At 35.1% G+C, this 71,054-nt stretch overlaps 5 protein-coding genes and 2 long non-coding RNA genes across 10 annotated transcripts; 3 read left to right on the top strand and 4 right to left on the bottom strand.

The window, feature by feature from the left end:
* Positions 1 to 18,726: 18,726 nt before the first annotated feature.
* LOC145792138 (uncharacterized) lies at positions 18,727 to 20,876 on the bottom strand. Its single transcript, XR_014331294.1, has 2 exons — positions 20,781 to 20,876; positions 18,727 to 18,924 (listed from the first exon to the last, which is right to left on the bottom strand). It is a non-coding gene; the product is annotated as an uncharacterized LOC145792138 (long non-coding RNA).
* Positions 20,877 to 24,993: 4,117 nt separating this feature from the next.
* On the top strand, positions 24,994 to 39,470 carry LOC114302846 (2-isopropylmalate synthase 2, chloroplastic). Of its 2 annotated transcripts, XM_028247926.2 has the most exons (5): positions 24,994 to 25,716; positions 35,743 to 35,787; positions 36,391 to 36,510; positions 36,623 to 36,781; positions 39,097 to 39,470. In XM_028247926.2, the coding sequence occupies exons 1-3, from the start codon at positions 25,085 to 25,087 to the stop codon at positions 36,506 to 36,508; spliced, it is 795 nt and encodes a 264-aa protein (XP_028103727.2). In that variant the 5' UTR covers positions 24,994 to 25,084; the 3' UTR covers positions 36,509 to 36,510; positions 36,623 to 36,781; positions 39,097 to 39,470. The 2 variants fall into 2 exon arrangements, 1 of the variants encoding a protein (XP_028103727.2); XR_014331292.1 differs by lacking the exons at positions 24,994 to 25,716; positions 39,097 to 39,470 and adding an exon at positions 33,012 to 34,977 and having other exon boundaries at positions 36,623 to 36,953.
* Positions 27,326 to 31,055, bottom strand: LOC114302850 (chaperonin 60 subunit alpha 1, chloroplastic). Its single transcript, XM_028247930.2, has 3 exons — positions 30,799 to 31,055; positions 30,502 to 30,697; positions 27,326 to 27,559 (listed from the first exon to the last, which is right to left on the bottom strand). The coding sequence occupies exons 1-3, from the start codon at positions 30,850 to 30,852 to the stop codon at positions 27,549 to 27,551; spliced, it is 261 nt and encodes an 86-aa protein (XP_028103731.2). The 5' UTR covers positions 30,853 to 31,055; the 3' UTR covers positions 27,326 to 27,548.
* A 569-nt stretch (positions 39,471 to 40,039) lies between the features above and the next one.
* LOC114313035 (uncharacterized) lies at positions 40,040 to 42,256 on the bottom strand. Its single transcript, XM_082876553.1, has 5 exons — positions 42,007 to 42,256; positions 41,326 to 41,787; positions 41,008 to 41,157; positions 40,656 to 40,944; positions 40,040 to 40,460 (listed from the first exon to the last, which is right to left on the bottom strand). Exons 1-5 carry the CDS (start codon positions 42,254 to 42,256, stop codon positions 40,040 to 40,042), a joined length of 1,572 nt encoding a protein of 523 aa, XP_082732679.1.
* A 4,547-nt stretch (positions 42,257 to 46,803) lies between these two features.
* LOC114305250 (2-isopropylmalate synthase A) lies at positions 46,804 to 61,476 on the top strand. 3 transcript variants are annotated; one of them, XM_082872680.1, is made up of 12 exons: positions 46,809 to 47,570; positions 49,466 to 49,679; positions 49,765 to 49,845; positions 50,820 to 50,912; positions 51,013 to 51,099; positions 52,512 to 52,612; positions 58,574 to 58,607; positions 58,695 to 58,769; positions 59,574 to 59,657; positions 59,745 to 59,879; positions 60,992 to 61,134; positions 61,271 to 61,476. In XM_082872680.1, exons 1-12 carry the CDS (start codon positions 46,939 to 46,941, stop codon positions 61,395 to 61,397), a joined length of 1,806 nt encoding a protein of 601 aa, XP_082728806.1. In that variant the 5' UTR covers positions 46,809 to 46,938; the 3' UTR covers positions 61,398 to 61,476. The 3 variants fall into 3 exon arrangements, 1 of the variants encoding a protein (XP_082728806.1); XR_014331290.1 differs by lacking the exons at positions 58,574 to 58,607; positions 58,695 to 58,769; positions 59,574 to 59,657; ... (1 more) ...; positions 60,992 to 61,134; positions 61,271 to 61,476 and adding exons at positions 49,959 to 50,035; positions 54,993 to 56,295; positions 56,463 to 58,148 and having other exon boundaries at positions 46,804 to 47,570; positions 52,512 to 52,590; XR_014331291.1 differs by lacking the exons at positions 46,809 to 47,570; positions 49,466 to 49,679; positions 49,765 to 49,845; ... (7 more) ...; positions 60,992 to 61,134; positions 61,271 to 61,476 and adding exons at positions 53,878 to 54,849; positions 54,993 to 56,295; positions 56,463 to 58,148.
* On the top strand, positions 50,197 to 50,509 carry LOC145792137 (uncharacterized). The gene is made up of 2 exons (XR_014331293.1): positions 50,197 to 50,323; positions 50,405 to 50,509. It is a non-coding gene; the product is annotated as an uncharacterized LOC145792137 (long non-coding RNA).
* A 1,022-nt stretch (positions 61,477 to 62,498) lies between the features above and the next one.
* Positions 62,499 to 63,517, bottom strand: LOC114302848 (protein-S-isoprenylcysteine O-methyltransferase B). Its single transcript, XM_082872681.1, has one exon. It carries the CDS (start codon positions 63,364 to 63,366, stop codon positions 62,773 to 62,775), a length of 594 nt encoding a protein of 197 aa, XP_082728807.1. The 5' UTR covers positions 63,367 to 63,517; the 3' UTR covers positions 62,499 to 62,772.
* Positions 63,518 to 71,054: the final 7,537 nt, after the last annotated feature.

Raw genomic sequence — 71,054 nt, 5'->3', positions numbered from 1 at the left:
TCAAATTTTTATTTCCTAATGAATTTATCATGAATGTAGGCTTCCTACCTCATTCACATAATTGGGGTGATGCCTTCAAGAGTTCCTACGTCATTCTCTAACGTATTTTCAAAATCAGCCCTGTTTAAGAAATAGTTCAAATCAGTCTGATAAAACATTAAATATCAATAGAAATAGTTCAAATCCTGCAAACTTTTTCATAGTTTCAACTAACTACTTATAAATAAATGAAATAAAACTAACCCAAGTTACTTTGAAGACTAACCTTATTGTTAATTCCATAACATCATGGATGATACGACAAACCCAATCTAATTTCACAACCAACTGTGTTGGAAACTCAGAAGTCCTCAAAAGAAAAATGAATTCAGAAACAAACCATGAAAATAATGCATCTAAATACACTGGTCTTTCTTCATCAAAAAACATAAAATTCATAACCATGATAAGGGGGGAGGGGGAACTAAAGTCAAGTATATAAAAATTAATAGGCAACAATACTATAACATCCTCCTTTAACCCACTAATAATTATTCCTACACAATAGACACTAAATTTACACAAAAATCCATGTCAAAGCATATTTGACTTCCACCAAAATATGCAAAGATACTAAATTCAGTGAATTTTCAACTTTATAACCATCCATAAGATCCAATCTTTTACATTGATAAGAGACTTTACAAAAATATTATAAATTCATTGAAGTACATCTCAGTAGGAAGCTTTACAAAAGTGGTTAACATCAAGGATATACTTTACAAAATATTTGTCAACTTTACAAAATGTATGCCATATAATGTCTTCAAACTTGTTCTTTTACAAATAGTACTTGGACACCTCTAAAGCGCTTGGACACCTTCCAACTTGTTCTCCATCACATTCTGAAATGTCCATGTATCAATTTTTGTGTACTTTTTCCAGTGAGGAGCATGCACAACAATCTAATAATTAAAAAACAATAACATTAGCATATTGAAACAATATGGACCAAGGATACCTTATTACAATTCTATCGGAGCAATGTAGTCTTATTTTTCCTCTTGAGCTTCATAGTTTTTTCAACCCAATACTAAAAAAGTATGACTTGATCATAATTTAAACACAATTTAATTAAAATACACTTTCAATTTATTTCCTTCTTTCATCATTTGTGTTCTTTTTTAAACTTTAATTACTTCCCTCTTTTATTTGGAAAATTTTATATATCTTTATAAAAGATCCTTTATAATTTTTTAAGGATGCATAATTTAATTTGAAAATCAGTAATGTTAAGGATTAAAAGCACCATGCCCATCTTCACAAACTTTACAGTAGAAAAGAAAATTACACAGATTATGCATGCTTCAAAATATCGCATCCCTCCCATGATTTTCTTTACACTTGTTCCAAAACAAACTTGAAAAGAATCATACCACTTGTGTATTTTTTATTCCCTTTTCTTGAGTAGTTTTCCTTTCCTTTTCATTTAAACTTCTCATTTTCCTTTGCCTTTACCTTTGCCTTTGCCTTTGGCTTAAAAAAAATAAGTGAAAACTACTAAGAAAAAAAATATGAGAAGCAAATAAATTTGATTAGTGGGCTTACCTCACGAACATAGAGGACATTGAAGTCCCGTTCATTATGGATCACAACACTAATATTTCTATTTTGAAGAAATTGAACCTGTATATATATAGAAATGCATTTAAAAGGTCAAAGAAAAATTATATTAAGGAATGTAGATTAAATAAAAAATGAGTATAGAGATCTAATATTATTGTTTCCTCTAACATATCATCCACTTGTAAAAATAATACAAAAGCATTTGATTATGAGAAAAATTATAAATAATAAGTAATAAATTAAGCCTCGATTCATAAACTATAAACTAAACATACATAACCAAAAATATGAATGTTGTCCATGATATGAATTAAAATAAACCCCAAGATTGTTGAAGAGGTTAAAACACCAGAGACTTGTAGTGAAGAAATAACTCATTTAATAGTGCTATAAATAGATTGGGTTTAAATACCAATGGGCTGTACAATGACTATTTGATTACTTAATTGTGCCATAAGTTAAGTACAATGGGCTATTTCTTTCTCACTATAATTCTAATTTTTAATAATCAAATAAAAACAAAAGATCACAGAACATTACTTTGTATGTTAAAAAAGGAAATCCGATTCACATTTATTAAAATAACCCAAATCATTTATCAGAACACTAATCATATTTGAAACACTTCAATCTCATTGATACTTTATCTGGTTCACTGGAGTGAGATAAATGATGATTTACATTGCAAATTTATCATTATTATTTTACTCAACCAAATATGAGAAGTGTAAGGAATCTTTGCACTTTATTACAGTGAACCAAAGACTACCTTAGAGTTTCACGTGACATTTTATTCCAGAAGATTAAAACATAGGGAAAAGGAAAACAGGGGAAGAAGCTCAATCAAACTGCCAAATAAATAGTATGGAAGTAAACAACATATTTGTTTCCTCTAATCAATCATCAATTTGAAGACACTGCGAGTCCAAATTCCAAGCTAATCTAAATATGCAAAATTCCTTTCAATCTAGTGATGTTGTACATACAGTTGGTTGTTGGATGAGTTTTGGTCCAAAGTTTGCCCCTTTTGGCACTAATTTTTGTGGCCAAGCACATCTTGTAGGAGAGAGGTTACATTGTAAGAAAAAAATGTTATATATGAAAAGGTTATATCCAATTGCAAGAATAAAATATAGGAGATGTAGAAAAAAGCAAATCCATTTAGGTCTAAGTTCCAAGTTAAACTTAAAACCCAAAATTTATTTTGAAGTGTTTTTTTTTTTTTTTTTCATTTTTTGTTTTCAGGTAAGAAAGGTACTTTAGATTGTAATTAACTCTATCATCGAGGCATTGCTTGAACATAAGTTGTCTAAATTAGCAGTTAACTGAACTCTACAATGAGTTAAACCCACCTAAGTGTGGCTAAACAACTAACAAACTCAAACTCTAAACAACCAACAAATAATTTCATCAAATCAAACTCAATCACCCCAACCTCACAATTCTAGAAGCTATGAAATTTTCCTTTATTTGTTTTCAATAATCAAATACCTAGAAAAGTCACACACAAAAAAAATGTAATGATAGGAAAAATCCAAAAACCAGCAAATTTGACTATCCAAGCCTATAAACAACAATTCCTATTTAGCAAAGTTGAGAACTCTATCTGCTAAACAACAATTTCCAACAACACATAAAACATATGTTAAAAAACTTAAATCCCATCCCATATCCCAAAAATGTTTGATTTACTGAGATGATTAAACAACAAAGAAAAACAACCCATTTCCATTATTTATTCTTAATCAACAATGATTCAAGATACAACTATAACCTGTTCAATCCATTTCAAAAGCATAATAACAAACTAAGCATCATTGTAACAATGTAATAAATATATTTTTTTTAAAAAAAAGGTCGAATGTAACAATCAATCTTCAAAACAAACTAAAATAGATATGTAATGACATAAAATGAAATAAAATGAAATGAAATGAAATGATAGGCGTTGAAAGTGGAGGTGGGGAGAGGGCTTCGAGTGAGGGAGCGAGGGAGTTACATACCAGAGCCGTTGAGGTGGGGAGTGGTTTTTTGGCTAAATGTCATATAAAATTCTGTATTTTCCTACCACTTTGTGGGGACATATTTTGTGAGTGACAGCACGTGGCCAAAGTGACGCCAGAGTGTCAACCGGGGTGCCACGTGACCTGGTCCTGACGCCGAGGTGATCTCAGCTAAGCCGAGGTTATCTGTGGAGATATCAGAATTTGAGATGAGTGGATAAGGGACAAGAGTCCTAGAATAGGGGAGGATCTTAGTTTGGATAAAGATAAAGCTCTTAGGGAGTTTATCTCTATCTAGCTAAGCATCCAAGATGAGCATTGAGCCTGAATCCATTAAAGTTAGGCCTCTACAGGGATCAGGTCAGTGCTGGCTATAAAAGCAGGGCACCCCCATGGGTCTCAGGTATGTGTGAGATACTAAGAGTAATAAGTTCTTTTTTGTGAGTTTAAGCATAATTTGCTATCTTTGAGAGATATCGATTATTGACTTAATCGTCGGAGTGCTCCCGGGTGAACGAACCACCGCCAGATTCTTATCTTTCTACGACAGGTTGTTCGGGCTTAGTTTATTCTGTCGGTGCTCTCCAGCTGAGTTCCCTATTTGGTTGTGTGGTCAAAAATCAACACCCACAATTTGGCGCCGTCTGTGGGAACGTAAGGAGAATAGATGTCCAATGACATGTAGAAATAAAAGATCGAGGACATCCCTAGCGGGAGTGGTAAGCATGCCGATCCAAACATGGAGGAAGAAAACCATAATAAAGGAACACAGGATCAGAATCCCGGGGAGAAAGACGTCGGCCAAGAGGGAGACGCACCAAAGAAAGCAGGCTAAGACGAGTATTACAATGAAAATGACCTCCAGGTATGGAAAGATAGATGCCTGAGGAGGGACAGCGAGATGAAGGGAATGGCAAACAAGTTGGCAGACCTGCAATCGGTTGTCAACTTCATAATACAGAACAACGTCATGCAACCACCGTTTCCATTGAAGGACATGCCGATTCCAGCAGCCAAAAACGACACCCAGAAAGGGGGGTAGAAAGCAATTCCAGCAGTCTCTCAACATGATAAGGTGAAGGAACGCTCACATCGGCCTTCATGGGATGCCGAGTGAGCAGAGTTAATAAGATGAGAGTTTTATAGGATGCCTCGTACCAAGGGAACTTATGTCAAGGAACATCGACATGTTCAGGGGAAGGAATTTTGTTTTAACATAGTGAATGAAGAGAAGTCCAAGAGGACACATAACAACACTAAGAACAGCGCACCAAAAAGGCTAAAATCCGTTGACAGCCGAGCTCTTGGTCGAACTAAGGAGGATTTGAGGGACTACCTCCAGAGGAAGTGACAGAACGCCGAGGTCACATCCCCTGTCAAACCGCGAGAACACCGTTCTTAATGGAGTTGGATCGGTTTGAGGCCCCAAAAAGGTTTCATATGTCGAGGTTCCAAATTTATGATGGTAAATCCGATCCGAACTTTCACGTCGACTTATATATAAATTCAATGGCTTTGTATACCGGGAACGAACCATTGCTATGCAAGGTGTTCCCCCTATCCTTTGGGGAAATCGCTTCAGATTAGTTTCACAAGTTGCCGAAAGGAACTATGAAGAATTGGGAAGGCCTGGCCGAGATGTTTATGGCCAAGTTTGTTACAAATAAATTGCAGCCACTGAGGGTAGACTCCCTGATGGCTCTAAAAATTAGCGAGGGTGAAAGCCTCAGGGCTTATGCCAAAAAGTATTATGAGGTGTTCAACTGAATACCAAGATGCAACCATGAGTTGGCGGTCGTATCTTTTAAGAATGGCCTGGAGGATGATTGCACACTTCGGAAGTCGCTGGCGAAGACTTTACCAAAAAGTATGGAGGACCTCATGGCAAGGATCAAGAAATATGCCAGAGCAGAAGAGGACACACCGAGAACGAAGGTGTCGAAGCAGGAGAAAAGAAATGGCTCGCCAAAGCGAAGTCGAGGTAACACTGGATTTAACAGGAAAGAAACAGGGTTGAGGGCTGCACTGGCAGTCACCACTGTGTTCCGAATCCTGGTTTATAAAGTTCTAGAGAGGATCAAGAACTAGCCATATTATACAGCGCTGGAAAAGATTCCTAGCGAATTTATGGAGAGAAGCCTTGGGAAGCAGTATGCCTACCACAATAAGGATGGGTATTTGACTTAGGGGTGTAGAGCCCTGAAGACGCATTTGGAAGACCTGGTCAGACAGGGTCACTTAAGGGACCTGGTAGATGAGGCCAGAATGAGGGAAAAGCAGGCGAGACTGCCCCAAGCACTGGCAGCACCACCTCCGCCACAACCACAGCAATCAGAACCTCAGGTGATCAATGTGATCCACTCGAAGGTTAATGAGAATGATATATGAGGAGAAACCCAGAAGGTAAAACATTTACAACATGTGTGTCAGGTCTAGAAAAAGATGCCTAGGACAGAAGAGTATCAAGGACCAATGGTGTTCTTTCTTGAGGAAGACTTAGACATGGTGCAGCATCCACACAACGATGCTCTCGTAGTGACCCTCAAGATTGGGGAATGCCAAGTAAGCTGCATTCTGATCGACTAAGGCAGCTCTTGTGACATCATGTATGTCCGACGTTACAAGGAACTGGGCCTTCATCAAGATGATTTGAAGCAGTCCAACAGTCCAATGGTTGGGTTCAATGGAACGCCGACATGGCCCATAGGAGCAATAGATTTGGAGGTGCAGGCAGGCACCAGGAAGGTAAGCACATAGTTTATAGTAATTGACACTCCACCTCCCTACAATGTTATCTTATGAAGGCCATGGTTGCACGTAATGATGGTTGTTCCCTCAACGCTGCACCAACTGTTGTGGTTCCCAATGAAGCATGGAATTGAAGAAGTTAGAAGGGATCAGATACAGGTAAAAAATTGCTACAGCGTGCAAAAAACAAAAACATCATAAATTGAAGACGAAGGCATGGAGGTTATAGATAATGTCAGCAAAGAACTGACCGAGAAGAGTGAGGAAACCTTAGAGAAAATTCTGGTCCAAAAAGATGATGAAGAACGTTTCTTCCTTCTCAACTCAGGCTTGGACAAGGATAAGGAAAGGGAGTTGGAAGCTTTCTTACGAGCCAACATAGAAGTATTTGTCTGGATGTCGTACGAGATGCCAGGCATTGACCCCGAGGTCACATGCCATATGCTCGATGTAGACAAGTCAGCTAAACCCGTCATCTAGCAAGCGAGGAGGTCGACGTTGAAGCATGTTGAGGTAGTTGAGGAGAAGGTGGAAAAATTGTTAGAAGCCAAGGCCTTTCGCAAGGTGAACTACCCTACTTGGCTGTCTAACATTGTGGTGGTTAAAAAGAAGAACGACAAGTGGAGGGTTTGTGTTGATTTCACCAGCCTGAATAAGGCTTGCCCCAAAGACAGTTTTTCACTTCTTAAGATTGACCAGTTAGTAGATGCCACTTCAGGGCATGGAAGGATGAGCTTTCTGGATGCTTAGAGGGGATACCACCAGATAGTAATGTATCCCCCTGATGAGGAGAAGACTGCATTTATTACCCCAAAAGGGTTACACTACTATAGAATGATGCCTTTTGGACTGAAAAATGCAGGAGCAACCTACCAGAGGTTAGTAACCAAAATGTTTAGACATCTGATTGGCAAGACAGTAGAAGTGTACATTGATGACATGGTCGTGAAGACCAAAGAGCCTGAGAATCATCTGGCCGACTTGAAGGCAGTTTTTGACATCCTGAGGACATATCGGCTCCGACTCAATGCTTCAAAATGCGTATTTAGAGTCAGGTTCGGTAAGTTCTTGGGATACTTGGTTACTATGAGCAGCATTGAAACAAGCCATAATCAAATCAAGACCATCTTTGACTTAAAAAGCCCGATATCGGCAAAACAAGTGCATAAATTGACTGGAAGGGCCGCAGCCTTGAACAGGTTTATAAGCAGAAGTTCGGATAAGTATAAATCATTTTTTAGTTTATTAAAGAAGACAACGGATTTTTTGGGGATAGAAGAGTGCGAAGTCGTCTTGGCCGACTTGAAAAAATACATGACCACAGCTCCAGTTTTTTCAAATCTAGTACCTGAAGAGGAACTGTTCCTATACTTGGCAGTTTCAGAGCACGCAGTGAGTGCAATGGTAATCAGAGAAGAGAATGGAGAACAAAGGGCAGTATACTATGTGAGTAAAACCCTAGCAAGCACAGAGACCAGGTACTTACCTCTGGAAAAATTGACACCACTTCCAAGCCTTGGTAATGGCTTCGAAGAAACTGAATCACTACTTCGAAGCCCACAAGATTGTGGTATTGACTAAGCATTCTTTGAAGTCCCTGTTGCAGCAAGGAGATCTGACAGGCATGGTAGCCAAATTACCAGTAGTGTTGGGCCAATATGACCTAAAATTTGGGCCCATAACAGCAATTAAGGGCCAAGTACTGGCCGACTTTATGGCCAAGTTCACACCTGGTGCCATCCCATGTCGGACTCCGATGAACCGCGGTTTGAGGTGCCCAGGGGAGCAGGAAGAAACCCAGCTGGGGCCAAAGAATCCCACTCAAGCAAAACAGAAGAAAAAAGAAAAACCAAAGCCCTGCGACATCTACATCGGCAACTCCTTTCGCATGTTTATTGATGAAAGTTCAAACCGTCAAGGAGCGAAACAAGGTTGAGGGCTCCACAGGAGCGCAGAGACCAGGTACTTACCTGTGGAAAAATTGACACCACTTCCAAGTCCTGGTAATGGCTTTGAAGAAACTGAATCACTACTTCAAAGCCCACAAGATTGTGCTACTGACTAAGCATTCTTTGAAGTCCCTGTTGCAGCAAGGAGATCTGACAGGCAGGGTAGCCAAATTGGCAGTAGTGTTGGGCTAATATGACCTGAAATTTAGGCCCATAACAGTAATTAAGGGCCAAGTACTGGCCGACTTTATGGCCGAGTTCACACCTGGTGCCATCCCACGTCAAACTCCGGTGAATCGCGGTTTGAGGTGCCCAGGAGAGCAGGAAGAAACCCAGCTGGGGCCAAAGAATCCCACTCAAGCAAAACAGAAGAAAAAAGAAAAACCAAAGCCCTGCGACATCTACATCGGCGACTCATTTCGCCTGTTTATTGATGGAAGTTCAAACCGTCAAGGAACGGGGGCAATGGTGGTAATAGTATCACCAGGTGGGCGAATGCTAGAACAATCTATTCGTTTAGGGTTTAAGGCCTCAAATAATGAAGCAGAGTATAAGGCAGTAATCGCAGGGTTGAAGTTAGCAATAGCAATGGAAGCGATGAGGTAGTAGTCTTCTGTGACTCCCAACTTATTGTGAATCAGGCAACAGGTGAGTACGCAGCCCGAGATAAAAGAATGATAGCCTATGTTAAGGAAGTTGTTAGACTGCTAGCATTGTTCCAAGATTGTCGGTTACAACAGGTTAGCCGAGATGATAATAGCCATGCCGATGCCTTGGCTAACCTGGCTAGTGCAATGAAATCAAGAGAGGCAAGGACAATAATGTTGATTATTTGTCAAGCCCAAGTGTGGAACCACTAATCACAGAATACGAAGCACTGTGTGTGGAGATGGGACCAAGTTGGATAGATGCAATTGTGATGTTCCTTAGGGATGGAAAGCTGCTAAACGACCGGAAAGAGGCACATAAAATCAGGTTAAAATCGGCCAGGTTCAGCCTAACAGCAAACGACCATCTCTACAGAAGATCTTTCACTGGTCCCCTTTTGAGATGTGTGCATCCCTAACAAGTTAAAGACTTCTTGTATGAAATACATGAAGGAGTACGTGGAAGCTATGCTAGGGGCAGATCACTTACTCATAAGGCTATTACTCAGGGGTACTGGTGGCCCTATATGTAGAAGGATGCTGAAGCCTACATCAGAAAGTGCGAGAAGTGTCAGAGGTTTGCACCTTTGATACATCAACCATCAATAGATTTGAACCCAGTATCCAGCCATTGGCCATTTGCCCAGTGGGGCATGGACCTTGTTAGACAACTGCCCCAAGCAATTGGGCAAAGGTTTCTGTTTGTAGCAACTGATTACTTCACAAAGTGGGTAAAAGTTGAACCTCTTGCGAAGATTTGAGATATTAATGTGGAGAACTTCATATGGAAAAACATCATCACCAGGTTTGGGATCCTAAGGGCAATAATAGCAGAAAATGATACACAGTTTGACAGTAAGCTAATCAAAAGTTTATGTGCAAAGTACAAAATCAAGAACTACTACTTTACTCCAAGTTTCTCTCAGAGCAATGGTTAGGCAGAAGCATCCAATAAGACTATCCTGGATGGGATCAAAAAGAGGCTAGAAGCAGCGAAGGGAAAATGGGTGGAAGAGTTGCCCAATGTACTCTGGGCATATCAGACTACGCCAAGAAGATCAACTGGGGAGTCTCCATTTGTCATGACTTATGGCACTGAAGCAATTATCCCACTGAAAGTCGGCATCTCTAGTATCAAAACCCAAGGAGTAGAGAATAGGACTAATGAGGCATACCTGGCCCGAGATCTGGATTTGTTGGAGGAGAAAAGGAATGGGGCATATAGAATCATCTCGGTTAGCTGCAATGGGGCATATTGGCTTGAAGACACTGAGGGCAAAGAATTTCCAAGACCCTAGACCACTTGCAACCTGAAGTTTTTTTATCATTAGTTTTTGTTTTTTCGAAGTTTATGTCATAATTTCATCAGCCGAAGTAATAATAAAATTCTAGTTTGATTTTGAAATTTGTGCAATAGGACTAACCAGTCCTATGATGATATTTCTTATTGAAACATGACGAATAACCTAGACTTATTATATGGCAGAGTTGAATTATACTTGCATATAATAAAGTTGAACTAAGTTGGTGATATTTCTGAATGAAACATGACGAATAACTTAGACTTATTATATGACAAAGTTGAATTATACATGCATATAATAGAGTTAAACTAATGGCGATGTTTCTGAATGAAACATAACGAATAACTTAGACTTATTATATGGCAGAGTTGAATTATACTAGCATATAATAAAGTTAAACTAAGTTGGCGATGTTTATGAATGAAACATGAAAAATAACTTAGACTTATTATATGGCAGAGTTGAATTATACTTGCATATAATATAGTTGAACTAAGTTGGCGATGTTTCTGAATGAAACATGACAAATAGCTTAGACTTATTATATGACAAAATTGAATTATACTAGCATATAATAGAGTTGAACTACGTTGAATTAATCTAGGTTTGCCATGTTGGCAAAGTTAAACTCAGAATGGAGCTAAATGTGCTTTCGTCGGATTAATAGAGAAACCAAGGTTGAACATCTCGGCTAGTCTTTGTTTGAATCTGACTTTGGCGAAAGACTATAAATGCATAATGTGAACTTAGGTTCACATTAGGGGGCAGGGAGCAGGAATGATAAATAGAGCTTGGGACTTGTTGAAATTCTGTAGGAAAAATTGACAAGTTAAAATGGGCTTAACATTTGTTGAAATTTCAGAGAAATTTACAAGTTGGAGTTAGCCGAGGTAATTATGAAAAGTGTTTCTGGTGCACATCTTATCCGAGGTGACTAACCAAGCTGTCAAGCTTGAAAGGGTGAAGTCTTAATAGAAGATAGCAAGTAGAAGTAAAGAAGCAGTACTTGATTGAATAAGTTTAAAGAAACAAGCACTTGTAAAAATATTTCAAAATGTTTTTAAGTGTTAGCCGAGGTATTCCAAGTATTGGCCGAAACAAACAGTCAAGGTTTATAGCCGAGGTACCTCACCCCGAGGTGATTATACAATTAAGCTGTGCTTTGAAGAAATGCAGAAAATATTCAAAGTATAGAATCATGCATAGAAGAAAAACAGTAAACATACATAAAGAGAAGCATTCAACACTTAGAAGGAAATATAAGACTTGCATTTAGAAGATAGAACTTGTTCATAGGCAAAAAGGCACTTCGGCGTGGCAAAAAGACAACTTGTTCGGGTACAAAAGAAGGCACATCGGCCAAATTGAAACTTAAAACTGTTCAAACAAAATGAAGGTACAACTGAAGGCACCTCAGCTGTTGGCATTGTGTCAGCCTCAGTTGGCAATATGGTTTCCTTCTCCACCGCCATCTCGGCGTCAATTTCCAGAAGTGTCTGGTCTAAGCTTTTCTCGGCTAAACGGACCTTGGCTTCAAAGGTTGTTTGTATGGGAGAGTCACCCTTGGAAACCAAGTCCTCTTCCTCGTCATGAGTTAAGTCCAGGACTTGCTCGTTTAGAATTAGGGTCTTGGACCCAATAACAGTCTCCTCTTTATCAGCATCATCAACCTTGGGGTCCTTGTTCTCGGCTTCGTCTTCGGAATCCTTGGGAGCTTAAGGGAATGGCAATTGGAGTTGATTGGTATCTTGGAGAGAAGAGTCCGCAAGGACAGACAGTTTGTCTAGGGCCGCAGTCCAGCTGAGGAGAAAGCCTCAGTTACAGGCTTGGGTAACCTGGGCTTTGTATGCATCACAGATGGCAGCCTGCCCCTCTGAGAATGCCTTCTCATTGGCGGCTTTGATTTCGGCCTCCTTATTGGCCAAGGCTTCTCGGAGCTCTGCCTAGGCTTCGGCGGTTTTAGTTTCAGCCTTGGCTTTGAGAACCTCGGCCACAACCTCCGCCGCTTCGGCCCTCTCCTCGGCTAGGTCTTGCGCACTTTTTGCAGCCTTGGCTTGATGCAGTAGAACTTTCATTTTAGCCTCAACGTTGTTCAAAGAGGCAAGAAAGCCAGCAGCGTCTTGGGTTTTCTTGGTTAACTCCTTTATCATCTCCTCGGCTTTCACCGCAAAGGAATGGGCATGCTGGATCGCCTAAAAGAAAATGAATGAATAAGTTAGTAAAATTTTTGCAGTATGAGAACTTGAAGTAAAAAGCCAAAAGTTTCAAGTATTGGGAACTTACCAGGACGGAATGTTGCATGATCAAAGGAAAATTTTCGTATTCAGAGATTTCCGCCATGCGATTTAGATCAGTAGGTAAAAGAACAGCGGTGGAAAGAACGATGCCGACTTCGATATTGTCAATGGCACTGTCGCCGACCGAGATTGGTTGGTCCCCAATAGCAATGGTAGGAGCCCAGGGTTCATTAGCCTAGAAAGCATTTGAGTTGGCTACAGCTTTAGACCTCAGCTTCTTCGATCGAGCGGTATCAGATGGCTCCGCCTCGGCAGGCCTTTTCTCAACGGCAGAAGCATTTTTCTCGACCTCAGCTAGTTTGGAGATCAGTACAGTGTCTTTGGTGTCCACTTGGGTAATTAGGGCCTTTGCCTTAGCCCTTTTTACCCTCTTTGGTTTTGGCTTGGGCTGGGACTCTAATGGAGAGGATTAAACTGTCACCACTCCCGGCAAGTCGGCCAGAAGGTCCTCCACAATGGCTTTGTTGCGGCCCATTTCCTCGGCAATTGCAGCGATGGTGATTTTGGTGCCAAAATGAATTGCTGGCAGGACGATTGGTGGGTTTGCTGGGTCAAATGTTGATTCTTTTGAATCTTGTCGTCTGCGACTTCAGGTTCTGCCAGCAGGGACGTTTGGTGGAGCCTAATGTCGGCGTCGACATTGTGATATTGGGATGAGTTAGGGGGACAGATGTTGATAGCAACTCAACTGGATCAGAAGAGGAAGCCTAATCAGCTCTTGGTGAAGAAGTAACTGGAGGGGTTGAGGCAGATGGTGGAGTTTGACTTCTCCGAAAGACGTCGGGCAATGCCGACTTGTATGTTGGGATGTAATTGAGTAGCAGAGGAGCTTTGCGTTGGTCAATAGGCAGGCCCAACAGCCTTTTCAAGTCCTTGCTGGGGAAAAAAGTTTGTTGGAAGTCCTTTGCCAGCTAGGCAAGATCTGTAAAAGAGAACAAGAAGAAAAAAAATTCAGAAAGAGATATATGAGTTGACAAGTCCTAACAGAAATAGGATTAAAAGGATGACTCAGTTCTTACCATCACCCTCTTTAAACATCGATCGGCGTAGAGGGAAGAGATGAAGATCATCATTAGGAGCAAACTCCCAGTTGCCCGAGATGATGAGGTAATCATCTCCAACACCCTTGTTGGAGTCTGGGAGGTCGGCTATGATTTTGCATGCAATGGATCTGGGTTTCAGGTAGTAAATGTAGCCTTTTTCAGACTTTAGGCCGCACATGGTATAACAATACTGATTGTCGACTAATGTTATCCTAGCGTTTTCTCGGCGGGATAGAGCAATTATACCATTAATAACCCTATAGGAATTGATGATTAGCTGCATAGGGTTGAGTTTATAGTAATGAAGGACTTCCTTAAAGAGAATGTCTAAGGGAAGCCGAAGTCCGTATTCTATGAAGGCCACAACGGGAAAGGGCATAGAGTCTTCATTTGGAATGATAGAGTCCTCTTCCCCAGCTAACCTAATCTGGACGTCTGCAGGGATAGAAAACTCCCTCCTAAAGCACTCTAGTTTTTCTGGGATGTCTACCATTCACCTGAATATAGCCATTATCTCGGCAAGAAGGGGTTGGGCAACAGACTGATGGATATGGGTTTGAATACCTCGGCTAAAACCTAAACTAGCACTAGAGCTAGGTTTTTTTCAGATCTAAGGGGAGTTTTGTTTCAGTTTCTCCTGAGTATTTGGTCTCTAGGCAAAACCCAATTTTAAGTCTACGCAGAAACAAGAATTGAGGGACAAATCTAGAAATACAACAAGAAAAGTAGAAAAATGAGCAAGATTCAAAGTCAAGAAGCATCAAAGGCAAACAAAATTCAAGAATTGAACAAAGCAAAAAAGTAGAAAGAAATACATATGTGGCAAGAGCAGTGCCAGACATTCAAAGTGACCAATACAATGTGACAAGGGCGTGCTTAGTCATACGGATGGTAGTCCAAGAACATGAAAAATTACAAACGCAGAGTGAGTGTGTGAAAACAATGTGCACAAATCACAAGCAAATGCAATGACAAAAGTTTGAGGAATAAGACAAATTCAAGAACAGAGAATGTCTCATACTAAACAAAGTACAACTACAAAAACAAATGTAACTTCCACAGCAACAGATACGGAGTGGAATATATGGAAAAACTCAAAAAGAAGAAACTGAGGACTTACCGAGTGAAGCCGACAGAAAGAACGCGAAAATGAATCTCGCCGAAGTCAGACGGCGTGAATAATCGGAACCAAACGATGAATTGCTCGCCGGAGAAGATGATTGGAGCAGTTGCAGGAGCTTGGAAGCACAAAAATGGAGGTTTGGGAGAGAAGCATTAGAAAGAGAAAATTTGAAGGCAAATTGAATTCTCAAAAGTGAAGAGACGGAGAGAGAGTAAGAGTTTTGTCAAAAATTCAAAAGGACGGCAAACCATAATGGAATGCCTAGAACGACGTGCCTGTCAGACGTGATGGGCAGATCGACGTGAATTAGTGACGCGTGAACAGTACGAGCCAATAGGGGTGTGACACGTGAAGGAAACGGTTGAGAAAACCGTGCATGATAGCTCAGGCGCAGATAAAACTCTTAGAGTTCTTGATTTCATGAGGCAACAACCTCAGATAGAGAAACGATCTCGGTTAAGGAACTCAAAGAACTAGGTTTTTTGGTTCTTGGTCATTGATAAGAGATGGACAGTTGAGTCCTGGGTATTTGAAACCAACGAGTCATGATCTCAGTCGAAGGGAATAATGAATTTCAACCGACATAAATATAAGTAAGCAATGTAGGTTCCATCACCTTAGGTTGCCGAGGTAATAGAACCTAGGGAGCAGTTGTGGGGACATATTTTATGAGTGACAGCACTTGGCCAAGATGATGCAGGAGTGTCAACCGAGGTGCCATGTGGCCTGGTCCTGACGCAGAAGTGATCTCTGCTAGGCCGAGGTTATCTGCGGAGATATCGAAATCTAAGATAAACGGATAAAGGATAAGAGTCCTAAAACAGGGGAGGATCTCAGTCTGGATAAAGATAAAGCTCTTAGGGAGTTTATGCCTATCTAGTTGAGAGTCCAAGATGAGCATTGAGCCTGAGTCCATTGAAATTAGGCCTCTACAGGGATCAGGTCAGTGCTGGCTATAAAAGCAAGGCACCCACGTGGGTCTCAGGTGTGTGTGAGATACTAAGAGTAATAAGTTCTTTTTTGTGAGTTTAAACACAATTTGCACAATTTGCTATCTTTAAGAGATATTGATTACTGACTTGATCGTCAGAATGCCACCGGGTGGCCGAACCACCGCTGGATTCTTATCTTTCTGCGACAGGTTGTTGGGGCTTAGTCTATTCTGCCAATGCTCTCCAGCTGAGTTCCCTGTTTGGTTGTGTGGTCAAAAATCAACACCCACACACTTTATTTTGGTTTTCCCTTTTGGCTTGACACACTTTCAACTTGGAGCATGAAACTCATCAATTTTGCAATATGCATTCATCGGGCTAGACCAAACAGTTGCATATAGTTATCTAGTTATGTGTAAACTTGGTGTTTTGTCCATTTCTTGAAAGGTTATATTAGTTGCTAAAATCAGAGGGCTTAAGTTTTGCTATTTTTGAATATATACTTAGGTTTTCTATATAAGAAGCCAAAAAACAAGACAATCCATTTCAATTATCACAATCCAATTTATCGGATTAATAAATGATACTGATTACTTAAAAGTAGAAAAATAAAAGAAGAAAATAGGAAAAAAACAACCCATCATTGGATTATTAATAGGAAAACTAGCCCCAAAATGTCTGATTTCCTGATTAATCCCTAAAATCAATCCATTTAAATTATAACTTGCTTAATACAATTATAAACTACTTAATACATTCAAAATCAAGAGCATGAACAACAAAATGATTCAAAAATTATAACCTACTTAATACAGATTTATGGATAAATAATTCAAAAGCATGAACAACAACAATGTAGCAATCAACAACAACAACAACAATATAACATGCTTAACACAATTCAGAACAGGTGGGTATGGAATTAAATTGTTTAAAAGATAGTTTAAAAGAATTAAATTGGAATTATATTTAAATGAAAAAGAAGAAAAAAGTAAAATTATATTTCATTCATATTTTACTCACTTTTTTTCTTTTACCTTTCCAAATCTCTAACCAAAACCATGATTCAATACTCTTAATAGATTCATACAAAAGAACTATTGTACTGAACAATCCACATAGATTACATTTTCATAAACAAAACCAAGAAAATCTACAATAGGGATGAGGTTGTCAATTAAAGCAAGGTTTTAATTCAAAATTGTTGATCAGTTATGCACTCAGATACTTTGATTAAGGCAAGAAAGTGATGTCCTCAACTTTCACAAATTAAACTTGCAACTCAGTTATTGCTCAATCACTCTTCTTGGATATCTAAACAAAGATATCAAACAAAAATAAAAATTAAGCTTGTAACTCAATTATTGTCCAATCACACTGGTTATCTACTCAATGTTCTGTCTAAGCATCCCTTCAAGAAGATGGCAAACAACCATATTATGATTGTCTATTTGCTCCAGTTTCCACTGGCCTTCTAGCCAAAGCAGAGGAGAAGAATGGTGTTTTCTATCCAACAAACTTGTTTTGCCATGTTCATACAATTTTATATAAATACAAAAAGTTTTCTTTACTTCTTTTCACTACTCTATAAGTTCACCAACTAAGCAAACTCAAGCGTAATTTACATAGTGGGACATGATTTTAGGAGAGAAGAGACAACAACAAAAAAAAAAAAAAAAAAACTTGCAACAAATCTTATTACTAAGCAAAGAACTTGACACATTTCAATAAAACAAACTATATAACAATAGAACTCGCGTTATCTAAGACCTGGAGCACATCTTATTACTATTATTTGTAATTATTTATGAAACAAACAATAGAAACCAATACGGTGGATACAAACCAAACTGTATATTAAAAAAAAATGTAGTAAATCAAATCAGAATATTCACGTTAAAATGTATTATAATACTACTAATATTTCTAGTGAATTATAGGCAAAATTAATTATCTCATGGTAGACACACAAAAATTTAGGTGTATCATGTATAGACACTAAAAATTATTGGTTCAAAAGGTTGGTATTACTGAAATTGGTTTCTTCTATAAATTAAAATTAAACAAAACTAAGATGAGCAATATAGAGTAGGAATGAGGTTGTCAATTAAAATTTTATTCAAGTCTAAGCATATGTGGAAAAAAAAAAAAACAAACAAACAAACAAACAAACAAACAAAAACAAAAACGAAAAAGAATCTCAGTCAGGAGTTTAATTTTTAAATTTAGAAATTGTTAATTAGTCATGCACTCAGATACTTTGAATAAGGCAAGAAAGTGATGTCCTCAACTTTGATTATGTTCACAAATTAAACTTGCAACACAGTTATTGTTCAATCACTCTTCTTGAACGATGATGGATAAACAAAAAATGATGACAGGTTATCTAACAAAGATATACATAATAAAGAAAAACGCAAGAATGATGATTACACAGGTTATATACTCTATACTCTAACTAATCATCCCTTCAAGAAGATGGCAAACAACCATATTATGATTGTCTACTTGCTTTAGTATCCATTGGCCTTCTAGCCAAAGCAAATGAGAACAAACCTACTTTGCCTTGTTCACCAACTAATAGATTGTAGTTTAAATCATGAAAAAAGACATGAAACCATATAAATCATGAAACCATATAAGTTCACCAATAGTTTCTTTGCTTCTTTTACATGGCGGGACATGATGTTTAGGGGAAAAAAAGACCAAAAAAGAGAGAGAGATAGAGAGAGAAAAAGATGAGGCAATTGAAACCATATAAAACGTCTTAACCATGAACAACAACAAATAAAACCAATCCCCAAAAATATCTTAATGGCACTTCCAAATACAATCAAACTCCAATCAAAATTGAGTGAATTCCTGTAACAAAGATAATTAATCCAAGAACTTGACACATTTCAATGAAGCATCTTCTAAAACACATCTTATTACTATTTTTTTTTTTTTTTTTTTTTGTAATTATTCATGAAACAAACAATAGAAACCAATATTGTCACGACCCGCTCCCCGTACCCAAGGGCTAAGCATCGTGATGGCCAGTAACTGAGGTTACCTCCGGCCAATTCTTAAACATATCAACAAACGCGAGCGGAAGTAATATTTAAGTAAGGGTACCAAAATAATCATTGGAATTTCTATTTTTATTACAAAATTTATTAACCAAAAAGGCCGATATTTGCATATAAAAATATCATAAAAGTGTTGTGTGTGTCTATTCCGCAGCCCCGCATCTAAGACTTTCCAAAAGCTATTTCTGAATTGCATTGTTTCCTGAAAATTGGTAAACAGCTATAAACACATGGCAGAGTGAGAAATATTATACCAAAAGTATAAAGGACACGAAATAACCACGGATAGTTAGTTAGGTCAAAACATTTACATAATTCAGTTTGGTGAATAAATCATTTAAGTGGTAGAAACTGAAATATAGAAATTATGTAAATAAATAATCATAACCACGGTACCGAACAGAACAGAACAGAGGTCACAGGAGTGACAGTCAGAACAGAGATACGGATTCAAGAGGTGGCTCGTACGAATTCTAGAGGTGGCTCCCACAACAGTGTAGCACTTAACTCTGTACAGCACTTTGCTCTGCACAGAACATAGGTCAATGGATCCATGACAAACAGAGGACCACAAAGTGGTCAAACAGAAGCCAGTGGTTATTTAAGTCCCCCAAGGCGTGGGACTCCTGCGGTGGTACTTACAAAATATAATTGTATATAAGGTCATAGTCAAATATTCTTAAAAATTAAAATAAACATATCCATGAGTTTTCTTTTAACAAATAGGGTTCAGAAAATAATCCACGTAACTAAAATAATAATATAGTTTATAATAATTTATAAAACATAACTTGTATAAAATAAATATGATAAGTCAAAACATACGTAAAATACATTATAGTGACACAAGGTATAATATAACTCACCTTAACTTTAATACCTCACTCTTTCTTTCCACTACCAAAGACCCTCTTAACTTCCCTTATTTTTTTCCTTCCTTCTCTCTTTTCTTTCTCCTTTCTTCCTTTTCTTTCTTTTCTTTCTTTCTTTCTCTTTCTCTCTTTCTTTCTTCCTTTTCTTTCTTTTCTTCTTTTCTTCTTTTCCTTTTCTTCCCAGGTGAAACGCCTCCTCCCTATAATAGGGAGGGAAGCGCATACGTGGCCCAAGCGAATCTTCATCAGATTCGATTAATAAATTATATAGATTCGTTCTTATCTTTAATAAATATTTAAGATAATTATACTTTAACCTAATTTTTTAATATAATTATATAAATAAATTAATTCCTAATTAAATTACAGTTTATCATATATCAACAGAAAATTATTTATTTATTTTACTACCACACCCATTATTATTATTATTTATTTATACTTTGACCCCTAAATTTTTAATAATTATATTATTTTACAAAATTATACATAATAATACAAAATAAATTATATATTTTCCTAACTATGATTAAATAATATTAGTATAAATTTTACAAAATAATTAAAAATATGGGTTATTACAAATATGGTGGATACATACCAAACTGCATAAAAATAAATAAATAAATAAAAAGATTAGTGAAATCAAGCTACAACCAAACTGCAAAATTAAGGCAAAAACAAAATTCGAATCCTACAAATCCAAATCCTCCAAACAACACATTTCACCAAATCAAGCTTACTACCAAAATTGTGCAACTAAATAAGAAAAGATAGGATAGAATTATGCAACAATGCATACCAAAAAAAATAAAAGACAAGATAGAAGAGCCCTTTATTGGTTTTGTTTTTCCTATGGTAAAACAACCCTTTTTGTTTTCACCAAATCAAATATTTCTTGGGTTTCTTACCAAACATGATAGAAGATTTTTCAAACCCTTAGAAACACAAACACAAACACAGCCCTTTATTGGCCAAAAACTATCCGATTTGTTGATTAATTCCCAAAAACTATTTGATTTATTGATTAATCCCCAAAAACTGTATTGATTAATCCATTTCATGAGATGAGTGAAAACAACTCAGAAAATTTCCATAAATGATTAAAAAACATGAAGAGAGTGAGAGTGAGAGTGAGAGTGAGAATGGGAGAACTGAGACCTTGAAGGGAAGAGAGAGGTGTTACCTGAATATAACAACACCCACTGAATCAATGAAGAGCTGGTGAAGCAACGAAGAACCACCGAAGCAGTGATGGTGAATGGGTTTTAATACAACCACTGTGGCAAAGAAAGAGAGAGAAACAATGTTGATGAAATGGTTTGAAATGTTTTCAACTTTCAAGCTATATCCCACGGTGAAGATAAAAAGACAATAAATCTGAAATGAACAATCTCAACCTTTAAATCCATAGGATAGATGTTCCATCTAAATTCAAACCCACTTCAATTAAAAAAATGTAAAACAATGAAACTCTCAACAACCAATTCCAAAGACTTTTACTTGAACAATATGATATTGTGAATGGCCTATTCGTGAATTCTATAATTCTGTTAAGGGCCTATTCGTTGAAATAGAAAAATGAAATGTGGTTTAGATTTAAATAAGACAAAATGTATATAAAAAAAATAAAAATAAAAAAAGTTGATAATTGTAAGAAAAAATTAATAAACCAGACTTATAAATTTGATTTTAATAAACCCAATTTGATTTTAATAAATCCAAATTTTAATAAACCAGACTTCTAAATTTGATTCTTGCTCCCCCTACCCTACCTACCCCAATTTGATTTTAATAAACCCAAATAATGATAATTGTAAGAAAAAAAATTAAAAAACCAGGCTTATAAATTTCCTACACAACCAACCAAAACAATGATCAATCACAAATTGTAAACATCAGACACAATGCTTCAAACACAATATTTCAATCACAAACTGGACAATGTTTCAATCACAAATTGGACAATGTTTCAATGTTTCACCGAATCAATGTTTCAATGTTTCAATCACAAATTGGACAAACCTGTTGATTATTGAAATTAAAAATTATTGATTATTGAAATTAAAAATTAGAGTAAAGATTAACCAAAAATTAGAGTAAAGATATCCAAAGATAGAAATATAAGAAAAAGCCCAGGTTTGCTCACCTGAATAGTATGTATACCAGATTATTCCTTTGTTGAACACCCTTGTTCCCTTTTGCAGTCCCCTTGTTTGCAGTTGCTCCGTCGTCAATATTCAAGGGGGTTTAGGGCTACCACTATTGATGAAGATTGGGATAGCGAAGAGAGGGAGAGAGGAATAGAGAAGATAAAGAGAGTAATAAGGGGTTTGGGGGTTTGGGGTTCAGTCGCTGACAAGGGTTGGGCGGAATGGGCTCCGATGAAGGTAGAGAGAGAGGAGGGGTGTCGTCGTCAATATTCAAGGGTGTTTGGGGCTGCTACTGTTGATGAAGAAAGGGAAGGAGGAAGAGAGAAGATGAAAAGAGGAAATGGGCTCTGACAGGGAATGGGCTCCAATGGAGAGAGAGAGAGAGAGAGAGAAGGTGTGTGTGTGTTTTCAAATTTTCAAATCAAAAAAAGGTAAATGGGAGAGGCAAATGGGAGTGAGAGAGGGAGAAGGTGTGTGTTGAAAATGAGAGAGACAAATAGGAGTGAGATATTTTGAGCCCTTAAATTAAAACAATCTAACGGTCCAAATTTTGACACAGGGACAAAAGTCACATCAAGATTCAAAATTCTGAGCTGTTTTGTTATATGCTCACCTGAACAATATGTATACCAGATTATTCCTTTATTGAACACCCTTGTTACCTTTTGCAGTCCCCTTGTTTGCAGTTGCTCCGTCGTCAATATTTAAGGGAGAGAGAGAGAGAGGAATAGAGAAGATGAAGAAAGTAATAAGGGGTTTGGGGTTCGGTCACTGGCAAGGGTTGGGCGGAATGGGCTCCGATGGAGGTAGAGAGAGAGGCAGGTGCCGTCGTCAATATCCAAGGGTGTTTGGGGCTGCCACTGTTGATGAAGAAAGAGAGGGAAAAATAGAGAAGATAAAGAGAAAAAACGGGCTCTGATGGAGAGAGAGAGAGAGAGAGAGAGAGAGAGAGAGAGAGAGAGAGAGGGTGTGTTTTCAAAATTTGAAATCAAAAAAAGATAAATGGGAGAGGCAAATGGAAGTGAGGGAGAGAGGGTGTATGTTGAAAATGAAAGAGACAAATAGGAGTGAGATATTTTGAGCCCTTAGATTAAATCAATCTAATGGTTCAAATTTTAACACAGAGACAAAAGTCACATCATGATTCAAAATTCTGAATTGTTTTGTTATATAGATGTGTATAAATAATGTGATATAAATAAAAAATTTATACATAAGTTTTATATATAATAACAAAATATTATTGAAATTGTATTTATTATCATACCACTCTTATGAAGTTTATATATATATATATATATAAATTTTATGTAAGAATATAATTTTTCTTTTTATGTGTGTTACCCTTAAAGAGGCTAATTATTCTGTTTTCCAAGAATAAGAATCATGATAGAAAATAATCACTCTGTTTGGTTTCAGTTTTTAAAATTTTTTTTTTAAAATTCTATTTTTTTATTTTCAGTATTTTTTTGTTTTTACTAAATTTTTTTAATATTTAAGCAATTTTTTTTTATTTTTAGAAATACCTAACATAAATATAATTAAAAAGTATAATATTTGTGAATTTTTTTCTCTAAAAATTCATTAAATACCAAAAATATTTAAAAAATAAGAAAATTTAATATATTTTTCATATTTTTATGTATTTATTAATTTTTTAAAATATTTTTGGTAAATATTTTATTATTTAAAATTTTAAAAATATTTATTAAAAATAAAAAATACGAAAAAATAAAAAATTCAATTTTCAAAAAATTAAATTCAAAAAACTGAAACTAAACCCACTAAGGTTTCTTTTGGAAAGTGGATTAAAAGTTACTTTTTAATTTTTAACTCATTTTGAGTCATATCGTCTCTCCTATTTTTTATATATTTTTACCAAAAATTAAAAAAAATTAATTTTTAACCATATTTTCAAAATATTTAAAAATATATATATATATATATATAATGGCGGGCACATGACCTAACGATTTTCGTGATCAAAGAATAATTTATGTCAGAAAGTCATGCACTGTCTGACGGCCACGTGGATACGCCACATCAGGTCCCCGTTATTAATTGATCAAAAATGTTTTAGAGCTCTAATATAAGAGTTCTAATAGCTCTAATGGGAAGGTGGGACCATGTGATGTTTGTGTCTTATTTTATTTTATTTATTTATTTTTTTGCTTTGACACATCACTAGAGCTCAAATTAGAGCTCTAGATTTAGAGCTTTCTAGCATTTCCCAATGTTAGATATGCCAAGTATTTTATTAAATATCTATTAAGAGGTTATTTTGGATGTTTTATGTGCATTTTTTAATTTTTTTTTTATGAAATATGAATTGAGTTTAAAATGATATGATCGAGAGATAATATAACTTAAATAAGATGATGTGACTTAAATAAGATAATAACTTTTTGACCTTTTAAATTTTTTAGAATATGTCAAACCAGGCTTAAATATGTCATATAAGTGTGAGACCCATACAAGACTCATACTATGTGAGTCTTACATCCATGCGAGATATTTGATAAATTATTTAGAATGTTTAGTATTTTTCTTAATTAAATGTGAGATATTTAATAAAATATTTAGAATTTTTAGTATTTTTCTTAATTGATTCAGGTACTATCAGTGTCTAAGATGTTGCGATTGGGAAAAAAATTTAAAACTCATGATTTTGTGCTAGATAATTAAACAAAAAGATATAAAAATTTATAATTGATGAAAATATTATTAGGTGGAGCTGGTGGAGTACCAAATAAGTAATATTAAGAATTTTAAATATTTTATTAAATATTTTATATGAATATGATATACTGTATGTCTTACATTTATATAAAATATTTTTAAAAAAATAATGTTATATGTATAAATTAGTATATTAATTAATATATTATTTGATGATGTAACATATTTTAAGATACTTTTAATATTATAATTTGTGTAATAAGTGAATTCAATAATAATGTTATAACTAATATTAGTACACGATCATGTTTGATTCATAAGACGTGAATGTATTAATAATCTCATCAAATAGATAAGAAAACATATGAAGATAAAAGAGTCTTTTTATTTTGTTTCCCAACTCATGATATATAATCTCACCCTTACACCAATACTAATAATCTTATAAATTTATTAGATTAATTATGCATATTGGATTAATAATTTCATATTCTAATTCTATCAATCAAAAAATATTCTGTTTTGTGACTAACATTTTTCTAATTTTTCACCCATAAACCTTATCTCTTGCTCTCCCTTTCTATAAGGTTTTAACCCCTCTGTTCCGTCAATTCTCTCTCCTCCACAGAGACGTATTCAAGCTTCTCTCCCTGCATCCATGGCGTCTCTCTTCACAAAGCTCAATTTCACACCCATCTTGCACTCCCCCACTCCCACCCCAACTCGCTTCCTTCTCCATTCCTCAATTCACCCCAAAACCCCAACCCCATTCGCCTCCATCCTCTGCTCCTCCGTCACTCGCCCAAACTACATCCCCAACCGCATCCCCGACCCCCGCTACGTCCGCATCTTCGACACCACCCTCCGCGACGGCCAACAGTCCCCCGGCGCCAACATGACCAGCAAAGAGAAGCTCGACATCGCCCGCCAGCTCTCCAAGCTCGGTGTCGACATCATCGAGGCCGGCTTTCCTGCCTCCTCCAAAGACGACCTCCAGGCCGTCAAAGTCATTGCTCAGGAGGTTGGTAATGCGGTGGATGAGAATGGGAATGTGCCTGTGATTTGTGGTCTGGTGAGGTGTAATAAGAGGGCTATCGATGCGGCTTGGGAGGCTGTGAAGTACGCCAAGAGGCCGAGGATTCATACTTTTATCGCTACGAGCGAAATTCACATGGAGTTTAAGCTGAAGAAGACGAGGGAAGAGGTGGTCGAGACGGCGCGGAGTATGGTGAGCCATGCGAGGAGTTTGGGTTGTGATGATGTTGAGTTCAGTCCAGAAGATGCTGGAAGGTCGGTTTTTGATCCTTGATGAACTTAATTGTTTGGCTTGGTGTTGGTTCATTAAAGCTTAGTTGATTTTATGAAAGCATAGTGACTTTACAATCTATTTGATTTTATAGAGCTAACATTCTATTTGGATGAGATGATTTGATGAGAGATGACTCTTTCTCACTGGGTTATAAATTATGTGAGAAATGGTAAAAAAGATAACACTCTTATTTTGCCTATCCTGTTTTCTCACACAAAAGTGATGAGTTTTGGTGAGAAATAAGATGATTGGTTATAAAGATTAGTTTATAGAAAGGGATGCTTTTTCATATATAATTTAATTTATGAATATAAATGAGTTATTTATTATCGAAACCATTCTAACCTTGTTTAAATTGTGGAGTCAAGAGTATGTTAATTTTAAGTAAATGATTTATAAGAATATAAATATTTTATATATATATATATAATTTTTTATTTTATTTTTATGTAATATATTCTTTCAAATTCAGTTAGTTACTTTAATTCCCACAGCACTCCATTTAATCAGATGAATTGGTCTGACCCTCTAGCTATTTGTATATGCTGTTTGTTCTAGTTGGTTAGAACAGGGCCCTGCTTTAGGATTTGTATATGTTTAGTTTGGTTTGTTGGAATAGTTTGGAAAGACTAAATAAGTGCACTTTTTGACTTTTTATGAAATATGGATTAGGTTTGAATTGAGTTTGAAGTGATGTGACTTAAATAAGATGATGTGACTTAAATAAGATAGTGACTTTTTGACTTTTTATCTTTTTTCAATCATGTCAAACTTGGCCTTAAAACTTGATGCGTGTTGCGCGTTTGGCGCGTGGCCGTTCTTTCAAGTCAAATTTTCACTATTATCTAAGTTATTACTACCTTGCTAGGTTTTAGGAGTTGGCATTTTGGTAATGTCAAATTTTGTATGCACATATGCTGAGTTTTGGTTCATGGTCCTAAACTGGTCATGCACTATAAAAATTTCAATTTTCTTGCCACAGTAAAATATTGTATTAAATTTTTTTTTACGATGGTAAATAATTTTTAGCGATGGTAAGTAGGGAGTCATAACAAAAAGTGTTACTAAAAGGTTTCAGCAACAGCACTATGCCATCGTCTTTTTTTTGCAACGGTAAAGTTATATTTTTACGACGGAATTTTACTGTCGGCATTAATATGTAAAAATCTAAGATTTTTTGAAACCATAGTGTGTTGCCATCGCTAAAGTGTTATTTGCGAAGGCAAAAAATACCGTCGCAAAAGTATTTTTATTGCGACGGGATAAATGTCGTCGTTAAAATATTATTTGAGACAACATGACATGCCGTCGCTAAAAGATTATTTGTGACGGCAAAGAATACCGTCGCGAAAGGTTTTTGTTTCAACTTTGCCAATATCTTCTGCGACAGCATTGCCTACGTCGCAAAAAAAAATCTAGTTCTAATGTTTTTGAGATGACGTGGTGCCGTCTCAAAAAAAAAAAAAAAAAACTACAATAAAATTATTAAAAATATGAAAATTACCTATATTAAATAAAAAATAACTAGAAAAAAAACCAATAATTACATAATAATATAAAATTTTCAGTATAAAAATAACAATTCATCAATAATAAAAATATTCTTGCATTCATAACAACACATCAGCAAAATTATCCCACAACATAATATTGCATAATACATATACAATATTTAAATACATTATATTGTTCACAATTCAAAATAACGTAAATCAAAAATAAAAGTTTCCCTCATGATTCTTCCATGGGTAACAAAAACAAAAGTTAGTCGTAATCTTCACACGCCTGCATTCCACAAGAAGCAAACTGCTACTCAAAAAATATCTGAAAACAAAAAATAAAAATAATTAATGACAATATAATTATGTGTTAATATTTTAATTACAAAAAAACATAAAAATTTAACTACTATATAATTACAAAGATAATTAAGTAACTAATTTTGGCTAGATAGAAATCTGGCTCTAACTCTCAAACCGGGAACTCGATTGGAGTCCCGTCTTCTCCCACAAGTCTCTCGTTCCTAGGCGGTCGTGTATGCCAAGTTTCATGCTAAACTGGCGCTGTTTGGTGATTTTGGGGCGTCAATACCTCGAATTCAAATTTCTTAAAAAACTAGTTTGCCTAGACCGAAATCTAACTCTAACCCCCAAACTGGAAACCCGATTCGAGCCACATCTTCTCCCACAAGTCTCTCTTGCCTAAGCGGTCGTGTGTGTCAAGTTTTGTGCTAATCTGATGACGTTTGGAGATTTTGGAGCGTCAACACCTGGAATTCAAATTTCTTAATGAACTAGTTTGGCTAGACCAAAATCCGACTTTAAGTCCCAAATCAGGGACCCGATTGAAGTCTCATCTTCTCCCACAAGTCTCTCGTGCCTAGGCGGTCGTGTGTGCCAAGTTTCGTGCTAAACCGACGTCGTTTGGTAATTTTGAGGCGTCAACACCTCGAATTCAAGTTTCTTAAGGAACTAGTTTGCCTAGAGTGAAATCCGGCTCTAACTCTCAAACCAGGAACCCGATTCAAGTCTCATCTTCTCCCACAAGTCTCTCGTGCCTAAGCAGTCATGTATGCCAAGTTTTGTGCTAATCCGACGCCGTTTGGAGATTTTAGGACGTCAACACCTCGAATTCAAATTTCTTAATGAATTAGTTTGCCGAGACTGAAATCCGGCTCTAAGTCCCAAACCGAGAACCCGATTGGAGTCCCGTCTTTTCCCACAAGTCTCTCGTGCCTAGGCGGTCGTGTGTGCTAAGTTTCGTGCTAATCTGACCCCGTTTGGTGATTTTGGGACGTCAACGCCTTGAATTCAAGTTTCTTAAGGAACTAGTTTGCCTAGAGTGAAATCTGGCTCTAACTCCCAAACCAAGAACCCGATTCGAGTCTCGTCTTCTCCCACAAGTCTCTCGTGCCTAAGCGGTCGTGTGTGCCAAGTTTTGTGCTTATCCAATGCAATTTGGAGATTTTGGGGCGTTAACACCTCGAATTCAAATTTCTTAATGAATTAGTTTGCCTAGACCGAAATCCAGCTCTAACTCCCAAATCGAAAACCCAATTGGAGTCTCGTCTTCTCCCACAAGTCTCTCGTGCCTAGGCGGTCGTGTGTGCGATGTTTCATGCTAATCCGACGCCGTTTGATGATTTTTGGGTGTCAACACCTCAAATTCTAAGTTTTTCAAAAAACTAGTTTGCCTAGAGTGAAATCTGGCTCGAACTCCCAAATCGGGAATCCGATTCGAGTCCTATCTTCTCCCACAAGTCTCTCGTGCCTAGGCGGTCGTGTGTGCCAAGTTTCGTGATAATTCGGCGCCATTTGGTGATTTTGGGGCGTTAACACCTCGAATTTAAGTTTCTTAAAAACTAGTTTGCCTAGAGTGAAATCCGGCTTCAACTCCCAAATCGAGAACCCGATTCGAGTCCCGTCTTTTTCCACAAGTCTCTCGTGCCTAGACGATCGTGTGTGCCAAGTTTCGTGCTAATCCGACACCGTTTGGTGATTTTGAGGCGTTAACACCTCAAATTTAAGTGTCTTAAAGAACTAGTTTGCCTAGAGTGAAATCCGGCTCTAACTCCCAAACCGAGAACCCAATTTGAGTCTCGTCTTCTCCCACAAGTCTCTCATGTCAAGGCGGTCGTGTGTGCCAAGTTTCATGCTAATCTGACGCCGTTTGGTGATTTTGGGGTGTCAACACCTCAAATTCTAAGTTTTTCAAAGAACTAGTTTGCCTAGAGTGAAATCCGGCTCTAACTCTCAAACCGGGAACCCATTTGGTGATTTTGGGGTGTCAACACTACAAGTCCCATCTTCTCTCACAAGTTGTCAAAAAAGAGTTTGGCTGATTGAATCATGCAATTTCTATAGATAACCCAATTAAGCTTGATACTTAAACAGACAGAAGTGCAAATACATTCAAACAAAACAAGAAAATAGATACCAACATGTATTGTTGAACATTGACTTCCTTAGATTCTTACAAATTAAAGAGGATATAACAAAATGACCCAAAACATGTTAAACAATTTGATATTCTATATGCAAAAGTTAAAAAAAATTCTCAAATAGGGTTGTGTTAATGTTTCAGCACAATGAAATTGCTTTACAAAAGTAAAACTTCAGTATATTTCATTTCCATCTTTTGTGAACATTGAAAACAATCTCTTTGTTGAACTAGAAATGATTACTTAGGTTAGGGAAGAAAAGAAAACAAGAGAAAAGATTGTGTTTTCTGTTTCTTTTGATTAGATAAATAAAAGAAAAAAGAGAATAATTTTCTCTGCTATCTTTATTTGAACTACAGGCAAAAATAAAAAAAATAAAAAAAAGAAAGAAAAACTCTCATTTAATATTACCAAAGAGTCAAATTTTTTTTTTATTTCTTCTACATCTAAAGGGACAGTTTTAGTATCATGAAATAGAAAAAAAATAGTAATCTGTTAGTAACATTTTTCTCTCAATCTCTTCACTTTTAGAGAGATTCAAAATGGGAATTTTAAGAGTAAGTCTCTCCATTTCCTTCCATTTCACCACATCTCTATCTCTTTATTAATCAAAACAGGTGATATGAATAAAAAGAAATGCATTTCTTTTATTTTCCCCAATCCAAACGAACTTTAAACTTTAACATTAATGCAATCACTCTTTTTTTTATACAAATCAATAAACACAATTGTAAAATAACAAACATCTAACTCTACAAAGAAATGGAAACAGAAGAAGAAGAAGAAGTGAGAGAGAGAGAGAGAGAGAGAGAGAGAGAGATTATACCTCTAGGACCAAGAGTGAGGCCAACAGCATCAGCAAGCTTATCAATGCCTGCCTGAAGAGCAGACCTCCAACTCTGGTCAAACGCGATCTCCTTCGCAGCAGCTCTCACCACGAACCGCCGACTCGAGGACGCCCCATTGTAATTCATCTTCTGACCTTGCAGTAGTTGATTCACTCTCATACTCGTCAAATTCCGCTGAATCCACACAACACAATCAATCAATACACACACACATACATACATACATACGGATGCATGCATCGGCAGCAAATAAAGAGTTGTGATGATAGTATTACCTGTTTGGGAGAAGTGAGGATCGAGGCGGTAGAGATAGCATTCGCGGAAGCCATTTCTGTGTGTCAATGTGTGTGGATAAGGAAAAAGTTGAGCGGAGAGTACACTGTGTATTACCGTTAGGGGGGTTTGGAAATTAGGGCTTTTCTTTTGGTGAATTTTCTATTTGAGCGTGAAAAGAAAGAGAGGGAAAACGAAATCAGAGATAGGGTTTTGTGGGAAATTCGAACATTGGGAAATTTGGGAGGGAGGTAAAAAATTGAGATCATATTTGGTTGATTTTCTTTTAAAAAATGTATTTTTGAATTTTTAAAAATTATTTGAATTCGATTTTTTTAATTTAATTTTTTAAAAATTGAGTTTTTTATTTTTCGTATATTTTTTATTTTTAGTGAATTTTTAAAATTTTAAGTAATTTTTATTTTTTATATTTTTAGATGCACCTTACTGAGATGTATCTAAAAAATAAAATATTTGTTAAAAAAAATTTAAAAATCAATAAATGCACATGAATTCAAGAAATGTGCTAAATTTTCATATATATATATAGTATTTAGTGAATTTTATAAATATTTTTTTTCACAAATATTATATTTTTAAAGTGTATTTATGTGTGGTGTATTTAAAAATTAAAAAAAATGCTTAAAATATTTAAAAAAATAGTGAAAACATAAAAAAAAAATAATAAAAAAATTTAATTTTCTGAAAAATAAATACTGAAAATCTAAACCAAACAAGCTGATCATATCCTTCGAAAAAATTATATAAAATTGACAAGTATGGTAGTTTTGATTTTTAAATTTTTTTCATGAAACTAATTTTTAGTCTTTAAAAAATAAATTTGAATCAAGTTTTAGAGGGAGCGGCAGTAGTGGTGAAGGTGGTGGATAAGAGGTGATAGTGGTGGTGATGGCGAAGGAGATTAGTAGTGAAATTGTGATAATGGTAGAGATGATGGAGTGGCGATGGTAGAGGAGAGGTAATGGTATTAGTAATGGTAGTAGTGGTAGTTGTGGTAGTGGAATGATGGCGATGGTGGTAGTAATGGTAGTCATAGAGGTGGAGTGGCAACAGTGGTGGTAGTGGAGTGACATTTGCAGTAGTGGTGAAGGTAGTAGAGTAGATGGATAGTGAGAGAGAGAGATGAGTGAAAGACAGATAGAGAATAAAGACAGAGAGAGAGGGAGAGGGAGAGAGAAAGAGAGAGTGATGAGCAAGAGAGAGACAAAGTGGTCGCTAATAGTGCATTTTCTTGTAGTGGATTGATAAATCGAGAAGGAGTTCGATAAATAGAGAAAAGATGAGGGAAAAAGTGAGCAAGGTAAACATAGTGGGGAGAGAAAGAGAGTAGCAGACAAATAGACAGGCAGACAGAAAGAGAAAGAGAGAGAGAGAGAGAATAGTGATGAGTGAGAGAGAAAGATATAGAGAGACAAAAAAAATAGAGAGAGACAAAAGATGAGCGAGAGATAGACAGAGAGAGAGAGAGAAAGAGAGCGAAAAGAGATGAATGAGAGAGAGATATAGAAAAAGAGAGAGACACAGAGAGAAGAGAGATAAGCGAGAGAGACAGGGAGAGAGATAGAGAGATGAGCGAGACAGACAGAGAGAGAAGAGAAATGAAAGAGATGAAGAGAAAAGAGATGAGAAGATAGAGAGAAGAGAGATAAGCGAGAGACACAGAGAGAAAAAAAGAGACAGACAGACAGCCAGACAGAGAACAGTGATGAGTGAGAGAGAGAAAGAGAAGAGAGACAACGCAAAAAGAAAGAGACAGACAGACAGACAGAGAAGAATGATGAGTGAGAGAGAGAAAGAGAAGAGAGACAGAAACGCAGAGAGAAAGAGACAGACAGACAGACAGAGAAGAATGATGAGTGAGAGAGAGAAAGAGAAGAGAGACGGAGACAAAGACAAAGAGACAGACAGACAGAGAAGAGTGATGAGTGAGAGAGAGAAAGAGAAGAGAGACAGAGACAAAGAGACAAGAAGATGAAAAAATGGGTGAAAAGAGAAATGTTATATCAAAAGAGTAAGACGACGTCGTTTTTTTTATTTTTTATTTTTTTTTTGTGACAGAAAAATACCGTTGCATTTATTTAAACCATTTTGTGACTATATATATATGAAGTCGTCTCAAAGCCACAATATATATATATATATATTTTTATTATTATTTTTTTTTGCAACGGTATCTCTTACAATCGCAAAAAACTTTTCTTTTTTTTTTTTTTACTGTAGCTGGTGCGGTCACAAAAACTCTATTTTTTTTGCAACAGCAATCTTTGTCGTCGCAAATACTCTATTTTTTTTTTTTTGCAACAACAATTTCTACCATCGCAAATACTCTCCTTTTCGCGACAGCATTTTCTGCCATCGCAAATACTCTATTTTTCGCGACAGCAAATTGTGCCGTCGCAAAAAAAAGTCACATTTTTCGCGATTTTTTCCAACGGCAAGTTGTGTCGCCATAAAAAGTCACATTTTTTGCGACGGCAAGTTGTGCCGTCTCAAAATGTCACATTTTTTTGCGACGGAATGTTGTGCTGTCTCAAAAAGTCACATTTTTTGCAATGGAAAGTTGTGCCGTCTCAAAAGGTCACATTTTTTGCGACGACAAATGTGCCGTCGCAAAAAGTTCCGTCTTTTAAGCCCACTTTTCTTGTAGTGATGCTTTGTGTGGCTTTCAATTAGAAGTCAAAAGGTTTCAAATTCAAAAGATAGTTCTATGACAATTTATAGTCTTACAAGTTCTTATACAACCATGTAATGCCTTTAGTTCAATGAAGAGCAAGTTTGAGTATTTTATAGCAATTTTAAATTTCCCTTTGCAATTGTGTGAGGCAAATCAAACCCTAAGTATTGTGCCGATTGCTTCACCTCCTCTTCTCCATGTCTTACTTCTTGGCTTTTTACTTGTTCCTCACTCCTTTTGAATGTAAAACTGCATTAATTCTCCAAAGTTGAAGATGGAGATTAATGATGAACTTCTATTTTTTTTTTTTAAGGTCGTTCCATTCTGAAAATCAAGCCAAAAGCTTATCATTGATAAAGCAAGTTGTACTAATATCATTTTGGTATCCCTTTAAGGCTCGGGTGGTGTAGGATGGAGTGGTGGAACAGTTTCAAAGGAGGTTAGGAGGTTGAGCTACCTGACTTTATACTGTTGCACTATCCAAACTTCTACGGCCAAGAGACTTTGGAGCGAAGCACGAGAAGAATTTAAATATCATCTTGTTGATTGGGATATGGTAGCTCTCTAGTGAGAGGAGGAGGTTGGGATTTTAGAAGTTGGACATTTTCTACTAAGATTTATTGGCCACTTATCGTTCCTCTTAGATCGATTCATGCACACTGGATGTGGTGTTGTCTCACGGAAGGGGAGTTTAGAAGGGGAAAATAAATAAATAAAAATAAAAAGAGGGAGAAAATTTTAGAGAGGAAAAAAAAACATGATAAGGATTTATGATTCTTGCTCATCTTAAGGGAAGGTGTTAGAGATAAAATTCACAATATTAATCTTATCTTTTGAGATTTGTAAATAATAATAATGCCTGAGATAATAGATATCCAAATAATGCTCTCTCCATCTAGGGTTTATAGATATAATCAGTGGCGGAGCCAGGAATTTATTACGAGGGCACCCGTCACTACAGGAAAAATGGCCTACAGCAACATTTTTTTATATGGCGTTTAGGGAAACGCCACTATAAATTAACGAAACACAACGTTTTTGAAAAACGTTGTGTCTGATCTCAGTGAAACGACGTCATATTGGGTCAATGCATTGACAGTCAAAACCTCCGTCTCTTTGAACTCAGTCTCTTTTTCTCAGTCTCTACCACAACTCAGTCTCCCTCTCTTCCAAAACCCTCGATTTGAAGCTCTCACTCTCTCTCGCTCAGTTTCAAACACACACACTCTCGCTCGCTCACTCAATTTTTCATTCTCAATCATCGATTTGCTCGATTGCAGATCCAAAACCCTCGATGGTTTGCGCTTCATCGATCTCTGTCGCTCACAATCGAACTCTCTAGCTATTCTTCATCGATCTCTGTCGCTTGAAGGCTTTGCTCTAGCTGTTCTTCATCGAACTCGAACTCGATCTGTTCTTCATCAAATTGCAGATCCAAAATCCAAAATCGATATGTTCTAGCTGATCTCTCTTGCTCTTATATCAGGTACATTTTTCATTCTCTACTTTCTCATTGTCAAATCTGCTGATCTGTTCTACTTTCTCTGTAATTTTTTCGTTCTTTAGTTTAAAAAAAAAAAAACTAGCTTATATAATTGTTTATGGTCTCTAATTGGCTTTGGTATATCACTTGTTTGACAAACTATGCTGTTTTGATAGCTTGAAAATACACTAGTAAACTATGGTGTGGTTAAATTGTTGGCAATTTGTTGTCTGTTTTTAGATTTTAATATTTGCACTTCAAATATTAAAAGGTCAACTAGTTCAGTCTTCCAACAGTTAGAATTTGCAAGTCCATACCAGGTGAAATTGATAAGCCAAGCTTGAATGACAGATACCTAAAAGATGTATAGTTCAGATTTGTTTTAGCTACAAAGTAGAGCGTAATATTGTCAAATATAAAAACTACACATTCGAAGTGGCTGTTTCTGCTGTTTCTGATCAATTGATATATATATATATATATATTGCTGCTATATATGTTTATTTGGATGCTTTAGTTGGAGTCATCCAGTGGTTCTGTGCAAAAGATCTCTTTGGGTTCAATGATCTAGTTTGGTTTATACTTGTGTTTAGAAAATGTTTTGGAATTACTTGCCAAAATAACGGTGTTTAAATTATATATTGTGTTGATTTTGTTTTTTTATGTATAGCTTGCTTATGTTGACTTTATTTTTATTTTTTTTGTTGGGGGGTGGGAGGGTTCTCATGCTGTGTTCTTAGTATTCTGACGTATTTTGTTTGATGACAGGCGTCAGATCATGAGATTCAGGATTCTCCATGTACAAAAAAGATGGTAAGCTACTCTGACATTAGTTTGCCTCTTATTCTTTATGGATTTCTTTTCAATTTCCTGATAAAATATAGAAATTCATGATTAATGCAAGTTATGTTTAATTATCTGGGATAGCTTGCTTCAAGTTCATATCAAAATTTCTTATTGGGTGAAAACCAAGAAACTTCCATGCTGTAACTTTTAAGTTTCAACCATGTAGGTTTAATTGCCAGAAATTATAGATCGATATATAGTGGCTCATAATGTATCACCACTATTGTTGTCGTCAAAACATTAGAGCAATGTCAATGGTGGCCTCATTTTTGCTTTGTAAATCATACCGTTACATGAAAGTGGTTGTCAAGTTAACAGTTGTCATATAATTATCTCAAGAAACCATGCGAAAGACCAAAATTTAAAGGGAGCAGAGACAGATATACAGTCACATAGTATAGAAATTTTCTTGAACATTTTAGCAGATTTGTTCTTAAGGATTGAATCACTTTGGAGTAGTAAAGCAAATGAGAATTGTTGAAATGGTAGTTCTTTTATTATTATTATTTTTGAAATGGTGGTTGTCATTAATTTTCTTCCTTTAATCTGATAGTTCTTCCTTTTTTACAGTGAGAAAGTGGGCCGTCTTCCCTGTCTTCTCATCTGGAGGAGTCAGCAACTGAGAGAACTTGTCCTAGTACAAGTATGGTGTTTGATTTTGACAGAAATTCATTTCCTTGTCTTGTGAAGGTGAATATGATCCTTTTCCTTTGTTTTAATTTACAGATATAAAAAATATCATCCCTATAAAGCATTCTTTAGCAATATTGCTTCATCTTTGTATTTCCAATGATTTATGCAGGTATATGACTCTCTAGAAGCTGACTTGAAGCTGAATGATGTTTTTGAGTTTGTGGGTGTCCTCACTTTTGATCTGGAGCCTAGTGTAGACAAAGATGATTCTGATGAGTTCACAAGTACTTTATGTAAAGATGAATTGTCTCATTCGCCTCCTAGCAAGGTTTTGAATATATCTTTTGTTTGCAAATATTTTGTCCAGGGTACAAGGCTTGTCCTCATAGTCACAGTTCTTTAATTTTATATAACGTGTTCTATGAAGCCCATACATCAGATATTATACCTTTTCATAGTTCCATCAGAGCATTTCTTATTCCAAAACATTTGATCTCAAATTTGTTGTGCTGGATTTATTGTCTATTTTTGTCTATTTTTTGACACTGGTTTTAACAAGGAAAATGCGTCTATTTTTGGCAATCGTCTTAACTTTGCTGTCAAAAAACTTATGCCTTTCACTCATTTTATACCTCTTACCGTGGATTATCTCAACACTGCTTCACTTTCCCCAAAAAAGGATTACGAAACAAACAGGTAAAGAATTTTTGGTTTGTGCAACTAGAGATTGACATCTGTATTGGTCATTATTTTCTTACAAGTTCATATGCTTATGCTCCAGACTGGTGTCTGGAGTTCTGCAGCTAGCTGAGGGCTCGCACATAATGATTGATGAGACACATTTACAAGCAGGGACACTCAACTCTGTCGGGGTTGAGAACGTAAGATTGATAAAGAATCTAATGGAGTTGCAAAATGTAATTTCCAACTTATGTCCCAATTGTATACATGTCATGTAGTAAAATCTTGCGATAAAGGTTTATGATAGGTGTTATGTACACAAGCATTGGAAAGCTGTATAATTTTACTTTGCTTGCATTCTCTCTCTTGGTGGTGATATGTGTTCTTTGGGTTCCTTCAAGTAACCCAACTAGGTATCCGTTATGACATGGACACATTCATTTTCTTATTTTTTATTTTGTCTACTATTCATAAACTATATGAACAAACTCTTTAGATGGTGATGGAGTTATGGGTTTTATTGCCTTTAAGAGTTGTGGCAGGGCTAGATGTTTGCAACTAGACACCCAACTTACTAAATTAGTTGAGCTTCAAACAAAAATCTGAGGTGGCTTAACCCTTTAAGAGTGTTGTAACTTTGAAGATACATTTTAGTTTTACTAGTGTTATAGGGACCTATGTTACATAGATGTTGAGATAGGACATGGACACATGATACATAGACGTTGAGATAGGACATGGACACATGATACGTACACCTTGAGGTGTAAATTCTGAAATAATAGGACATACCTTCAGATATATGTACTGTCTATTAATATATATGCATAAGCTATCATCCAGAAAATGTGGAAAAAGAAAAAGAAATGTACACAAGTATAGGCCTGCAAAGGCCATTCCCAAGTCTCTTCTATAGAAATTTATGCTTTTTAGTTTTAAAACAAATACCATTCAAATAATAGTATTAGTACTAGTTGTGGTGGTGGTAAAAAATAGTACTTTAGTCTCCATTGGATTGGGGTCTGTGAGGAAGTAGATTGGGCATAGACTTGACCTTTTGCACTCTTTGCACGAAGTGGGTGTCCTCGGGTTTGAACCGACAATCTATCAGGTTAATAAGTTGAGTTTTAACCATTAAACCAGTAGCCACTTGCCTTCCCGAAAACAAAAAATAAAAAAAAAAACAATATCACATAAAGAGAAAGAGTTGGGTTTCAGGGATAGTTTGTTTTCAGGGATTGTTAATCTATATATGGATTTGTTTGTGTCTACTTTGGTCTTTTGGTTTACTTATGATGATTATTATTAGAGAAAGAAATGAACTAAGAACTTGCCAGAATAGTAGTTAGTGACCAAGGAAAGATGGAAGTAACTAAAGATCCATGTTACAGAGAGAAAAGAATTTAAAAGGTTCTATATAGGTCGTAAAAGATTACGAGGCTTGTTCTGGCATCATATGGGAGAATCAAAAAATTGATGAAATAAGATATTAAATCAAAACTAATAAAATAAGAAAATTAAATTATTTCAAATAAAAAAAATTATACAATTTTACATTATTCTAGACTAAATTATACAGTGGACACACACAACACCACCCCCACCCCCACCCATCCAGACAGAAGAAACCTTTCCTCTTTTTCTTCTTTTCATTGTGTCTATTACTTTGGTGTAATATATGGGGTAGCAATGATCTGACATCCTATATTCTCATTGATGAGGTAGGTATGTATTGCCTTGTTGACTGTTAGGAGTAAGCTAGCTTGTTTTCAATTCTATTTGCATTCTGAGCTCTTCTATATTTTGATTTTGCTACACATGTGATGGAAATATTGATTTTGTTATTTATACTTTCAATAAAATCTCTAATTAAAGAAATGGTACAAGAAATAAGCCAATTTGAATGTATATATTAGACAAATCAAAATTAAGCATTATCTATGTTTCATTGTTGTTTTGCAGCTTGTTGGAAGCCATTGATCTCATCCTCCAAGGTGCTCAGAATCTTGTGTCCAATTCAAGAAGAAAACTGCAAGAATCTCCCACAGCTCACAACGGCTGTGAATTTTGCTGACCCAAGAAGATGTGATCAAATTTAGTCAAAATTGAAATGAAAACTTGTGATTTTAGAGTTGATATTTCAATACAATTACCAAGACTTTCTGACATTTAATGATCTGCCTTCTGCTTCTCTATGTACTGTTTGATGTATTGGTTGTTAAGATACAGTTCCATTAACTATTGGTAAGCATATATAATTACCAAGTTATAAGTGTGTATATATCATAGATGAGTAATATGGCTTTGAAATTGGATGATTTGTGTAGATTGTTGCCTAATTTCATGTGGTATTTGAAGTATCTAGAGTGTGAATTTGAATTTTGTTTTTTTGGATTTCATTATAATGTATTTGGCTTAGTCTAGTGGAAGATTTGTTTTTTCAGATTCATTATAATGCATATTTTCTGAAATGGTATGCTTTGGACAAAATATTGATATTAAAAAAAAAAAAAAAGGTGGCGTTTTTTAAAAACGCCATTAAATGACGTCATGCTCACGTCACACGTTAGTTTGTGACGGTAATAGAAGCGGACGTCAACATTTTGTGGCGTTTTAAAAAACATCGTTTTATAGTTTTAGCGACGTTTATCAAACGCTGCAAACCTATTGCGGCGGCCGTATCAACGGCGAAAATTTTAAACGTCGCTAAAACCTTTACGGCGTTTTTCAGGCTTTTAGCGACGTTTTAAAAACGCCGCTAAAACTCGAATTTCCTGTAGTGCGTTAATTACAATCTCAAAATTTTTCTTACCCAATCAATAGCAATAACATAATAATAATTTTTCGAGCTAATGTTAAACATTAAAAATTAATATCAATTACAAAAATTTTAAATTTTAAACTTTTACAATTGACCCCGACGAGTTTTCATCTTTTGAAATCTTTCCATAATAGTATCATTGTCAATACCATCAAAAATATATCTCTCAATGTAGACAACCAAGCTATCATTCATCCATTCATCACCCATTCGGTTCCACAACCGATTCTTCACAATATTCATAGTTGAAAATACCCTCTCAACAGTAGCAGTTGCAACAGGTAAGATTAATGCTAAAGTCAAGAGCAAATACACCAATGGATATACTTTGTCTCTTCTAGTTTCTACCATTTTATTAGCAAGATCGGCAATTCCATTCAACATTGAGAACTCACTACTGGATAGCATGTCGATAATATATGTATAAAGTTGATCATTAAGTACCATAAGCTCCATTGAAGAAAATTCTTTGGGATAAAATTCAGCAAAATGAATTAACTTTTTCCTGTCAAAACTAGAGAAAGAGTTAGATGGATTCAAACATGCCACACAAAGTAACAACTCAGTATTCGACTCAGTGAAACGAGCATTTAGTTATTGAATTTGCATATCCAAAACAATGTAGAATAACTCAGCGCGACAGTGATGTAAGTTTGTAATTTCTTGAGCATTGCGCATTTTTCTCCCTCAAGCTACAAACATATCTTCCATTTGGGAAACATCAATTTCATGCTTTTTACAAAAAGACAAAATATTATCAAGTAAAGATGTCCACCCACTCTCCCTTATCTTTTGGAGTCGTACTTTAGAAATTTGAACTAAATTCATGGCATTAACAACATCTTGATTTTTCCTTTGTAGTGCTTGCAATAACTCACTTGTAATAGCCAATATCATTTTCATCAAATTAAAGTTGAATACAAACTCAAATGATTGAATTGAGTCCAACAATACATTTGCTTCTGCTCGTTGTTCTGAATTTGAACCATCTGAAATCATTTCAAGCACATCAATCATTGTTAAAAACATACTAGCCAAGCTTACTAAAGTACCATAGTATGAACCCCAACGTGTATCACTAGCACGTTTAAGATTAGTTTCTTGATTTAAGCCTTGCCCACTAGATAGCTTTCCATTATTAAGTGCCTTAGCAACTTTTGCAGCTTGCTTCTCCCTAACAATATCTCGACGTTTACATGATACTCCAACAACATTCACCACATTAGAAACCAAAGTGAAAAGTAAAGCAACTTAATTATGATTATTTGCCATGGCTACAAGTGCCAATTGCAATTGATGAGCAAAACAATGAACATAATATGCACAAGGATTCTCTTTCAGTATAAGTGTTTTAAGACCATTGAACTCACCTTGCATATTACTAGCCCCGTCATATCGTTGACCCAGCAATCTGGAAATACTCAATCCAAGTCTAGAGAATAAATTTTCCATAGCTTGTTTAAGTGAGAGAGCATTCGTATTAGCAACATGCTCAATACCCAAAAAGTGCTCAATCACTTGTCCTTTTTTGTCAACATATCGTATTACAATTGCCATTTGCTCATTGAATGATATGTCATGGGCTTCATCAATCAAAATAGAAAAAAGTGCATCACCAAGATCTTTAATAATCACATTGATAGTTTCAAATGCGGCCACATTTACAATGTCTTTTTGAATATCAAGAGATGTCAACTTGAGATTTTGTGGAGCATTGCTCAATGCAACCACTTTGACATCTTCATTATGATTAGCAAGAAACTTGAGAAGTTCAAGAAAATTTCCTTGGTTACTTGAATTTTTGGATTCATCATGCCCACGAAACGCAAGTCCTTGTCTTAGAGGAAATTTAACACAATCAACCGATGAATTTAGACTGGTTCGATACTCAATTCAAGCTTGATCAAATTGTTTGAAAAAAAATCGTTTCAATATGCTGGTTTTGGTTTAACAAGTCTTGACATTTACTCGAAAACTTGATTATGAATACTATTGGGACCTCCAACATGAGTCTAAATTTTTTTTTTTCTTCCAATTTGAGAAACCCTCACCAACAAAAGAATCACCACCAGCTTGATCTCTAATATCGGGTTTGAAAAGATAACAACATAAACAAAATGCTGCATCTTTTACTACGCTATACTCCAACCAATTAGGAAATTCACTAAACCAAGCCTGATTAAATCGCCGAAGTTTTTGTCCAAATGATTTTTGTGGAAAATTATGATCACGAGGTTGACAAGGACCTTTTTGTAGATATGCCCTACGAATTCGGTCTCGATCATAAGCATTACAGTCCATAATCCGAGATGGTAGTCCTGGATCTGCAGGAAGGTCTACTAAGTTGATTTCTATGCGACTTTGTTTTGCGGAAGATTAATTATCATCTTTTTCTTGAGAAAGAGATGATTCCAACTTTGATTTTCTTTTGAAATATTTCTCCATGACTATTTGAAAAAACTAAAAATCAAAATAAAAATTCATAATCAAAATCTCAAACCCCCCATAAATCAAAATCTCCAATTTTAATACAAATCAAAAAGTTTAAATTAGCACAAATCACAACAAATCAAAAATTTTAATTTTAACACAAATTATAACAAATCAAAATCACTAATTTAAATATTAATCACTACAAATTAATATTTTTAATTTTAGCACAAATCAAATCCTTAATTAATTTTAGCACAAACAACAACAAACCAAAATCCCTAATTTTAATATAAATCACCACCAATTAAGATTCATAATTTTAGCATATCAAAATCTCTTATTTTAACATAAATAATAACAAATAAAAAAATTTTACAAATCAAAACTTTACAAATAATTATAAATTAATATTCATAATTTTTATTTAAAAGTAAAAAAAAAAAATAAAGTTACCTGTAAACAATGAAAAGAAGATACCAAGATTGTAATGTGGTCCCAAATATGTGTTGTGTGATCCTAATTTGGTGAATCGCGAGTCGGTAAATTGCAAAGTAACAAAGGGAGATAAAGAAGACAAAGCAAATACGAAGATACTTCACAAATACTATGAATAAATAAAAAAATAAAGAATTTCATACACTTTTAGGGTTTTAGAGTTTTAACCTTGCTGTAATTGGAGTTGTCTGCACTCACCTAAAAAAAAGTTGTGTGTCAATTGTTAATTGGGATTGCGATTAAAAATATTAAAAAAAAAATGAATAAATAAATATACAAACGTGGGTGCGTCGTGCGTGTGGTGTGTGTGTCAGTGGGTTAGTGGGTTTAAAATTGTGTATTAAGAGGGACACAATCTATGTGTGAAAGGCAGACCACACTTAAAAAATATAAGAAAAATTTAAAAAAATCAAAAGTCAGGCGGGGCACGTGACCCCCTGAGCCCAATGTCCCTCCGCCCCTGGATATGATAGTATTCATGTGTATTCATTTGAGTGAAAAACTAAAATAGTGTTATTGGTCTTCTACGGTGGATGTAGGCCATCACGGCCGAACCACATAAATTTCATGTCTCCTCTCTTATATTGTTCTTCCACAGTGGCTATGATCAAGGAGCTGCACAAAAAAGTCCAATTGAATCTTTTTGAACGCTTTCACGGTTTCATGTTGAGGCAAGGCAACCTTGGAGAAATTTTTGAGAATTTTTAGCCTTGATCTTTGAAGAAAAAAAATGTTTGTGTTTGATGCTCACTTAAAAAACCCAGATAACTTTGTATTTGATGAAGTAATGCATTTGTACACTCTAAAATTTTGTAAAATAAGTTTGCTGAGGAAAAAAGTTAAAAAGTTGGTTTTTCATCCAGATTTGAAAAGCTGCCTATGCTTAAAATGATGTAGCATTAGTTTATCGAAAGCCACAGTACCCCAATATTGGTGATAATTTTAAAGTAGTCACCAATAATTGGAGTTGCTTATTGATTACAGCGAAAACTGTGTTTTCTATTTTTTTTTCATTGAATATTGAAGGGTTGAAATATGTTTTATACTGGAATTCCAAAAAATTTCTATTTGTTCTATCTTGCATGAGTCTTTACAACTTCTGATTAATAATGAAGAATATTGTGCCTGGTCACTAGCAATTTCTATTTCTTCTTTGTTTCTAGCTTTCTAACTCTGTTTACTAATTGTTCCATGATATATGTTTTTTTTTTTCTTTTTTCTTTTTTCTTTTTGATCGGCAACAAAAATAAACTTTATTGAAAAATTAAAATAGAGACAAGAAGAGGACTAGGAGTCCACAAACATATCTCCAATGCGGATCCTCATTGAACAATGGAGAAACAAAAGTCCAAAACAATGTCAAGAGGCGCACTCTATCCCACGATGAATCCAAATCTTCAAATTTGTTTTCAAAGATCCTTACATTCCTCTCCAACCAAATAGCTCAAAAGATTACGAAGACACTACACTGCCGCTCCTCTCTCTCTCACCAGCGCTGTTTGTGTTACAGGCCTTATGCTGCTCATGTATGGGTTGAGTGTGTGAGATTACCCTTTGTGCTGTTGCTACTATCTTATTTGTTATGTTGCTTATTTGTTTTGATATTTATCTTTGGATATTTTTGCATTATGTTTTTATATATATTAATATTATTTTTATTTGCCTCAAAGAATAAATAAATATAATGAGATATGCAAAATTCAAAAAAAAAAAATTTTGGGTCGGGTATTTTTCGGGATCGGAGGTGGTGGTGTCCTTGCCGAGGATCGGGGGCGGGGGCGGGGACGGGGATTTCTTTAGCTTCGGGGATCAGGGACGGGGAGTATAATCCCCGGCCCTGGCCCTGGCCCTGCCCCGCCCCGGCCCGTTGCCATTCTTAGTCCAAGATGTTGTGATTGGAAGAAAAAAAAAAAAATGAGATTCATGATTTTGTATTAGATAATTAAATAAGGAGACATGAAAATTTATAATTGATAAGAATATTGTCACGTGGAGACGGTGGCGTACCAAATAATTTTTCAAGTAATGTTAAGAACTCTAAATATTTTACTAAATATTTTATTAAATATTTTATGTAAGTGTGAAATTTACGTGAGACCCATATAATATAAGTCCTACATCTTTAAAACATTTAAAAAAGGAAAATGTTATAGACCTTAAATTTTTTATCAAATAAATGATCAACTGTCTCATATGGGTGTAGTGTAAGAGATTTGGTTATTTATTTGGTAAAAAATTTAGTATCTCTATTAAGTAATATTAAAGACCCTAAAAATTTTATTAATTTTTTTATCAAATGTGTCATATAAATGTAAAACTTACATAAGACCCACATACTAATATAAATCTCATACTCATATAAAACATTTAGGGGTTGTTTGAGATGAACTATATAAATGCATTTTTTGACTTTTTGAATGAAAAAGTAGAGAAAAAAAAAAAGATTGTTTGGGATAACTTTTTGAATTTTTATTAAAAAATGTGTATTAAAATGTTGTATAAATAGCAAAATTATCGTATTACCCATGTGCCCTATGCATACTGAGAGTGATGATTGAAAGAACCAGTACGGATTGCTTTGAAATGAGATGGTGGGAAGGCATGCTTCAGAAAATATATATATATATATATTGAAGTGATGGTACAAACTCACGTGTATACAGGAACATGTTAAAAAAAAAAAAAAACAATTAGATGACGCTTTCCTCCAGTCCTTCATCGGACTAGATGGTACTATTGGGCCCGTAGGGACCCACCACAGGTTCCGATTCGATAATCCGAACCGTCAACGTGTAGAACTCGTTGAGCACTATATGCTTGTAAAAAATCATGTTGATCGGATATCGATAACTATGTGATCAAATTAGTTTTGTATAAAAAAAATAGATGGTGAAAAATAAACGACTGAAAAAAATCTGATTTGAACACATAGCTATCGATATCCGATCAACGTATTTTTTTACAAGCATATAGTACTTGATGAGTTCTACATATTAACGATTCGGATTATCAAAACGGAACCAATGGTGGGTCCTCACGGGCCCAACAGTACCCTCTAATCCGATGAAGTACCGAAGGGAAGCCTCATCTAATTGTTTTTTTGTTTTTTGTTTTTTTAACACGTTCCTGTATACACGTGAGTTTGTACCATCACTTCAATATAAATTTGGCTTGTGTACTTTTTTTTTTTTTCTTTTTTTTTTTTTGTACGTTTTTAGTGATTAATGATAATTTTTTAATTTTTTAATAATTTTTTAACTTTTTATCTTTTTATCTTTTATAAACAATCCCAAACAAGCACTTAGACCTTATTTGGCATATACTAAAAAAGTGTCACTATCCTATTTAAATCACATCATCTAATTTAAGTCACATTTATTATCTATCACACCACTTCAAACCTAACACATATTTCATAACAAATCAAAAAAATACATTTATTTAGAACATCTCAAACAAACACTTAATAAAAAAAATTTGGTAAAACTTTTAATCTCTAGTATTTTTCAAAAACATTTGGGTCCTACCATTTTTTTAATTTTTCACTCATAAACCTCCAAAAATGATTTAGACATCTAAAAATAGACTTTTAATAAAGTATTAATTTATCTTTTTCTACTCTATTTTTTATCTTTTACTTTACTGTTATTTTTTTCTATTTTTTAACAACAATGATACATCCCACTAATTTAGAAGCACTAATAGAGCACTAATGAGGTGGAAATTCAAAAAAAAAAAAAAAAAAAAAACTTAAGGCCAAAACGTCATATCAATCAGTGAAACCCATTTTTTAGAGCTCCTTTAGTGCTCCCAATTTAAAACTCCCAAACATTTTTCATTTTTTAATAGGTGGATAGCTCATTAGAGTTGTAGCGGCACTAATTAGACCTCTGACTGCATAAACCTCGTCACCTGCTCCCTCTCGATATGGTTTCAACCGTCCATTTCCGTTGTACCGAAAAAAAAGATAAGGTTTCAACCCCACTGTTCCATCAATTCTCTCTCTCCTCCACAGAGACAGAGAGAGACGTATTCAAGCTTCTCTCCCTGCATCCATGGCGTCTCTCTTCACAAACCTCAATTTCACTCCCATCTCCCACTCCTCCACCCCCACCCAAACTCGCTTCCTTCTCCATTCCTCAATTCAGCCCAAAACACCAACCCCATTCGCCTCCATCCTCTGCTCCTCCGTCACTCGCCCAAACTACATCCCCAACCGCATCCCCGACCCCCGCTACGTCCGCGTCCTCGACACCACCCTCCGCGACGGCAAACCGTTCCCCGGCGCCAGCATGACCAGCAAGGAGAAGCTCGACATCGCCCGGCAACTCTCCAAGCTCGGCGTCGACATTATCGAGGCCGGCTTTCCTGCCTCCTCCAAAGACGATCTCCAGGCCGTCAAAATCATTGCTCAGGAGGTTGGTAATGCGGTGGATGAGAATGGGTATGTGCCTGTGATTTGTGGTGTCGCGAGGTGTAATAAGAAGGATATTGATGCGGCTTGGGAGGCTGTGAAGTATGCCAAGAGGCCGAGGATTAGTACCTTTATCGCCACGAGCGAAATTCACATGGAGTTTAAGCTGAAGAAGACGAGGGAAGAGGTGGTCGAGACGGCGCGGAGTATGGTGAGGTATGCAAGGAGTTTGGGTTGTGATGACGTTGCGTTCAATCCAGAGGATGCTGGAAGGTCGGTTTTTGATCCTTGATAAACTCAATTGTTTGGCTTGGTTCATTATAGTTTTATAATCTACTTGAGTTGGAGGGTCATAGAGCTAACACTCTATTTGGATAGGGTGATTTGATGAGAAATGACTCTTTCTCATGTTTGGTTTATAAATTATGTGAGAAATGGTGAGAAAGATAACACTCTTATTTTGCTTATTTTGTTTTCTCACAAAAAGCGGCGAGTTTTGTTGAGAAACAAGATGATTAGTTATAAAGATCAGTTTTGTAAAATTAGTTTGCTGAGGAAATAAGTTAAATCCAAATTTGAAAATCTTCCTATGCTTAAGATGATGTAGCATTAGTTGATCGACAGCCAGTACCCCAATATTGGTGATAATTTTGAAGTTGTCACCAATAATTGGAGTTGCTTATTGATTATAGCGAAAACTGTGTTTTCTATACTTTCTTCATTGAATATTGAAGGGTTGACATATGTTTTATACTGGAATTCCAAAAAATTTCTATTTGTTCTATCTTGCGTGAGTCTTCACAACTTCTGATTAATAATGAAGGATATTGTGCCTGGTCACTAGCAATTTCTATTTCTTCTTTGTTTCTAGCTTTTGTTCCATGATATATGTTTTTTTTTTCTTTTTGATCGGCAACAAAAAGAACCTTCATTGAAAAATTAAAATAGAGACACAAAGAGGACAAGGAATCCACAAACATATCTCCAATGTGGATCCCCTTTAAACGATGGAGAAACAAAAGCCCAAAACAATGTCAAGAGACGCACTCTATCCCACAATGAATCCAAATCTTCAAATTTGTCTTCAAAGATCCTTACATTCCTTTCCAACCAAATAGCACAAAAGATTACGAAGACAATACAAAGCCACTACACTTTTGCCATCTTCTTGCCTCCAAAACCCTGGAAATCAATTAAAGCATGTGAAGACTAACACTTGGAGCCACCCAAAGTGAATCAACCAAAAGAAAGAGTCAATGCCAAAGATTAAGAACTAGATGGCAATGCAAGAATAACTGGTTTAAAGATTCTCTGTTTCTTCTACACATGATGCACCACTGGTACAAGGAGTTTTGAATGGGATCCCAATTTACTTTCTGTCTATATTCAAGATTCCAATTTGGATTGCAAAAAAAATTTGAACAATTGATGAGATTTTTTTTAGGAAGGGAAAGGTGAGGGCAAGAAGGACCATCTGCTAAACTAAGAAATAGTCTCACTTCCTAAGAAGAAAGGGTGGTGTAGAACCAGAAGACGAAAGGCGGCACAACCTACTCTAGGGTTTATGTTCCACAACCTCCATATATATATGGCTAACATAGCTAATAAGGAAATTAAAGAAAAACGAGAAATAACTAAGTTGGAAATAAAATCTCTTAAAAATTTTAGGGTTTAATGAGGTGAACCAAGCTTTGCCGGCTAAAGTCTATTTACATCATGTCTTACTTCAATCACTTTGAGCTGTACCAATGAATAGTTCTTGTTGCATTGCCGAAGGGTACTATTTGAGCCTTAAGGTGGTTTCATAATCTCGGGTGTAGAACTTTTTCATAACCAAGATAAGAAAAGAGGGGAGGAAAAGAATATTGAAGTCTTAAGTTGCAAAGTTAGTTGAATTTTGTCAAACTTCCATATTATTGTCCATCTAAGGAAAGACAGATATTACATCTAATGTTTTTATTTTTTTTATTACTGGTTTTTCATGAAGTAGTTTTGAATTAGGGCAGCTGGAAAAGCTTTTAATGATCTTACTATGTTAAACTTGGTATCTGTCGTTGATTATTATTTGAATTTCATTCCTATTGAATTTAGAAACAACTTGCTAGAATACTGGTCTTTGTTGGCAATATCTTCTTGTTAACATATCATTCCCTTTTGGTTCTTGACAGATCTGATAGGAAGTTTCTTTATCAGATATTGGGTGAAGTTATTAATGCAGGGGCTACAACTGTCAATGTCCCTGATACTGTTGGGTATACTGTGCCCGATGAATTTGGACAATTGATTGCCGACATAAAAGCCAACACTCCTGGAATTGAAAATGTGATTATTTCGACGCACTGCCACAATGATCTTGGGCTGTCTACTGCCAACACATTAGCGGTATGTAATTATATTGGTCTTCTTGTATACATTTAAGGGCCACATAAACCAAGGTGCACTCATGTGTTAGTTCATCTAAATTTAGGGGGCATGTGCAGGCTCAAGACAAGTGGAAGTAACAATCAATGGCATTGGTGAAAGAGCTGGTAATGCTTCATTGGAGGAGGTGCGTGTTGTTTACGCGAAGTTTGATAAAAAAAAGTTGCAGCCTCTTCATTTCATGGAAGCTTATTTTTTATGTGGTTTATGGACTTCTGTTGCTCTGCATGGAGCTTTCAGACAGCTTTTATGAACCTAATGATGCAATTGCATTCTGAGCTTGATACTGATGTTCCTTCCATTGCTTCTCCTTTAGAGTAAGCAACAAGAATATTTTTAGCTCCTTTTCATTTGCTTGTGGACTTTTTCTGCAGGATTTTCTTTCTCAAAACTGGATTCAGTTAGTCTATGATGAGTGACTATGTTGTGCACCATCTTCATTGTTGTTTTGCGTTAATGGGGCTTTGAGGCATAGGGCTAGAGCTTTCATTCCTTCCTGTGCTGGTAGTTATCTAATACCTTTCATAGGGCTTGGGGAAAGCTTCAGACACAATTTCATTTGGAATCATATATAAATTTGCAGCTGAATGGTTTATATTTTCAAGGTTTCTAATCATCATTCTGTTTTGATTATTAAATTTGGATTTACATATAAATTTGCAGCCTAATGGTTTCTATTTTTCAAGGTTTCTAATCATCAATCTTTTGCGCTATGTGTTTGCTGTCCATGTTTGCATCCTCAACATTTCCTAAAAGAGAAACAAATGAAACAGGGGTTCATTCATATTCCTTCTGTCCCTGAAAAAGTACATAATGTAGCCTTTACAACATTGGTACTCCATTGCAATTGAAACATCCATGCTTTATCAAACCATTAAGATTCTCGGTGTATAAACTAAATGAAACTGAATACAAAATTAAATTACTGTGTGTGTGTGTGTGTGTTGTATGGCTCATGCATCCCTTAAATTATTTTAACTAAGATTTCCTTTTAAAGTTTTTACTTCTATTAAATTTTCCTGAAGTTTTTAAGGTTTTTTTTTTTTTTTTGAATTTTAAACTTTTATTTCGATTAATGTGTGTTTTTTTCTTCCAAAATAGGTTGTTATGGCCCTTAAATGCCGTGGAGAACAAGTGTTTGGAGGACTTTATACAGGGATCAATACGAGACAGATTGTTATGTCAAGCAAGATGGTAGTGTTTCTGGGATTTGTTTTGCAACTTTTAACATCTATTTTCTCCTTAATAAATTTGCTTCTGTTATGATTTTTTAATTAATGCATATTTTTTCTAGGTTGAAGAGTACAGTGGACTGCATGTGCAACCACACAAGGCCATTGTCGGGGCTAATGCTTTTGCTCATGCAAGTGGTATCCATCAGGTTGGTTTGTTGTAATAAAAATGATACAATGATTTGTTTCATCTTATCCGTTTAGTATCCCTAACTTTTACATTCATGTGACTCATTGCTATGTTTTTCTTTTATATGAAATCTTATTACTTGATTGTTGTTGTCCTTCATGTTTTAGGTGCACATCTACTTTCTGACATCATTGCCATCTTAATTGTTTTTAATAAATTATTTTTTGTTGTGAACCTTCCTTTACAAATGCGACTGTTTATAATGGTATCTTGTGGTGTTGTTTGAATAGATGTAATCTACCCATGTTGAAAGTGGTTGAGATGGTGTCGTAAACACACAAGAAAAAATGTCCCAGATTTTGATTAGTGAAGAAAAGGTCTGTACGCAATGAGGTCTCTAGTAGAGGGAAAGGTTGATTGGTAAAATAAAAAATCAGCTCAATAAGGTGTAAAATAAGCTTTTACGAGTTAATTTTTCTTCTCATAAAATCCAAAGTAAAATATACCCATTTGGCTGAAAGTGTAGTGTCAGATATTATTGTCTATTCTGTGATTCCTTTCTTTTCTTTTCTTTTTCCCCTCGTCATTCCATCTCTTCTGCTTCAATGAGATCGTATAGGTTGTACAACGATCTAGGGACTTCGAAGATTGAACAAAAAAAATTCATTATTCAAATCGATGAAGTCTCGAGAGGGGAAACGGTAAGGATAGCTGAAAGAAATAGAATGCATAGTTACACATTAACCTTGGACTTGGGGGGTATCTCTTGGGCTATCCAGTCTCTGAGGCTGTAAAGCAGATTGATTGAAACTCTTCTTTCAGGAAATATAGAAGCAGCAATGCTAAGGTTTGGATTCAGAAGTATTCAAATAGTAGAGGTATCTTCATTGAAGTTCTGAAGCTAACCGGTAATGGTATTCTTCCGGCTGGTCAAATTTGGTTGTGAATCTTAGGGAGGTGTTGTCATGTAAAGGGCTTGAGCAGTCCCATTCTGGAGGACAGATCTTAGCTAACAAGCTTGTTAGTGCTTTCTTTATTTTCATGGAAGAGTTCATAAGGCTATTCAAGGAGAAGCATCCAGAAATAATTTGTGGCTGTTATTGGTAAAGCTGGTGGTGCCAGATGGAAATCAATGACATGTTTAAAAAGCACCTTTGGATTGTACAAGGGAAGTTGGGTCTATCTTTTATTCTTTTGTTCTTTTTTTTGTTTTCGGTTTTTAAACCTGTATAAGGGTTGTGCCCCCCTAGCACGTTCTCTAACACAATTTTATTTGTTGCCAATCAATATGTACATACACATATATAAATCTGAGTAATGCTTAGTTGGAAAACGAATGTCTCCTGTATCCCAAGTTTATCATCTTTGTTCTCATCTCCAGTATTGGTCTAGGCCTTTAAAATTGACTTTATAATGCTTTATGTTTTGTAGGATGGAATGCTTAAACATAAAAATACTTACGAGATTATATCACCTGAAGATATTGGGCTTCAACGGTCTAATGAGTCTGGTATTGTCCTTGGAAAACTCAGGTCTGCTATGCTAAATTTCTACTTCCCATACTGTGTGTTCTTTCTTCTTCTTCTTTTAAACTTCTTACAATTAAATATACTTGTATATGCTCTTCAACAATATATCTTACTCTTTCGTCCATTGAATAGTCATATGAACAATTTATCTTTCATCATTGATGTTTTTTTGTTCATGCATCCTAATCTGAATGCATGGCTTCATCTTTGGATTTTGAGGACACATTTAGGACTTTAAAATCTTTATAGCAACGTGTTAGAATGTGTGAGGATATTTCCTATTTTTTTTCTAATTCAGTCTCTTTATTTGCTGTAATGGGCCTTTATTTAAGCCTTAACTTATGTTTATGATTTAATATAAAAGGGTATGATAAACCAATCATACCCTAACTTTTTCTCTTCTAAAATTAACGTGGTATCAAAGCAAAACTAGAAGAAGAAGAAAACAAAAACAAACCTAGACGTACCACAGCACCACCACCTCAACCCGAAAGCCCCAGGCGAAGCCACAACACCACCATCTCAGCCCGCAAGCCCCAGGCAAAGCCACCTAGGGTTCTGACAGTCCCAGTCGAAGGCACCTAGGGTTCCGACAGCCCCAGTCGGAGTAACGACTCCAGTCGAAGGCACAGGCGCATCTCTCTCTCGACTGGCTTGGAGCCATGTGGTCTGTCTTCGTCGACATCTCTCTCTCGGTCTCTCCATGTAACTCTTTCATCTTCATCTCTCTGTGTGTCTTCGTAATATGTAAGTCTCTCTGAGTCTGTATTCTCCTCTTCGTAATCTCTCTCTGCCGGTCTTCTCAAAAAAAAAAAAAAAAAAAAAAAAAGAGAGAAAATAATAATAATAATAATAATAATAATAATGTTCTCTTAAATTTATTTTAAATTCATTATTATATTTTCCCATCCTTCGGGTTTGTGATTCACTCTAGATGTGTTTGTGAGGGTTCCGTCGCGATGTCTTTATGGCCGAATTGACTAGTGAGTCTACTACTTCGCAGCTTGCTCCACAGGGCGCGAGTCCTGTTTTGACTACTTCGATGACCGATTCTCTCCACCCTGGCCAGAAAATCACCACCTTTCTCTTTAATGGTCAGAACTATCTAGCGTGGTCGCAGAGTTTGACTATATTTTTGAAGAGTAAAGAGAAGATGGGATATGTTGATGGGCGTGTTCAGGCTCCCAATATCACCAATACAGGTTATGATCAGTGGGAGATTACCAATTCTCTTATCATGGGTTGGTTGATACACTATGGTTCCGGAGATCGGTGAGGGATACTTGTCTATGGACACAGCACATGATATTTGGGAGGCTGTGGCCACTACATATTCCCGCAAAGGTAATTTCTCATAGACTTTTGAGTTGCGACGCTCTATTGACCGGTCTGTTCAAGGTGAGATGACTATTCTCCAGTATTTTACTTTCCTTAGCAATGGGTGGAAGCGACTTGATCATCTTCAAGACTACAAGCCTGTCTGTCCCACAGATTCTGCTGGTTACCGGAAATTTGTTGAACAAGTGCGAGTCTTCAAGTTTTTGGAAGGTTTGAATGTGGAGTTTGATCCTGTTCGGAGTCGTATGCTTGGTACGGATGCTCTTCCTTCTCTCCAAGAAGCGTTTGCTTATATACAGAATGAGGAAAGTCGTCGTTCTGCTATGCTTCCAACTGCCTCTTTTGATCAATCTGCCCTAGTTTCTGCCCCCTCTCGAGATAGGGATCGCGGTTCTCGTCCTCCTTCTGAGAAGGATACTCTCTTCTGTGATTTTTATCGTCGCCCTCGCCACACCCGTGAGACTTGTTGGAAGTTGCATAGGCAACCATCTGGAGGTCGTGGAGACCGTTCTGGTTCTCGCGGGGGTTGCTCCGGACAGTCTCGAGGCCGTGGGCCCAATGCCCGAGCCTATCATTTTGATGCAGTTAAGCCACAGTCCACAGCTCCAGTTGATTTATCTGTTGATATCTCGGAGTTTTCTACTTCTGAGTTGGCGGTTGCTCTTTGCTACTTGTTAGACCGTCGGGCCTCTAGTTCATCTTCAGGTAATATTGCCCAGTCAGGTAACTTAGCTTTTTCTACAAGTGCTTTCCTCTCTCATCAAACATTACCTGGATTATCGATTCTGGTGCTTCCGACCACATGTCTGGTTCTTCTGATTTGTTCTCCACATATACCCCTTCTTCAGGGCAGGATAAAGTTCGAATTGCTGATGGTACCATTTCTTCTGTGTCTGGGAAAGGTTTAATTCATGCCACTGCTTCTCTTCCTTTATCTTCTGTCCTACATGTTCCCAATTTTAGTGTTAATCTTTTGTCTTGGAGTCGTATTACTCGGGACTTAAATTGTAGTGTGACATTTTTTCCTGATCATTGTTTGTTTCAGGACCTTATCACGAGGAAGATGATTGGCAGTGGTAGACACGAGAATGGTCTCTATATCTTGGATCAAGCAGACAAGCTGGCTCACTCATCCATTCAGTTTCCATCTATCCAAAAAGACATCTGGCTGTGGCATTGCCGTCTTGGGCATCCATCTTTTTTGTTACTTAAGCATCTTTTTCCCTCTGTTTTTTTGAAAAATAATGTTTCTGAGTTTCATTGTGAGTCGTGTCAACTTGGCAAACAACACAGAGCTTCTTTTGCTCCTTCTATTAATAAAAGTTTAGTTCCTTTTTCTTTGATTCATTCTGATGTATGGGGTCTCTCTCGTTTTGTATCTTTAACAGGTCAAAGATGGTTTGTCACTTTTATTGATGATTGTTCTAGGACCACCTGGGTGTATCTTATGAAGGACAAATGTGAGGTGTTTTCTGTGTTTCAAAATTTTCATAAAATACGTTGCACTCAATTTGGGGTAGTTGTTAAAATTCTGCGTTCTGATAATGGTGGGGGAATACATCGATTCTGGACTTGCCAGCTATTTTGTCGCTCATGGTATTATTCATCAAACTTCTTGTACCAATACCCCTCAACAAAATGGTGTTGCCGAGCGTAAAAACCGGCATCTTCTTGATATTGCGCGTTGTTTATCCTTTGAAATGCACGTTCCTCGATCCTATTGGGGGGAAGCGGTTCTCACTGCTGCCTTCCTCATCAATCGGCTTCCTACCCAGGTTCTTCATAAACAAACTCCTCTTCAGGTTTTGTTCGACTTCCAAGCTTCTGCTGCCTTCTCCATTCCTCCCAAAACCTTTGGGTGTGTGTGCTTTGTTCATAACCATTCTCCTACCCATAGTAAGTTGGATCCTCGGTCTCTTCGGCGTGTCTTCCTGGGTTACTCCGCCACTCAAAAGGGCTACAAGTGTTATCATCCCCCCTCTCGCAAATGGTTTGTCTCTATGGATGTGTCTTTCTTAGAATCTCAGTCTTATTTTCTCTCTTCCCCGGTGTCCCTGTCATCTCTTCAGGGGGAGCCTTGGTGTGAACAGACTCCTGTATCACTATACCATCACCATCAGTTATTGCGACTCCTGAGACTATTATTACCGATGATCCAATTATTGAGAATGCTGACTCTCCATCTGAGAATGCTGACTTTCCATCTGCAGTGAAAGACGGCAAAGTGTATGTCAGGGACAAGGGTAAACAGAAAGTTACTTGGGTACAAGAGACCAATTCGGATTCTCTACTGCTATCTTCTTCTTCTGATGAGTGTCCAGAATCCTCTTCTTCTGGTGAACCTCCAGGTAACTCAATTCTTTCTGATCTAGATGTTCCCATTGCTAAAAAGAAGGGGGTTAGGTTGTGTACTCAACATCCTATTTCTCATTTTATCTCCTACACTAATCTGTCTTCTTCCTATAAAGTTTTTCTGTCTAAAGTTTCTTCTGTGAGTCTTCCTTCCAATTTTCAGGATACTCTTTCTACTCCTAAGTGGAAGCATGCCATGATAGAGGAGATGAGGGCGCTTGCTAAAAATGGCACTTGGGAATTGGCTGCGTTACCTAAGGGTAAACGACCTGTTGGATGTAAGTGGGTGTACACTGTAAAGCACAAAGCCGATGGTTCAATTGAATGTTACAAGGCTAGATTGATGGCCAAGGGTTTTACTCAGACTTATGGAGTAGACTACCATGAGACATTTGCACCGGTTGCTAAGATGAATTTTGTCAGAGTCCTTCTCTCCCTTGCCTCTAATCTTGACTGGCCTCTCCATCAATTTGATATGAAAAATGCTTTGCTCTATGGAGATCTAGCAGAAGAAGTGTACATGGACATTTCCCCTGGCTTTGAGGATGTTAAAACCACAGGAAAGGTGTGCCGGTTACGCAAGTCACTTTATGGCCTTAAGCAGTCTCCTAGGGCTTGGTTTGAGAGGTTTACTCAGGCCATGTTGAGATATGGTTTCAAACAGAGTCAAGCTGATTATACTTTGTTTGTGAAACACTCCTCACATGGTAAAACGACAGCCCTCATTGTCTATGTGGATGATATTGTACTCACAAGGGATGATGTTGAGGAGGTTCCTCGGTTAAAGGAGTATTTGGCTAATGAGTTTGGAATCAAAGACTTAGACAACTTGAAGTACTTTCTAGGCATTGAGGTTGCTCGGTCCAAAGATGGTATTTTCATATGTCAACGAAAGTATGTGCTTGATTTGTTAAAAGAAACGGGAATGCTTGGAAGTAAAGCATGTGATACACCACTAGAGCCCGGACTAAAGCTTAGTGAGGATCAAGGAGGCAAGCCTGTAGACAGGGGGAGATACCAGAGACTAGTGGGTAAGCTTATTTACTTATCCCATTCGCGGCCTGATATTGCTATTGCAGTGAGTATGATTAGTCAGTTTATGCATGCTCCACGTGCAACTCACTTAGAGGCGGTTATGTGGATTTTGAGATACTTGAAGTCTTCTCTGGGAAAGGGTCTTTATTTCTTAAAGCATGGTCATCTCAATGTGGAGGCATATACAGATGCTGATTAGGTTGGCTCAGTAACTGATAGAAGATCCACCTCTGGCTATTGTACCTTCGTTGGCGGAAATCTAGTTACTTGGAGAAGCAAGAAACAAAATGTTGTTGCGCGGTCTAGTGCAGAGGCCGAATTCAGAGCTATGGCTCATGGTGTGTGTGAGCTTTTATGGATTAGATTATTATTGCGGGATTTGGGGATTCATCAGACAAATTCTATGAGGCTATACTGTGACAATAAGGCCGCCATTAATATAGCCCACAATCCGGTTCAGCATGATCGGACCAAGCATGTGGAGATTGATCGGCATTTTATCAAGGAAAAGCTTACTAGTGGCACTATATGTACGCCTTTCGTGCGGTCTGGGGATCAATTGGCTGATGTTCTTACCAAAGGATTAGGGATTAAACCGTTCCGTGACATTCTCGACAAGCTGGGCATGAAAGATATCTTCGCACCAGCTTAAGGGGGAGTGTTAGAATGTGTTAGGATATTTCCTATTTTTATTCTCATTCAGTCTCTTTATTTGCTGTAATGAGCCTTTATTTAGGCCTTAACTTATGTTTATGATTTAATATAAAAGAGTATGATAAACCACTCATACCCTAACTTTTTCTCTTCTAAAATTAACACAACGTCCATCTAGTAAATCCGCAAGTCCAAATAAGATAGTAATTAATCAATCTTTTCGTGAACCATACAGAAATGACTTGGTGCCAAAAAAATCAAATGAATCATGCTAGTCAAAAGAACTTGTCGTGGCCTTTCACAGTTAAATTTTAATAGAGGGAGATTATTGTGTAAGCCTGAGTTTCTAATCGTGCTAGCAATAAATATTCTTCTTTTATAAAATTTGTACTCTTGCAATGCAATAATGGTGGATATTCTGTGTTATTTATTTTATGAGAGAATAGTAAATAGTGTATGGTGCTAATATGATGAGTGTTGGTACTTGGTGGATTGAATATCTCTTTCTCTAGATTATTATATATATATATATATATATATGTTGAGTAATTTCATTCCATTTTTTGTGAAAACTTTTGGGTGCAGCGGACGCCATGCTTTGAAAACTAGACTTTCGGAGGTAAAGTGTAATTTTCATGTTTTTCTCAGAAAATTGTTTAAAATCCTCTTTGATCTCAAGCATTAATGCTCTACTTCGCTGTTTCAGCTGGGTTATGATATTGATGGTAAGGAACTCGATGGTCTCTTCTGGCGTTTCAAAGCTATAGCTGAAAAGAAAAAGGTAGAGGGGAATAACTTGTACTTCACAATGGTGGTTGATATCCCTAAATCAATTAGTTAAAAATATATATTGCAAAGACATAGGTGTAACAGGTTTCATTTTAAGGACCCGTACGGCCACAAAATGGACTAGTTTAGATTTATCATGGATTACATGCCAATGATGCTTTGTGATAGGAGAAGCATTGTAGTCAGCATGCTTCATCTTCTTTGCCTTAATAAATAATGTTGGCAATCTCAAGTAAATGATGGACGAAAAGCAAAACAAATTTTGGCAAAGTTGTTCTTCACTCTGCCAAATAGATTTAGAGCTGGGAAGTATCATGTATCCATGTATTGTGGTTCTACTTCTTGTGAAAATGCTATTTGTCTGCGAAATCTTTGCTATAATGCTCTAATGCAAATTTTGTCTGCGAATTCTTTGCTATAATGCTAATCCATGTATTGTGGTTGTACTTATTGTGAAAAGACCTGTTTTTATAATCAAGATTATTTTGTCTTTGCTGTATAGTTTGGTTCTCGGGGTTTGGACTTTGTGCCTTTGAATAGGTTTAGGTTTTTGGTGTAAAGTTGTTAGATCTCTGTTCTTGTATATTGGATAGGCACTCCCTCAGAACCTTTACTTCTATCAATAAATCTTTTAGTTATTAAAATAAATAAAAAAGGTATAACCTACTCTTCACACTTGTATGGACACAAAAAACACAAATCCACTTTACTTCACTTTACTGTTATCACTGTTATAATGTTATCTGTGTATTCTGAATTAAGACACTCAATCATAAATTATTTGGTTTGGTCCCAGAATATTACCGATGATGATCTGAAGGCACTGGTGTCAGATGTAGTTTTTCAGCCACAAGTTGTTTGGAAGCTTGGAGATGTTCAAGTATGCATAGACTCTCGAGTTTCAACTTATTCATTATTCGTTTAAGCTATGGCTCTAACAATTAGTTGGAAGTGACCTGACAAACAGGTTACATGTGGAACTCTTGGTCTTCCTATGGCAACTGTTAAACTCATTGATGCAGATGGGGAAGAGCATATTGCTTGTGCAAATGGAACAGGGCCAGTTGATTCAGCTTACAAGGCTGTTGATCACATTGTGAAGGTTTAAAACAGAAACTTACTATTTTCTTTCCCCACAATCTTACTATAAGGTTTAGGACTTAAAAGACACTTGCACAGAGATGCACCCTCTTCTGTGAGTGGAAGAAGGATAAAGGGATACCTTCATGCCAGATAAAAGGTCTAAATAAATGGATATGGGCTGAAAAAATGTGGAACCATATGGGGGAGCTTCTATTTCCACACACTACTTTCTTTCAGTTCACACATCATTTTTCATTCGGATATCATCTTCCAAACAAAACTACTTGATAACCAAAACCTATGTTTCAGAAATCAGCTTCTGAACCAAAAGATATAGCCTAACCATAGGTTTTTGTTCAAAATTTGATTTCCGAACCATGTAATTTTGTTCAGAAGTTGATATCTGAACCAAATAAGTTGTACTTGGGCATAATAGATTTCATGCCTTGGCCTTGGGTATAGATTTTTGCTGGTGTTTGGACTAGAATTGGAAGAGATTTCTGTACAGCTATTACATCCTGGTGGAACATTTGTATACAATTACAACTCAAAAAGTATCAAAATTTTAACCAAAACCTGCTATAATCCAGAGCGTAAAAGTTATTCACAATTTAGCCAAAATTAATCATCAATATACAGTGCCCAATTATATCAGTATTGTTGATAATAATTTAACTATCCATTTTCAACAAGAATTTTTTTACATTGAGAACTAATTTTTTCAGAAAAAAACATAATAAAAAATAGAACCCAAGTCTGCAAAACAGTTAGTTTGGGAATGAAAAAGAACATGTGATTTTAGTTTGAAACTTAACTCAACTCAACGTTTATGGACTATTTAAATCTTGTTTTGCCATTCTACTCTATCAATGGTCATAGCTTCAACCAAACATGTTAACATGTCTGACTTTTACTTTCTCAACCCAAAATAATTTTAGCCTCCTTCCCTTGCACTACTATCATTAAGAACAATATCATTCTTCATTACTGAAGCAGTAGTTGGTTACAATGTTGTGCAGCTTGAACCGATAAGTGTTCTTTTGAGTTGTGGATCTTTTATTCTGCATTTGTTCATATTTCTCAGCATGGAAAAAATTATTTGTAATGACTACTCTTTCTCCATATATACAGGTACCTGTAACTCTTCTTGAGTACTCCATGAATGCTGTAACAGAAGGCATTGATGCAATAGCAACCACTCAAGTTTTAATTCGTGGGGACAACAACCATACATCAACTAAAGCTAGTGAAGAAACTGTCTGTCATGCATTTAGGTATGACAATCGCTTAAGTCTAGTTTTCTTTTGACTATAATTGAATCATTATATCTATATACTTGATTGTAGTTTACAGTGCTAACTTTTAAATACCTTGAATTATATGATTTATTATCTCTCCTATTGGTGACAGTGGAACTGGGGCAGGAATGGATATGGTTGTCTCCAGTGTCCGAGCTTATATTAATGCTTTGAACAAGATGTTAGGATTCAGGAACCAACCTGAGTTAAAGGTAAAAGCAGGAAATTTAATGCTTTGAACAAGATGTTTGAGAGGAGCAATTGCTTACATTAGTTATATATACTTATTAATGTTATGTATCGGCTTGAGTACTTAAAGTGCATGTAGTAACCGATTAGCCTAGAGATCTATTTTGGGGTTGGAAATTTAGCAACACAAGCTAAACAAAACAAAAAGGCATTACATTTTCAAATAACAATTCAACTCACAACTTTAAATCTTATAACCAAACAAATTTTCTCTTTTCAAAATTCCACTCACAACTTTAAATTTAAATCACAACTACACACTCAAATTATGATTCTAAAACTAAATCAAACAAACTCTAAATCTTTCATATTTTCATCATCTAAATAGAAATGGAATGTTTTGGTATTCCATTGAATGTTGAGCATCATCATCATAAATTCCAACTTCACTAGCAGCAAGATAAAGTTCGTTCTCGAAACGGTAGTGTTATATGCACCAACTAGTATATCAACACTAGTTATGACATTATTATTGATCCCATTCATTAATCACATTACAAACACTAAAAACCTTTTAAATTATGACACATCATCAATGGATACACTAGTTAGTACACTAATTTATACATATAGTATTATTCTTCACGAAATTGAATGGGTGATTCATAATTCCCACTACCATATGTCCATAGCATAATGAGTTTTAATGGGTGATTCATAATTCCCACTACCATGCGTTCACAGCACGATTGAGATTAGCCATGAGTGGTCATTGAGTAGTTTATAGCTTTAAGCTTGGATATGTAAAACTAGTCAAGTCAAGCTAGGTTATTTAAGCTAGTCTTGAAAATTTATAGAGTTTCAAAAAAGTGTTCGAATATGACTTATTTACATAACAAATCAATCTTAATCAAGCTTTTAATAAGCCCAACCCAGTTTTTATTTTTTATTTATGAGTAGTAGATTGTCTAAGTTTGGCCCGAAAATTATTAAATTTTAAAATGTGTTCAGGCTTAACTTGCTTATATAATAAGTTGATCTCAAATGAATTTTTAACGAGTTAAACACGAGTTCAACTCAAGTAACATGATTCATTTTGCAGCCCTATTTACACTTTGTTGGAGACCCAAGCCTTGTAACATACAAAGACATAAGAAGGGCTTTTCAAATTTCATACGAATGCAAAATTAAGCCATAATACATGAAGATTACAAGCAATGCACACCAAACCTATCCTCCTACATTTTCAAATAATAATAGTACGAAGAAAAATGGTTTGGGATCAGTCTGATTGATATTCCACATTCCAATTTATGTATCACAAGAAGAGTGAGAGCCAAGCTGCCACTTAAAATATCTTCACAGGAATTGGTAGATATAAAGCTGCTTTCTTGAGGAAATCTGGTAAAAAACATTGCAGATTTTTCAGCTCACAAATGGAACCCCAGAAGGAACTCGACGGGCATATTCATCATACTCTGAGCCAAAAAACTGCCTCAAGAAAAACTCCTCATATGGTATCCGTTTTGCAAAAAAGCTCCAAACAACAATGGTAAATGCAATCGTTGATAGCGGATTACAAACCATTATCTGCGTGCCTACTGACCAAATGAAAAACCCACAATACCCTGGATGACGAGCAAATCTATATACTCCACTAGTAACCAGTTTGTGATGCTCCTCATGATAAATCTTAATGCGATGAGTGAAGGCCTGACCAGCTGTTACAATCGCCACCTTCCGTATGATTTCCCCAATTACAACCATTACAAGCCCCAAGTTGCTAATCCACCAGTATTCCTTCAACCCGGGGAAAAAGTAAACTTCAAGAAGGTACTCTAGCAATGAACAAATCATTGCCACGAGATAGTTTTTGCTAATTAAAAGAGACGTAAGAGTCACGCTTGATCTACCATGGATGGAAATTGCCAAAATGTATTCAGAAATATGGAAGAAGATTATAGCCAAGAACATTTGCAACAGCTGTCTGAAAGCTGTGTAGCACAAGATTTCTGTCATGGTGCTGAATAAAGCAAATCAACCCTTCTCGAGCTATGAAGTAATCTAACAAGACCCAGATTACTGAGCTATATCCCAGTGAAGTGACATTCTGGGATTATACTTCAGACTTTAAAAATAGCAGACATGGATGGCTCATACACTAGAAAGTAGGTAGGTTCCTACAGTGCAAAAGCATTTCCTGCAGACGAGAGCAACTAGATCAGGAACTAGAAGATTTGTACTAAGTCGTGACAATTTTGCTAAACCTTTTGAACCAGTAGTGGCATGACTAATACAAAATGAAAATACTTAAATGGCACATAATACAAATTAGATTTATGCTGACAGGGAAACATGAGTATAATCTTCCCCAAGACAAGAATTTATTATGTCCTAATTCGCAAAACAACATTACACAGTTGCATAAATGCTAGATTTCATTTCCATACAATACCCTTTCTTATTTCCAAGGCAAGTAGTAAATGCTCATACACTAACTAGAAATGAGAAATTAACTTGACAGGTTGGTGATACCCAAGATGGCCACAAGAATAGCCATGCCTTGTAGCACAGACTATTAGTCAAAATAGACAAATAATATTTCTATAAATTACAGTTAACTAAACCCAGGATGTTTACAATGCATAAGTTCAAAACCATGGAAAGAAACAACAAACAAAGAATTAGTGAGTTTAGATATATAGCACACTTTTTTTCTTTTTCTTTTTTTTGATAAATAAGTTTAGATATAGCACATGCTGAGGATGAGAGCAAAACAATGGTGAAATGAATAATATAATCATGTGCAATGATTAAAGATTGTGCCAATGTGAAAGGTAACAGGATTTTGAACTACTAAAGCCACTACAGGCACCACCGGTGACACAGTAAATAACATCACCGAGTCATATGCTTTCAACCTACTAGAGGCATTAACAAGGATCGAGGGGGTATGAAAAATAGAAGTCAAAACCTACACGATGCCAGTGCAAGTGCTATGTGGCCTCTTCACTAAAAAGTGAGGGTAATGCTACCTGTCTACTACCTCTCCCAGACTTTCCTGTAAGCGGTAGTCTTGTGCAGAAACGATTTTTTTAGTGAATAGGTGAAATATGTTATTTGAAGCATATGATAACATTACAAAATTCAAAATACTAATAGGTGACTCTTTGTGAAGCAAAATGGCGAAGATGATCAACAAAATTAACCCCAAGTAGAAGGAATAAGTTATTTATTTCAACAGTATGCAAACACAAAATATTTAGGGTTTTAGCTCATTTGTTCATAACTTAAAATGAATAAAGGCAGTTCTAACTGCAGACTTCTGTGTCATATGCATAAATAAACCAATTTGTCATATACCTAATTATGGATAGTGAATGAGGATGGAAATGTTACATCAGGGCCACAATATCTTGCGAACTCACATATAAATGAGCTGAAACTCTACCTACTTCAGTGAGGAGTGCATTAAGACCAAGATGTTAACCTGGTGGATGACTTGCTCCCTTACCAGGAGTGATGCATGGCTAAGAAACACACACACACTTCTAAAAAAGTAACGTGTCGGGTCCAACATGGCGCTTGGACACTTCCCAACATTGACACACATGAAACACATTACACGTTTGAATAAACTAACTTGGAATTCAAAGATAAAACAAAAACAATGTCAATTTATACATGTTTTTCTCCCTTAAGACTTTAAAAATTATTATCTTTCACTTAAATATTCATATAATTAATATATAAAATTATATATTTTGCATGTGTCCTCTACATATCGTGTGTTCTGTATTTTTTGAAAGTTTATGCGGTGTGTCATGTGCCTGTCCTGGGTTAGTGTCTTATCAATATGCTATGCAGTTTTCCCTTCCTATCCCTATTCCCATCCTACCAATTGTAAGTAAAACAAACTATAAAATGAGGAATAGAGTACTCATCTCCCTATCTTGTAATAGATAGTTGTTTGACAATGTGCAACTCACCAATGTACTGACTTGCATTATCAAGAGAATTTTCAATTAGGTGAAGCAGGGTTTCACACTTCCACTTTGATGTGCTGTCCTGTTTGAAGACTTCAACTTTTTGGAATGTTTATATTTTCAAATTCATTTACTGGAAGTTGCATTCAAAATCTTCCAATCACAGTAACTAATTTTTTGTTTCCTAAAGCATAACAATAAAAATTAAGAACTTGCATTCATATAGTATAAGTATGGGCACAAGCAATAAATTCAAAATCTAAGCAGAATCTTAAGCAACAAATGACAAAAATTAAGTAAAGAATACATTTTTTTTCCACATATTTTGGTTCTTTGAATACAAAGAGGAAGAAGAGAGAGAACAGAAAGACGAAGAAGATAAAAAGAGAGAGAAACAAAAGGAAAGCTTCGGTGGTGACTGACCTGAACATAGAGCTCCGGACGCGGCGACGTCCATGGACACAGCTTCAACGACAGCTACTTCTTCGTCTTCTTCTTCTCTCTCTCTCTCCTATTTCTATGGGCTTCAAGCTAGGGTTTTTACCTGAGAAGGGTCTTAATTGGCAGCACACTCTTGTGTCAATTTCAATTGGTTAGCACAACCCAAATCTTTAACTCATCTAAATTAATTTTAAATTTGAGTAAAAAATTTAATTTAATATAAAATACTTCAATTTTTTTTTATTAAATTTTTATTAAAATCTTTTTAAAAATTCTTCTTTTATTCTATTTTTTTTTTATCAAATTTGATAGTAAAAAAAATTATCTCTAATATTTTATCTTTTTAAATGTTCATTAAATTCAAATTTAATTAAGAATTTTATATTTTTTCAATTTGATAAATAAAATGATTCTCTCTTGATTTGATGAATATTTAAAAAAAAAATTCATCAAATTTAAATTTAATAAAATAAAAGATAGAGAATTGAAGCCGTTCTTCAAAATTCAATCTTGTAAGACTTAAGATCACGTTTGTTTGGCTCTATAAGGTAAAAGGAATTAAGAATATAATGAGATTAAATGATGAGATTATTATAGTGTGGTGATATTAAGTTAGAGATATAGGATAAAGAATGTTTGTTTGTATACTATCGAATTAGTAATATTATAGATAGTATCAATATATAAAATTAACTAGTGTTTCACCCGTGTGTTTACAATTATTTATATATATGTGAATTGTGATTTTTAAATGTCTTTTTTTTCACACAGAAAAAGAAATATAACAAATGTAGCATATTTTCAATCAATTATTTTATGTTTGCTTTTATTCAAATTTAAAAATAATGTATGGGCAAATTTTATAACTAAATTAAGGAAAAATTTATTCCTAACGACATTTTTTTGCTTCTATATAAATACTTAAAAAAATAAACCTTAAAAAGGTGGCCAATATAATATTATACATTAAGTAAAAAAATGTGATTAGCAATTGTGCTTATATAAATTTACTATAGTTTTAATTTCAAATTTTTAAAAAAATATATTATTTTATTTAGCTAGTACAAATAGAATTTTCTTGGCAAAAAGAAAAGTTATAAAATTTTGTTGCAAATTTTCAAATGTCTATTGTTAAACATTTTATTCTACTTTCTTGTTTGTTTACTTATTTGCTTTTGGAGTTTTAATCTTTCATCTTTGTTTCACATTCATCGTATTGTTTTATTTATTTTTCTTCTTCTTACTTGATTTTCGCATAATACTTCTTTCATAGTGCATTTCCAAGTGTGTTAGTGAAAATATCATACACTTAAAATGTACAAAATTACAATATATATAAAATAAAATAAAAAAGTAACTAATTGCCCAAAACTAAAACTACTTTAAGAAAAAATAAAAAATAAAAACAAGAATGAAATTATTTGAAATAGAAAATGATTTACTTATTTATTCATTAATTTTTCAAAATAAACTTTTAAAGAAAACAAAGAAAACTATATAAAAAAATACAGAAACCAAACATAGAATATAATACAAAAAATAAATAAATTATAGGATTTTCAAGAAGTGAGACTCGCAAATAAATTTTGTAAAATCTTGTCTATTCATATACTTTTTGTGTATATTTTTTTATATTTCTAATCCTGAGAATGACATTGAAACAGTCTACACTTCTTGTATTAGGTCCATCCAATAGTTTTAGCAAATACAGATGTAATAAATTTCATAACACAAAATACAAACAATTGTGAGACAAAATATCTAAAAAAAATAAAAATAACGTTCAATGATGATGTAGAAGCACACCTGACGTTTTAATTGCAGATATAACCAAATAAATTGCCATAGAAAAAGGAAGACAACTTTTATTTTTCGTCACAACAATTACATATCTCAATATATAATTTTATTGTCGCTCACTCTTCCACACGTTTAATTCTCTATCAATATTAAAATGAATGCATAAACCAAAAAAATGAAATATTTGAGAAGACAAAGTGATGTGGCTTGAGACCTTTCAATTGTTGAATTCTATTAATTAATAGTTATTAGGTTTCAATTGTCGGGCTTCTAATATTTATTAGCCATTAAAGTTGAGTTCTTGGATTTCATCTATATTCACTTGATAATTTGAGAGTAGACACGTATCAAGCCTTTACACAAACATTTGACACATCTTTATTTTAAGCATTATTAATGAAATGCACATTGCAATTTTTTTTTTCCTCGCAATTGCAACCTGTTATTTTTTAATAAGAATTTATATTTGTTTTAGATATTTTTTTAATATATAAATTATTTTTTTTAGATTTTTTATAAAAATAATTTAACAATCTCATCACTAACCGTAGTGTATGGGAGAAGTTGAAAAGGATGCGGTAGTAGGTATAGGAAAAGTCAAAAAGACTTGGGAAATTTAGCTAAAACCCCTTAATTGGACCCTTATTTAGTGAAAATAACAACCCAATTTATTTTGCTTCATAAACCCCCTAAGGAAAAAATACATTATTAAGTAAGGACAAAGTAAAATATCCTTCTTTTTTTTCTTTATTTCTTGGACAATATTATTAGGGTAACATGTTATGTTACTGTGAACTAGAGTAATATATTACTGTTAAACAAAGTAACATGTTATTGTGAGACAGAATAACATGTTACTGTCAAACAGAGTAACTGTCAAACAAAGTAACGTGTTACTATTAATTCACTTTCAACGGTAATAATATATATATATATATATATATTAAGAATTTCATAGTCAACATGGATCTTATTTGATAGATCTTGATGAGAGAATTCTAAAAATACTAATTTTATTACAAACTGGCATCTACATCAAAAGTTATATTATATTAAAATTTAATATTTTGATATTAATTATATGTGTTGGATTTTTCAAGGAATTTTTTTATACTTGACCGTAATGCATTAAAGTTTTATTATAAGAGGGTTTTGACCAAATTCTCAAAAAGGCTTAGGGGTTGAGAGAAGTTAATAAATGCTGAGTTTTTTTTTTTTAAAACAAAAAAATTAGAAAATTAAGATTGGGATATTGGAGCTCCCACAAGGCATGTAAGTTAGAAACCCCATTTTCTTTATATAATACTAGCCTATCACCCGTGCTATGCACGGGATAATTATAGATATTTATATTTGTTTTAGATTTTTTTTAATATATAAATTATGTTTTTTAAGATTTTTTTCTTATCACTAACCATAATGTATGGGAGAAGTTGAAAAAGATATTGCAGTAACTATACACGAATTGTATCTATAATTATTTGTATGAGGGGATTTTAAATGCTGATCAGGAGATTTTGACCAAATCAATAATTGCAGGCATGTGGAAAGATATGTGGATTGAAAAAAGTTAATAAACACTAATCAGGGGATTTTGACCAAATCAATAAATGCTGAGTTTTTTTTTTTAAATAAAAAATTTTAAAAATTTAGATTGGGATATTGAAGCTCCTATAGGTCTTGGGGGTTAAAAATTTCATTTTGCTTAATATATAGATAGATAGATAGATATATATTTTTATTTTTTTTTTATTTTTGTGTGGTTTCTATTCGGGTATTTTTTGTTCAATTTATTTAAGATGGAGTTGTAGGCATCTTTTTTTTTTAAAATTTAATTTATCTGTGATTTTCATTTGTTTTTAATTATTATTATTTAGATAAGTTATGATGTGAGTTAGATATGTGATAGACATGTGAGTTTTATTGATTTAAAGTTTATTTAGATAAACTTTAAAGATTTTTTTTTTAGTTTTGTAGTTTTTTTGGTTATGTTATAATATAATATATAAAATATAGGTAGATATCTACAACTTTAATAGAAAATATTATCTGATTTTTTGGGGAAGAGAAAATGAATGCAAGTTTTAATATTTTTTTTTTGAAAATTTGTAAGAGAGATTAGGAGGGAGAGATTATGAAATATTTTTGTTATTAAATAAATAAATCAGTCAATAGTTTTTTTTAATCTATTTTGTAAATTAAAAATCAATAATTTTGGAAAATTGATTAATTTGTCCTATTAAGTGATTTAAAATTTTGATAGATATACATAAAAAAATACATAATTATATTATTAAATCATAATTCAAATTTAGATGTTATATCTTTTTGAGATTTATAGCTAAATTCTTATCTTTTTATTTTTTATTTTTGTGTATAACCATAGTATATGGGAGAAATTGAAAAGGGTGTTACAATAATTATGAGAGAAGTCAAAAGGGATTGTGGGTTGGGAGAAGTCAATAAATACTGAGGTTGGGTTGGGAGAAGTCAATAAAGGTTGAGGGTTTTTTTTTTTTAAATCAAAAAATTAGAAAATTAGGATTAGGAGATTGGAGCTCCCACGGCCTTGGGGTTAAAAACCCCCTTTTGCTTAATATATAGTATAGACTAGCCTATCACCCGTGCTATGCATGGGATAATTATAAATATTTATATTTATTTTGTATTTTTTTTACTATATAAATTATGTTTTTTTAAGATTTTTTATAAAAATAATTTAACAATCTTATTACTAATCATAGTGTATGAGAGAAATTGAAAAGGGTGTTGTAGTAACTATACACAGATTGTATCTATAATTATTTGTATGAGGGGATTTTAAATGCTGATCAAGGGATTTTGACCAAAGCAATAAATGCATGCATGTGAAAAGACATGTGGATTGAAAAAAGTTAATAAATGTTGATCAGAAAATTTTGACCAAATCAATAAATGCTGAGTTTTTTTTATAATAAAAAATTTAGAAATTCAAATTGAGATTATTTAGAGTTATTGAACAAACTACAATCACTTACAATTTTTTTTCAAAAAACACAGTGAGTTAAAAAAATCAATTACAATTTTTTTTTTCAAAATACAATCTAATCATTATCAATAATTGGTACTTTAAAAACCAAAATCAAATCAAATCACAAATATCTTTATGCTATCTAACCACAATCATATTTTTTTCATAAATAATTGTAAAGAAAAATCATTAAAACAGTAAATAAAAGATTAAATCACATTAAAAAAAAAGAACCATTGAACAAATTACAATCACATCACATTTTTCTCATAATAAAATAAATAAATAAAAGAACCATTGACTAACTGCAATCACATTAAAAAAAATCATTGAATTAACTACAATCATATTTTTTTTTCTTTGTAAGTGTTTATGTTTATCTAATTTCAATCATATTAAAAATAAAATTAAAATAGTAAATAAAAAGATTAAATAACATTAAAAAAAACCCATTGAACTAACTACAACAA

This window comes from Camellia sinensis, chromosome 6, assembly GCF_055761805.1.
Source record: "Camellia sinensis isolate YWXY chromosome 6, ASM5576180v1, whole genome shotgun sequence".
In the NCBI taxonomy this organism is placed as follows: domain Eukaryota; kingdom Viridiplantae; phylum Streptophyta; class Magnoliopsida; order Ericales; family Theaceae; genus Camellia; species Camellia sinensis.
This window is presented reverse-complemented; position numbering and strand designations above follow the sequence as displayed.

What these genes read in the sequence shown, in the direction of transcription:
- LOC114302846 (XM_028247926.2), top strand. Translation starts at nt 25,085, where the DNA reads ATGGCGTCTCTCTTCACAAAGCTCAATTTCACACCCATCTTGCACTCC. An exon ending in AGTCCAGAAGATGCTGGAAG is followed by an intron (nt 25,717 to 35,742) that starts GTCGGTTTTTGA and finishes GTTTGATGACAG; the next exon opens with GCGTCAGATCATGAGATTCA. An exon ending in CTCCATGTACAAAAAAGATG is followed by an intron (nt 35,788 to 36,390) that starts GTAAGCTACTCT and finishes CCTTTTTTACAG; the next exon opens with TGAGAAAGTGGGCCGTCTTC.
- LOC114302850 (XM_028247930.2), bottom strand. Translation starts at nt 30,852, where the DNA reads ATGGCTTCCGCGAATGCTATCTCTACCGCCTCGATCCTCACTTCTCCC. An exon ending in TCCTCACTTCTCCCAAACAG is followed by an intron (nt 30,698 to 30,798) that starts GTAATACTATCA and finishes GTGTGGATTCAG; the next exon opens with CGGAATTTGACGAGTATGAG.
- LOC114313035 (XM_082876553.1), bottom strand. Translation starts at nt 42,256, where the DNA reads ATGGACTGTAATGCTTATGATCGAGACCGAATTCGTAGGGCATATCTA. An exon ending in ACGTTGGGGTTCATACTATG is followed by an intron (nt 40,945 to 41,007) that starts GTACTTTAGTAA and finishes AAATGATTTCAG; the next exon opens with ATGGTTCAAATTCAGAACAA. An exon ending in GTTTCCCAAATGGAAGATAT is followed by an intron (nt 40,461 to 40,655) that starts GTTTGTAGCTTG and finishes TAGTTTTGACAG; the next exon opens with GAAAAAGTTAATTCATTTTG.
- LOC114305250 (XM_082872680.1), top strand. Translation starts at nt 46,939, where the DNA reads ATGGCGTCTCTCTTCACAAACCTCAATTTCACTCCCATCTCCCACTCC. An exon ending in CTACTGCCAACACATTAGCG is followed by an intron (nt 49,680 to 49,764) that starts GTATGTAATTAT and finishes ATCTAAATTTAG; the next exon opens with GGGGCATGTGCAGGCTCAAG. An exon ending in ACTGTCTGTCATGCATTTAG is followed by an intron (nt 61,135 to 61,270) that starts GTATGACAATCG and finishes TATTGGTGACAG; the next exon opens with TGGAACTGGGGCAGGAATGG.
- LOC114302848 (XM_082872681.1), bottom strand. Translation starts at nt 63,366, where the DNA reads ATGACAGAAATCTTGTGCTACACAGCTTTCAGACAGCTGTTGCAAATG.